The sequence below is a fragment of the Lutra lutra genome, chromosome 6 (genome assembly GCF_902655055.1).
Source record: "Lutra lutra chromosome 6, mLutLut1.2, whole genome shotgun sequence".
NCBI lineage: Eukaryota > Metazoa > Chordata > Mammalia > Carnivora > Mustelidae > Lutra > Lutra lutra.
In genome coordinates this window covers 8993701-9065789 of record NC_062283.1, presented here as the reverse complement: position 1 = coordinate 9065789, position 72089 = coordinate 8993701, and positions in this window count along the sequence as shown.

Below are 72089 nucleotides of genomic sequence, written 5' to 3'. Positions count from 1 at the left end.
TCTTGAGTTGCTAAAAGGATCAAATTGAATAGTGTAGGTAAAGTGACTCTCAAGAGTCCATACCACATAGTAGGCACTCAATAAATCACTGTGAGGGTTTGATATAATTATAGGCCTTTTATTAGAGACAGAAATAGATTTCTAGTAAAATCTAGACAGAAATAGATTTCATAGTAATCCATTGAGAAAAAAAGTGTATTATTAATATATTAGAATTTAAAAGATTATGCTTTCTCAAATAAAAAAAGATTATGCAAAAGATTACTATTGTACTTGTCTTTGTCTGTACTTTTTACTTCTTCTCAACACAAGCCAGCATTCTTAGGTGCTAGAATTCTTCCCTTTAAATAGCACTTATACCTTATACACATAATTCTTACATAAATTTTACTGAGATTCCAGGAATTTTCGTTCCTATGGTATATGTAGGTGCACAGCCATGCACAATTAATCAGAATTCAAAATACAATTGAATCAACTTGCCACCACCATTTCCTCAAAATTACTATTGTCTCTCTTTCTACAACTTGACCGGTCAAGAATCTGGGGTTTCATCTTAAACCCTTTTTAGTTGGGTGCTAATCACTTGTATGTCAGAAAATAAATAATCATTGTTTGCTTTCACCACTGTCCTATTAGCCAACCCAAAAACAGAGTTTGTACTTTTTTTTTTTAATTTAAAAAGTAAAATTCAAGTCAATTAAATTGAATTTGGTATAATCCTAAAGGGAAATGTTATCACTCTGTTCCACTCCCTAACTATTTTCTTTCTGACTTTGAAAGGTACACGTTTGGTTATTATTATTTTGTCAAGTAACAAATAAGATCTCAGTCAGATATCAAAGACGACTCCAGGGTCATGCAGAGCACTCAGGGGAAGGGAGAGTTAGGCGTCTCTAAGGTTATTGTCATGGCTATTAGCTAAGGGCTCCTATTCGACACCATCGAGAGCACCTATGATCACAACCAGAGACCATGGCGACCGCTCAAGAAGTAAATTCTGTAAATTGTGAAAGTCATTTCATATGTATTATAAAATACTTATAGAGGATTTGTTGAAACACTATCGAATATTAATTATTCGGCTAAACACTTTATGCATAGAACCCAAAAGGACTCCGTGAAGTAGCTCCATCTACAGCAGACGAACCTGAGGTCTAGAGAGTTTGAGACCTACAAGCATCATGACTCAAGTCCAAGTATGTCAGACACCAGCAGTGGTGCTCTTATTCACAGGATTGTTAGTCTGCCTTCCGTTTGGCCATTTGCCATTTGGTTCACTACTTCTGCTGACTTTTTTTTTTGTTTTAATATTTTATTTATTTATTTGACAGAGAGAGAGAGGGAACACAAGCAGAAGGAGTGGGAGAGGGAGAAGCAGGCTTCCCGCTGAGCAAGGAGCCCCATGTGGGACTCAATCCCAGGACCCCGGGGTCATGACCTGAGCCGAAGGCAGACACTTAACCGGCTGAGCCACCCAGGTACCCCTCTGCTGACTTTCCTTATCTAGAACTAAGAATCTTGGTAAGTGAGCTACCCTGCAGGGCTTACCCCCAGCAGAAGAGGGCCTGGACAGAAACAAGTTACGGAAATATCAAATTCTCAAGCTTGGGGATTAAAGTCGATGTTTTCTTACCATCCTAATCCCAGAACTGCCCTCAGGAAGCAGGGCACTGCTAAAATTACATGAATACACCACACAGGCATATGCAAGTTCTACCTTCCACGGATGTTTCCTTTAAAACGTGAATGAGCATTCGTTTGGACGATAAATACTTTCAGGACAGAGAAACCACTGAAACATGTAACACAATCGAGCTGTTTGAAGCATAATTCTGGAGTAAAATTCAATAACCATGGTCATGGTCCTCTCTTTTAAAGTCAATCATGTTTTTCATATTCTATAACTCTAAATCAGCCACTTAAAGCACAGGTTTGCCAAACGCTATGATACCCAATCTTACTCTACGCAGTGCCCCCCGTGTGAAGGATACTGGGTTCCTGTGCTGCTGCTGGCCATGTTAGAACCTTCTTTGTTGGGGCGCCTGGGTGGCTCAGCAGGTTAAAGCCTCTGCCTTCGGCTCAGCTCATGATCCCGGGGTCCTGGGATCAAGTCCCGCATCGGGCTCTCTGCTCTGCAGGGAGCCTGCTTCCTCCTCTCTCTCTCTGCCTGCCTCTCTGCCTACTTGTGATCTCTGCCTGTCAAATAAATAAATAAATAAATAAATAATAAAAAAGAACCTTCTTTGCTATCCGAATGACGTGGAAGTGTCAAATCTGCTAACATGGCCTTTGCACTTTGCAGAGGGGAAGACATTTTAATAAACTATATCTGTTAGAGGGAATGCAGTTTGCAGAGATGTTTACTTTTGAACAGTCAGTGAGAAAGCTACAGGAAGGCAGAAAACAAAACTGTGAACTCACTTGGATCGTGCCTTTCTTGCTCATCTCTTGTTTTTCTGTCTTCCACCGCCTCTTTTCTGTAATTTTCTGCTCAGGCTGAAACATGGAAAATTCTTCAGCTTCCGCTTCTTGCTAGCAAGTAAAAAGAGGTCAAGCCAGAAAGGCAGCAGAACACACACTGGTTTGTAGGCCACACACAGCAGAAAGTCTCCAAGAAAATGTTCAGAGCTCTATCCACATTGCCACGAAAGGTGCCACGCCGTGGGAGACCAGGGAGCCATGTCTTATGGTTATTTGAGCTGAGCGTCTCTGAATCCAAATCACTTCCTAGGGGCACCTGTGTGGCTCAGTGAGTTAAAGCTTCTGCCTTCGGCTCAGGTCATGATCCCAGGGTCCTGGGATCGGGCTCCCTGCTCAGTGGGGAGCCTGCTTCCCTTCTCTCTCTGCCTGCCTCTCTGCCTACTTGTGATCTTTGTCAAATAAATAAATAAAATCTTAAAAAAAATCACTTCCTAGCCTTTTCAGTACCTTATTCTCATCCACCCCCCTCTCAAAAATACAGAAAATTGGTTTTCTGGATTCAACATATAGGTCACTTCATTTAAGCCTCTGCTCAAATGTCACCACCTCAGAGTGGCCTTTGCAAAACACACGTCTAAAATGTCACCCCTCACCCTCTACCCCATTTTCTCCTGCTTTACTTTTCTTCATAGCAGTGATGTCTACCTGACATTTTATAATATATTTTCTGGTCATTTATTTGTCGGTTCTTTCTCCTTCCGGAATGGGATTCGATCTGCTTTGCTGACCACTATCCCCCGCAATGCCTAGAATAGTACCCCACACATGACAGGGACTCAATAAATAATTGTTGCATTAATTAAATACCTGTGAAAACAAGCCGGGCCATATGGAGCTGGCAGAAGTATCCTGGCGTGCTATTTTCTGATGTCATTTGTTCTCACATAATTCCACCAGAAAGAAACCTTTCCAGGGAGAGGATCCCCAGTCCAAGTTTCTTCCAGTTCTTTCCTTCTGTTCTCTGTGTAGTCAACCCAAAGGATATTTGAGTTCCATTTGCAGACGGACGCTAGAGATAGACATGATAATGTCCCCCCCAACTTAAAAGGGCTGAGCGTGTTTTGAAAGTGTTTTACGAACTGGAAACCTTTCTATGAGGTATTTCACTGCGGCCCCATAAAACCATACACCCGGCTGGAATCTCATCCTGTGAAATCTGGCAGTGTTTCCTTCCTCAAGTAATGCGTTCAATTCACGTTTTCATTTAAGTTCATACCCAGATACAAATCAGTCTCACCGCCACAGGCAATAATTCGCAGAATTCCCCAGGCCCTTGGGGGGCTGAGGGATGGAGGGGCCTGGAAGATGGAGCACCAGCTTCTTCTGTTCACATGGGGGCTTCATGGCATGGCGCGTCTCACGCCGGCCTGGCTGCCAGGGCCCGCGGAGGCAGTTGGCTGAGGGGGCTTCCGGCTTCCATCCCAATGCAAGCTCCCCTTCTAAAGCCGCTCTGGATTTCCTGTGGTAATCCCTCTTTGTGTCCCTCTGAGAAAGAAACAATAATCGCTTATTTTCTCCCCCTGAGAGGGAAGTTCAAGAGCCCAAGTGGTTTTCGTTAGGGATTCAATAAACACTTTGGCAGGAATGAGAGAAACGTGTGGAAGAGAGTGAGTGGTTCTTCAGTTCTAGCCAAAGGTGGATATTCTCTTGTGAGGAGAATCAGGCAGTCAATCCTGAGAGGAACTACCTCGCTGATACGTCAGGCAACTTAAGTCTACGAGCTCCTCCGTGGTTGGTTTAAAGAGTGCCATTATCAAGAAATGATTGTTACTGCAACAAAGTCGGTAACAATGACAGCCAGAGCACCGGTGTTCTGGGTATTCGGAAGTTCTTTTCTGCCTGTGGGGAATTTGCCCTGATTTGCATTGACTTTCTGACTTCCTGCAGGCAAACACCTGGAGACTCTTTCCTGAAGGAACTGCTGAGCTAGGGACAAAGCCATCATATGACGTCTTCATTAACAGCGAGGCAGTCAGCTCTTCCCATCCCCAAGCCAAGTTCTCAGGCTTCAAAGAGGTCGAAAATAAAAGGGTAGTTAAAGGAAAGCTTTAAAAAAAATACATTTGTCTTCTTCATGGTCAAGAGAGCGAGCTAATTCACACACACACACACACACACATATTCATATTTTACTGGCCTTTTGGCTCCGATGTCAGTTTGTAACCCCAAGCTTCCCTGATCCTAGGGTTGTAGCTAGGGACCCCAAATCATGGTATTGATAGTCCATCCCATCACTTTTCCTGATGCCAGGAGAAGCAGACAACTGAGGACACCCTGAGCTGATGGCTGACGGACTCCTGTGGGAGATCTGGCCACAGATCAGCTGCCATATTTTTTCAGGGAGCAACATTTAGATGTCTGGTGATGAATGACGGGACTTGCTTTATTAAAACAGTCGTTTTTCTAGTTTACAGACTCTAATTTGGACCCCCTCCTTAGTAAAGATATATATGCTATAATTTGGTATAAAACTGAACATTTTCCAAATTGTCCCACAACAGGTTGAAATATATATATGCATATGTTGTTTTAATATGATAGCTTTATACCGGTGTGATTCATTAGGAATCCATTAATGCATTCATTCAACAGTTATTTTATTGAATACTGCAAATTCCAGGCATTGTACTAGAAGTTGGACACTGTGAGAAATCATAAATAATACCAGTTCTTTGGGGGTGTACTAAAAATATGGGGCTAAGATGGGACATAATCAGTTGTTAAAATAAGCTGGACATAATGAAGGAGAGAGTGTATGAAGAAGCTACTTCAGCCCCTAAGGCATTTGGTTTAAGGCAGAGTCTCTATATTATGGCTTCTATTTTGCTTATTCAAAACTTCTTGGAATTTTGAGTGGTTACATTTTATGTTGTCATATTCCAACCCAACACACAGGAAGTGGCCTCATTTTTTAAAAATTGTGTTTTACCAGGGGCTTTGATCTGGTATGACATCAGAGTGCCTGTCACCAGAAACTCTTGCAAGCCCAAGGGAAAAAAAAACAAAAAACAAAAAAAAAACCCCAACTATTGTCTCCATTATCAATGTCTAACCTGAGATGCCTGGGATTTTGCCTGGGGACACTGAAAGGTATAAGTTCACAACACACGGAATGATGGGCTCGGGTCCCTGCAGAAATGGAAAAAATAATCACCCTCTGCAGACCTGCTACAGAAACCCCAGAAATTTCTTCTTCAGCCAAGAGGAAGCAGGGCCTGCCACACTGTTAAGATATGCACTCCGTGACTTCCCGAGAGAAGATGAGAGGCGAGGCTAGGATAGGACTTAGCAGGGGCTGGGGCGGTGGGGAGCGGGGCAGGGGGAATGAACCGAGGAAAAGGGCTGATGCCAAGTTGTCAGTAGAAAGGGAGGGTGACGCTCTTTACAGAGCTAGAAGAGGTCAATAAATCACCACCCTATCTTGCAAACAGAGCCTGTGACTTCAAAATTAGCTCATTTATTCTGCACAATTAAATTTATTGAAGTGTGACAGAAAAGTTTAGCAGGCAGCGAAGCATAAAGCCAGCAACAGCTGAAGCGAACATCTGAGTGAATGACACAATTAGTTGATTTTCATTTTATTTATCAATATAATTATTGAATTGTATTTATCCTTTTTCACAGATTTCTACAATTATTACAGCCTGGGCCTCTGGGGAAAGAATTAGTTCAAATTTTCAGTCTAAGTTAATGTGATTATAGAGCTGCTAATAAAAAGAAAGTTTTTTAAGTGCTACTCAATCTTGTATTCAATGTCACTCCCATCACGCGGCTTAGCAATCCAGTCCCTTTTCAAGTGAATGTGGTCAATTGAATTTAAATTGTGAATGTGACAGATTTCCCTGGGTGGGGACTGAGCGCTTAGGGGCCAGCACCCTCTCTCTCTCCCCTCCCCGTCTCCCTCCCCGTCTCCCTCCCTCTCTCCCTCCCTCTCTCCCTCCCTCTCCTCTGGGATTTTAAAATGGCTCCAGGTGTGTCCAGTATCTTAGGTGGGAGATGAGCACAATTTTGTTTGTTTGCTTTGAAAATGAGGAAAGAGAAACCCTGGAAATATTTTCTGGCCTTAATGAAATTTGGAAAAGGAAGAAGACCAGAGGCGCTAAGAATGCTTGCTTTCTTGCCTTATTTTCACCCTCTACACTACCTGGCATTCAATGGGGGCTTCTGTGAGAGCCTGTCAAAAAGATGGAAAAAAATAAAGGTTGGTAAGACAGTATTCACGTTCCAGAGGGATGGGAAGGTGACCAGTCGCACAGTTTCTGGGAGCCTGGTTTATCCCCATGAAGCAAAAGCATATGAACACACCAGCTGTCTGGGACTGAGCAGTCTTCTCCAAAGACTTCTGGGGGCCCAAGTATACACTTCTCAAGAGGTCTGAAAAGTGACCCATTTCCCACAGGAAACTCAATTTCATTCAGCTCCTACAGACATCTCAGTGAAATGTGTGTTATCTCTGGCATCTGAGAGATGAACAGTTTCTCTGTTGAGGTAGAGTAAAGGTAATTCAAGCTCAACTTTTTTTTTTTTTTTTTTTTTTTGAGAGAGGGAGAGATTGAGAATGTGTGCGCGCACACACACACGTGTGAGCACAGGGGCAGGAAGAGAGAATCTTGAGCAGGCTCCATGCCCAGCGTATAGCCCCCCACACGGAGCTCAATCTCACAACCTGAGATTGTGATCTGAGCCAAAATCAAGAGAATAGATGTTGGGGTGACTGGGTGGCTCAGTGGGTTAAGGCTCTGCTTTTGGCTCAGGTCATGATCTCAGGGTCCTGGGATCAAGCTCCACGTCAGGCTCTCTGCTCAGCAGGGAGTCTGCTTCCCCCTTTTTTTTCCTGCCTGCTGCTCTGCCTACTTGTGATCTCTCTCTCTGTCAAATAAATTTTAAAAAATCTTTAAAAAATTTTTTAAATTAAAAAATTTAATTTAAATTTTAAAAATCTTTAAAAAATGAGTCCAGTATAAAACTAAATCCTGAAGTCATAGGACAAGAATTCAGAAAGATACTCGAGCCCACTGTTAATTACAAATAAACAGATATCCAAAGAGAACAGAAGAGTTCTCTTCTGTTATGGCTCGTTCTTTTATAAATCATAGACTACTGCTGACATGATTCTACTCAATCTTCATGCCACTATAACACAATTTTTAAAAAAGATTTTATTTATTTATTTGAGAGAGAGAAAGCATAAGCAGAGGGCAGAGGGAGAGAGAGAAACAGACTCCCCGCTGAGCAGGAAGCCCAGCCCTGGACTCTGTTCCAGGAGCCTGGGATCATGACATGAGCCAGAGACAGGTGCTTAACTGACTGAGCCACCCAAGCACCCATAATGTCATTTTTCGATACATACTTCGAATCATATTTCTAATGGTCACAAAGAGTTAGCTATCTTTTTTTCCCTCCCTGTATATTTTCAGAGGAGCTAACAATAAGCTGAATTGTCAGATAAGATGGAGAAAATATAATTTGTGGGAAATATTGAGTTACCTCCACAGAGCATATGGTCTATCATACTAACGACAGCCTAGACATCTCATTCATAAAATTCTATCAAATGCAATGCGAAGGTGGAAATTTTTATTGTGTCAGGACACTCACATTTGGAAGCCACCCATATTTTTTTTAAGGAAGGTAGCAGGAAGGGAGAGAAAAGTCTAAGATATTCATGGGTCATTAGAGAAAGGGTTGACTCACCTCTGTGATGGCTGGGCCTTATGTAAGAGCACAGGGGTCAAATTACACACAAGTGAAAATAACGTGCTTACCTTAAAGCAAATAGAGAAGGTCAAATAGTTCACTTTGAATTCAAAGAGCAGGAGACACGCAGTTTACAAGTCCATCTTGTAGTGATTCAGTTGGACCCATGACCCAGGGCTGGACAGTCGATCCTTAACATGGATTTGAACTGTGCGGGTCCATTTATATGTGGATTTTTTTCAAGCAATACGGTACAGTACTGTAAATATATGTCCACTTCTTTATGATTTTCTTAATAACATTTTCTTTTCACTAGCTCACTTATTGCAAGAATACAGTATAAAATATAGAAAATATGTTAGTTGGCTATTTATGTATTAATAAAGTTCTGGTCAACAGTAGACTGTTAGTAGTTACATTTTTGGGGAGTCAGAAATTATATGTGGATTTTTAACCTAATCCTTATATTGTTCAAGGGTCAACTGTCTATCAATTTACACACGTGCATTCCAACATTTATTTCCAACAAAGCTTTCAAGCTATACGGGAATAAGTTAAATGACCCTAATGGCCCTATTTGAATGTAGCACTTCTCTGAATGTTTTGTCCCTGTGTCAGACACCTTAGACCTTGAAATTGTTCTTGGTTAACTTCCAATTCAAAACTCTGTTAATAATACCCAACACCAAATGTATGTGTTGAAATTTCCAAGAAACTGCCATTTTCTTTTGAGTTGGGCTTCCTGGAAATCTGTCATGGACTTTAATGCATGAGCTGTAAATGAACCAGCTTTTGCATTTCCATTAGGACCATTCTTAGGCCAGAGGCTGATACTTTCCCCAAAGGATAGGCTGTGACCATGTACACTGGGACATAAATCTCTTCAGTCATCTTGGATTCCCTCAACTTTCTCTCTCCCTTTCTTTTCCTCATCCAGTTTATAAATGCTTATTCCTCCATTCCAGATCAGCTTTTCAGTACTGGATTTGAATAAAACACCACACTGCGGAGTGCAAGATCATCTTCTAGGAAGTGGTGGAGGGACCCACTGACATAGTCCAGAAGAAACAGAGTTAGCTTCTCGTGGGATGAAACTTGGCCAGCTGGAAATGGGAGAGAGGAGAGAGCAGGAAAAACAAGTTTCCTTATCCTTTTTGTATCCTGTGGGTTACTTTGGGGTGAAGTGTTTATTTGTAAACCTTCTGTAGGATTCCCATGTGTAGAATTAACAATCCTACTAAGTGACCTGCTGTGCTTGTTATAAAGTGGTGATATATGGCGTTCCATCTTACCTTGCTTTCCTGATCTCATCTTCACTGTCCTGGACTTGTACCTCCAAGGAAGTGTTTGCAGCAAATTCTTGTCTCAGGACATGCCTTCTAGAGGACTCAGGCTAAAATACCAAGGTTTCTATATATGTGGAGGAAGGCAGCTCATCCAGCTTCACACAGCCATTAGGATTCTGAGTCCTGGGTGAGCATCAGAATGATTCATGTTTTAATAACACAGTCCCCCTCACCACTCCTCTGCCCAGGCCAACCTAAGACCTACTAAGTATCTAACAATGGAGCACTCACAGATTTAAACATCTCCTCTGAGAATCCTGAGGCAATCCTAGGTTGCCCCCAGTCTAGAGAACCAATACTACTCCCACCTCTGATAAATTAAGAAGAATGGACATGGGGATCTAGGAGATGATTACATTCTTTCCTCACTAGAACCAGTTGTCTAGACAAGCTTTAGAAGTTTAGACTGACATGTAATATACCTAAGAAAACAATGTAAAACCTTAACAGAATAATGTATCACATCATGTCAAAATGCAGGAAAACAACACCAACAAAGATTAATCCAGTTTTTCTTGACTATAGAAACCCAAAGGGGTGCCTGGGTGGCTCAGTGGGTTAAGCCTCTGCCTTCACCTCAGGTCATGATCTTAGGGTCCTGGGATCGAGCCCCACATCAGGCTCTCTGCTCAGCAGGGAACCTGCTTCCTCCTCTCTCTCTCTGTCTGCCTCTTTGCCTACTTGTGATCTCTGTCCATCAAATAGATAAATAAAATCTTAAAAAAAAAAAAAAAAAAAAGAAACCCAAAGAAGGGGCTTGCTTTGTATCACCTGTATGGTTATACACAGGCACAGAACCAGAATCTATCTCACTCTTTCTCCACTTTTCCACTCCACTCCCCACTATGATGACAAGAGTGGATAAGAAATGAGTCACCATAAAGCTTGAGGATAGAAAGAGCATAAGGCCAGAATGGAGAAAACTCGTAGCAAAATGGAGAATGACCCCCTCCAAAGCTACATTTTCCTGACTTTAAGCTTGATCTGAGTTAGCTTGGACTTCCTAGTGAAGCCATTAGGAGACACACTCCTGGGCTTCCTCGGACCTCTGACCCACACATAGAGCTTGGATGGGGAACAAAGCCTGAATAACAGAAAACATTTCAGTTCTATCACAGTGTCTGGAGAACCAACAGAAGAAATCTGGGTAATCTTTATGTGTCTGGATGTGTTTTGTTGTGAGCTGTAGAACAAAAACTAGAACTTGGATATGACAGTCCCCACTAGAACAAAATCTGGCATTACATCGATTCATTCACCCTGGAGATTAAGAAGAAATATTTTCACCGAGTTCCTCCCATCAGCAAGACTACATTAGGATACATAGCTATCTATCAGAAGGTATTAAAAGAAGGCAGCGTTATGAGAATCCAAGAAATAGCTTAAGTATTGGAAAACAAAATGGAATTACTATATGTAATGGGGTTGTATGACTCTTAGGCCATAGGTATCATTCTAATGATGGGCTTTAAATCATTTAATTAAAGACACTATCCTATGAAGAAGGTATTATCATTCTACTTTTACAGATGAAGAAAATAGGTAGTTGAGCAGTTAAGTTAAAGTGTTGGATTTGGAATTCAGCTCCAACCAAAGTGCAACTTCTTCCTCTTACACTGAAAGTATGATGGGGTTATTTTACATATTAGATAAATTTTCAGCTCCGCATCAGATAGTATCATTAAGTCAATTCCTTAATTAAGGATCTGGAAAAAGAGGTTCCCTTTTCTTTGCAGACTATTACATAGACAGTAGGTTTTCTCCTGATGTGAAACAAGTCAAAACAAAGCAAAGTTTAGGGATACATTTGATCTTTCTGAAGCTATTTTCAATCTCTCTTCCCTTCTTTGGCAACTATAATGCCAAACCATACAGGGCTGTCATCCTTGTCCAACTAAAATCAGCTCTATTTTAGTCTGGTCATGAAAAAGCTGTTAGACAGGAGTTAGGCTAGGAAATTAGGAGAGAGATCGCCTACCAATGAAGAAGCATAGACAAGAACTCCACCTCCAAGAAGCTGTGGAACAGATGTCATAAAATCACCAACATCGAAGCACATCAGTCATGGGCAGTCATGGAAGGAGAGCTGGGGAGCAATGTTCCATTATCAGTCAATCCTTTCTGGGGCAGCGGCGTTCTCTGCCCTCATTCACTTCCCACTCTCTTAGAATCAACTGCAATCCATTTCAAGTTTATCTTTGTGTACGGTGTAAGAGAATGGTTCGAGTTTTCATTCTTCTACATATAGCTGTCCAACTTATCAGCACCATTTATTGAAGAGACTGTCTTTTTTCCACAGGATATTTTTTCCTGCTTTGTCGAAGCTTATTTGACCATAGAGTTGAAGGTCCATATCTGGGCTCTCTACTCTGTTCCACTGGTCTATGTGTCTGTTTTTATGCCAGTACCATGCTGTCTTGGTGATCACAGCTTTGTAGTAAAGCTTGAAATCAGGTAACATGATGCCCCCAGTTTGTTTTTCTTTTTCAACATTTCCTTAGCAATTTGGGGTCTCTTCTGATTCCATACAAATTTTAGGATATTTGCTCCAGCTCTTTGAAAATACCAGTGGAATTTTGATCAGATGGCATTAAAAGTATAGATTGCTCTAGGCAGTATAGACATTTTAACAATGTTTATTCTTCTGATCCAAGAGCATGGAATGGTCTTCCATACTTTTTGTGTCTTCTTCAATTTCTTTCATGAGTGTTCTGTAGTTCCTCGAGTACAGATCCTTTACCTATTTGGTTAGGTTTATTCCCAGGTATCTTATTGTTCTTGGTGTTATAGTAAGTGGAATCGATTCTCTAATTTCCCTTTCTGTATTTTCATTGTTAGTGTATAAGAAAGCAACTGATTTCTGTATATTGACTTTGTATCCTGCCACATTACTGAATTTCTCTTACACCGTACACAAAGATAAACTCTAAAAGGATAAAGACCTCACGTGAGACAGGAAACCATTAGAATCCTAGAGGAGAACATAGGCGGTAACCTCTTCGATATCAACCACAGCAACTCTTTCAAGATATGTCTCCAAAGGCAAGGAAACAAAAGCAAAAATGAACTTTGGTACTTCATCAAGATCAAAAGCTTCTGCACAGCAAAGGAAACAATCAACAAAACAAAGAGGCAATCCACGGAATGGGAGAAGATATTTGCAAATGACAGTATAAACTAAAGGTTGATATCCAGGATCTATAAAGAACTTCTCAAACTCAACACACACAAAATAGATAATCATGTCAAAAAATGGCAGAAGACATGAACAGACACTTCTCCAATGAAGACATACAAATGGCTAACAGACACATGAAAAAATGTTCATCATCACTAGCCATCAGGGAGATTCATATCAGAACCACATTGAGATACCACCTTACACCAGTTAGAATGGCCAAATTAGCAAGACAGAAACAATGTGTGTTGGAGAGGATGTGGAGAAAGGGGAACCCTCTTCCACTGTTGGTGGGAATGCAAGTTGGTGCAGCCACTTGGAGAACAGTGTGGAGATTCTCAAGAAATTAAAAATAGAGCTTCCCTATGACCCTGCAATTGCACTACTGGGTATTTACCCCAAAGATACAGATGTAATGAAAAGAAGGGCCATCTGTACCCCAATGTTTATAGCAGCAATGGCCACGGTCACCAAACTGTGGAAAGAACCAAGATGCTCTTCAACGGACAAATGGATAAGGAAGATGTGGGTCCATATACACTATGGAGTATTATGCCTCCATCAGAAAGGATGAATACCCAACTTTTGTAGCAAACATGGACGGGACTGAAGAGATTATGCTGAGTGAAATAAGTCAAGCAGAGAGAGTCAATTATTCATATGGTTTCACTTACTTGTGGAGCATAACAAATAACATGGAGGACATGGGGAGATGGAAAGGAGAAGGAGTTGAGGGAAATTGAAAGGGGAGGTGAACCATGAGAGACTATGGACTCTGGAAAAACAATCTGAGGGTTTTGAAGGGGCGGGGAGTGGGAGATTGAGGGAACCAGGTGGTGGAATTATGGAGGGCACGGATTGCATGGAGCACTGGGTGTGGTGCATAAACAATGAATTCTGTTACGCTGAAAGGAAATTAAAAAAAAAAAAGAATCAACTGCAATGAGCTATGATGTGCTCTGATACTGCAGTGTTCTGGCTTTCTTTTCTTTTTTTTTTTAAGATTTTATTTATTTGTCAGAGAGAGAGGGAGAGAGAGCGAGTGCAGGCAGACAGAATGGCAGGCAGAGGCAGAGGGAGAAGCAGGCTCCCTGCTGAGCAAGGAGCCCGATGCGGGACTCGATCCCAGGACTTGGGATCATGACCTGAGCCGAAGGCAGCTGCTCAACCAACTGAGCCACCCAGGCGTCCCTTGTTCTGGCTTTCTTACCAGTGAACTATCCCCCAATATCTTCTACTTAAACAAAGTATACCAAGAGCTATAAAGGTAAATTGAGTGTTTTATTCAAACTTTACTACGAATAACACAACAGCTAAAACTTCTTGAGTGCTGAGGGGTGAACAGCACCACTGTGTGCATTTCCTTTTTCAGACTGCTTATTAATCTATGCATTCATGTGATTTGTCTTTCTCACTTCCTCCTTCCTTCTTCCCTCTCTTCTTTCCTTTCTCTTAAAAATGTTGAAATCCAGCCCCCCCACGTTAATTTATTTGCATACGAACCATCTTGGAACATCTAAAGGGGGCTGGATGGAATGCTTTACCGACTCTGGTGGTAATTCTGTGGTCTCTGTTCCGGAAACGGCTGATCTCACTTCAGGTTTCTTGAGTATCTGGGTAAGACAGTCAGATTCTATCTTTTTCCACAAAATTAAAAACAGAAGAAAAACAAAACAAAACAGAAAGCAGAAATTTAAAGTATTTTTTTCCCCCTGCAACCAATGCATTAAGTGACTTAAACAGCTTGGCCAGATCTATTTTCTTCAAATCATTTCAGACAGTATTTTCTAAGGCATCTTTTTGAAAAATTTTAATTATTTGTGGATAATGTTAGATTATATTTTGTCTTATCACAGTGAGTCAAGTAGATAGAAATTTCCATGAGCCTGACAATTACATCTGCCTTTATACTCTAGAGACTTTGGTGTATACAATCTCTTATAACATTTTTCAAGCTGCACCCATTAAAGGAAGGTTAAAGGGCTTCAGAATCTTGGAAGCTGGGGGTTATTACTCTCTCTCTGGCAGGTTGGGATGCATACACGTGATGGAAGTCAGTTCTTCACCTTCCCTGTGGATAAGCAGCTCTATTTCTAAAGTATCTGTTGGCAATTAGAACGTGTTCTCCTTACAGACACTTTAGGGACCTTTCAACACTCACCCAGAGGCCTGGGAGGGAGTAAAATTCTCAGAAGAGAGCTGGTGAAGGGTTGAGAATGAGAACTAACAGATACTGGATTACCACTCAGTCCAATTTCAGGCCAGGCAGAAGGGAAAAGATGGAGGAAGGGATGGGGGAGGGAGGGAGGGAAGACAGAGGAAGAAAGGGAGGGAGGGAGGATCAAAAAGAAAAAAACATTTTGTTAGGTTTTCCATAACTGGATCTACACAAAGCAAAATGAAACACTGAAATTAATTAGGCAAGTTAATTAGAAGATAAGACTTGGAAAGAGATCCAGAGAATCTTGTGATATCCACTGAGCATCACACTTGTTCGATTCCGAATATAATGTTTTGGCCTCAAAAGCAGGGGGAGGAGGGGTGGTAGGACTTGGGGGTCCCACTGAGGGGGTGCAAATGATTCCTGGGGAGGGGAGGTGAAGGAGAAGTTATGGAGAAAAGAAGCAGGGGTGAGTCAGGAGGAACTGCAAGGAAAGTAAGGAGTCCTCAAGCTGAGAAAATCATTTCTTATAAGCTCTGCAATATTTTGTATCTTCTAAGTAGCTCTAGTGGTTATTTCTTGATTACTGTTGATAGAAGACTTCCTAGTTCATAAACTCACTAAGACTGTAATCTGGGTCTCAAAAAAATATAACTAGGCTATTTATTTAATGAATATCGTATATTATTATGATCTAAGGATATGACTTGGTATCACAAACTGTTAAACTTAATACAAATTTCTCTGTGGCATTAATAAGGAATATACCTTATCAAGTCTATATATTTCAAAATAATAATTCCAACATTATTTTTATGGGGACTGACACTAGAATTACTTTGCAAGAAAAGAAAAAGACTTTCTGAATTGTGATAATAGTCACAGAAGGGGGACTTACATCCCTGTCATCTTGGTCAGGAATCTCCTTCCGTGACTGTCATCCACCTTATTCCCAACTAACAAAATCGGAGTCTCTAAATAAAATCGCATTAGATATGAACAACAGGAAAGGCCGTATTTTCTCACTTTCACATAAAACTCCAGAGACTGACATGAAGGGTCTTTTGGAAACTCCAGCATCATCACTAGCTCAAAACTTTACACGTTTACGTTTTCTTAGAGAATCTATAATTAACATTGTCAAACACAATATTCCCTTCACTTATTTAGAATCGGGAAGTAAAATTTTGTTGTCCATCATTTCAAAATAACAAATTGATGATTTTTAAGCGTGAAACTCCAAATCATCCAAATGTACATATTTAATTTATTTTTCCTGGAATAATACAAGCTTTGCTCATAAAGAAAGTTCCAGATTAAACTATTTAACAGATTAGTGAAAATCTGGTCGTGCCAACACACTGGTTTTGCATCTTCTGTATACCTATTACAGGAGACAGGGTTTAAAAAAAAAAATAACAAGCACCTAATTAATCTAAAAGACTACTTGATGAAAGGAAAGTAAATTTAGAACTTGACATAGTTTCTGTATTAGCAGTGTATAATACATAATAGAATTAAAATTCTTACCAAGTCCTATTCACTATGAAAATAAGAATTTTTTTTCTTGCAAATTTTTTTTAAAGATTTTATTTATTTATTTGACAGACAGAGATCACAAGTAGATGGAGAGGCAGGTAGAGAGAGAGAGGAGGAAGCAGGCTCCCTGCTGAGCAGAGAGCCCAATGTGGGGCTCGATCCCAGGACCCTAAGATCATGACCTGAGCCGAAGGCAGATGCTTAACCCACTGAGCCACCAAGGCGCCCTCTTGCAATTGTTCAAGCAACTGCTTTTAACCCAAAAGTTCAGGGCCTTAGTTTTGTTTTCATGCTTACTATAAATCCGTCCATCTCTTCGTAACCATCTATAAGTGCTACTGTCCTGAACTGTGTGACAGGTATTTTGGAAATGAAAATGATGTCTAATACTCGTATATACTTTTTACAAAACACTTTCACGTTTTTCTAGCTCTTACATCTGTGAGTTAAATTACTTCAAGTTAAAATGCTTTGTTTACAATACAGATGACACAACCGACGGAGTTACGAAGGGACTTGCTGAAGGTCACGAGGCCAAGAGCTAGCGGGTGACGATTACAACCCTCTCTCCTGAGTCTGAGTCCAAACAGCATCCTTTCCTCAACACCACAGCTTGCCTGGCTCTCTTCGGGCATGGAAAATGTATGTAGGGGCACCCGGGTGGTTCGTTTGGTTAAGCAACTGCCTTCGCCTCAGGTCATGATCCCAAGGTCCTGGGATTGAGTCCCACATTGGGCTCCCCCTCCTCTGCGGGAAGCCTGCTTCTCCCTCTCCCTCTGCCTGACACTCCCCCTGCCTGTGCTCTCTCTCTATCTGCCAAATAAATAAAATCTTTAAAAAAAAGAAAAGAAAAGAAAAGAAAATGTACACAGATAATGATTCTCACCTTCCAGAAGCTTACATCCCAGCAGCGGCACAGAACTATTTAAATGAGGCCAGCTCACCTGTCCCCTTTCTTTTTCAGTTGTCTCTTCTGTCCCTGCTTCCGCTCGAAGGTGAGGAATAATATCCAAACTCGGAAAATGATTCAGAAGCCTTGGAGCAAATTGGCCTGTTAGCAGAGTTGGTTCATATGAACTACTTTAGGAGCACAGAAATTGGATTTATGCCTTATACTTTTTGGCCAACAATGGATTAAAAATGGTTATGCCCTTTCCAAAACTTCCAACCTTAAAACAAAGAGTGTTCTTTTGCTTTAAAGTCATCTTCAGGTGATTTTTTTTTTTTTTCCTAACAGATAAATATAAAGCTGAATTTGAGCTTTGGCTTGATTCTTTGCACTGCGTTTCCCGAAAGGTCATTTTTTCTCTTTTTTTCACATGTAACTTAAACAAATGAAGAAACATATCAAAAAGTTAGCACATGGCTACTGGACTAACAAACATTTTTGCTTAAAATGTACTTAACACATTTCTGAGTTAAAATATTATTTCCTGGAGATGACAAAATGCTTCTTGCCATAGAGAAGCCTAAAAATAAATCTGTACTTTTAACTCTTTCCAACAATGGAAAATCCTAAGAACATTTTAATTCCATTTGCCCCACCTCCTACCTTGTATACTATTGTTCTTATGTACTTTAATTTTATATATTTTTAAATCCTGTAAGACATTATTGGGTCTTACATAGTCAATATCAATTCAGAATTGGTTGCCTATTTACCCTTCCTGTTGCTCTTAACTCCTTCTTACATATTTATTTATACTGAATAGCATGTATTTTATGTTTTTAATTTTTTTTTAAAGATTTTATTTATTTATTTGACAGACAAAGATCACAAGTAGGCAGAGAGGCAGGCAGAGGAAACAGGCTCCCTGCTGAGCAGAGAGCCCAACGCAGGGCTCGAACCCAGGACCCTGAGATCATGACCTGAGCCGAAGGCAGAGGCTCAACTCACTGAGCCACCCAGGTGTCCCCCCCACCCGCCTTTTTTAAAAGATTTTATTTATGTTTTTAATTTTTAAAAAATTTGGTTGTGATAAGACGCTTACCATGAGAACTATCCTCTTAACAAATTTTGAGGATACAATAAATACATTATTGTTCACTACAGCTATAATGTCGTACAGCAGAACTTTAGAACTTATTTATCTTACTTAACTGAAACTTTTTTTAAAAAATTATTTATTTATTTATTTATTTATTTATTTATTTGACAGACAGAAATCACAAATAGGCAGAGAGGCAGGCAGAGAGAGGCGGGGGAGGCAGGCTCCCTGCTGAGCAGAGAGCCTGATGTGGGGCTCGATCCCAGGACCCTGAGATCACGACCCGAGCCGAAGGCAGAGCCTTAACCCACTGAGCCACCCAGGCGCCCCTTAATTGAAACTTTTGTCTATTGATTAATAACTCCCCATTCCCCTCTACCTCCCTGCCTTGGTAACTATTACTCTGGTCTTCAGTTTTATGAATGGACTATTTTAGATTCCTCATATAAGTGGGGTCATGCAGAATTTGTGTGTTTCTGGATTATTCCTCTTAACAAAATAACCTCAAGGTCCATCCATGTTACTGCGTATTGCAAGATTTCCTTCCTTCCCTTCCTTCATTTCTTTTTCTTTCTTTCTTTCTTGGCTGAATAGCATTCCGTTGTATGTCTAAGTCACACTGTCTACATGCATTCATCTGCTAATGGTCACTAGAGTTGTTCCCACATCTTGGTTATTATGAATAATGCTGCAATACACATGGGAGTGTTAATCTATTTCTGAGATCCTAATTTCAATACCCAGATGTGGTATTGCTGGATGATATGGTAGCTCCATTTTTAATTTTTTAAGGAATCTTTACACTGCTTTCCATGGTGGGCCCTACATTCCTTTTCTCAGTCCTGAGTTTTTTCTAGGATCACTTCTTTCTTCCTAAAAAGTGCTCTTTATCATTTCCATCAATTTCCATCTTTGGGTGAAAAATTCTTACACTTTCAAGGACACTCTGCCAGTGTTTTTATAATCACTTTAAGTTTGGAAAGATATTTTCACTGATCATGGAATTTTAGGTTGAAATATGTTTTCCCTCCTTAGTTTGATGCTCTCTTTCCATTGTATTAGCTTCTGTTATTTATAGAGAAGACAGCAGTGAGGATAGTGGCTGTTACAATAAAAATGCATCTTTCTTTTCTGTCTGTCCCTAAAATTTCCCATATAACTTGGTTTCAGTCTTCTTTGTGATGATACCTTAGGTGTGGTTTCCTTTGTATTACTGAAGTTTATACATCTTTCCAAATATTGGGCTTGATGTCTTTTACTGGCTTTGTAAAATTCTCACTCTCTGTCTCTTGTAATATTGAATCTATCACGCCTTCTTCTCCTCTCCTAGTACAGCAGTTCAATGTTTATGAGCTTTTTCACTGGTTCTTCTTTGTCTTAAACTTCAACCGTATTCTCTTCTCACTGCAGTTTGGATATTTTTTGTCATATTCCAGAACACTGTTACTCCCTTCCTTCAATCTAGCTACATTAAATTAAATATCTTCTTGTTTTTGAAGGTCTAGTTTTATCATTCTTTTTTTCAAATATTTTCCAGTGTTCTGCTGAAAGCCTCAGTTGGAACTTAGAACATAGGAACTACAGGTATCTTAAAATCCTGGTCTACAAATGCCATTACCGGATGCCCTCCAGGAATTTTTCTATTTTCTGTTGTTTCTCTTGATATTCAGCCTTCAATCATGTTTTCTGGTGTTCTTTTGTATCCCTGGTCCCTTTAGCGAACTCACAACATTGTGTTTTTTTAAAACACGCAGGTAATTTGTAACGTAGAATTACATCTTCCTTTACAAGGAGTTTATGTTTGCTTTTTTGTCACGCAGTCAGGAATATTTGTTTACAATGTTCTGCTTTCCTGGTGGGCTTGAGGTAGTTAGGGACCATGGGAACTAGCCCTAGTGAAAAAAAAACGTAGAACACCTTGTTAACTGCTTTTCCTACAAAGCAGAACCAGGAGGCAGCCAGGATGGGCCCCGCAAGGAAGCTGGACTTAAACAGAGGGCGGGTTCAAAAAAGCATCAATGGCTTCCGAGTGTGGCCTGTCAATGTCGCTCAATCAGGACGAGGCTCTTTCAACCAATCAGGACACAGCCTTCCAACCAATCGGGTTGCTTGGGGAGGTAACTTAATTCCTTCCTTCCAGATAGTGATATTCCTGGGTTCAACTTAAGCCGTAGATGCAATAAAGCTTTGTCTCTGCTTTTCATTTTGGGGTCCAGCCTTATTTCTTAACAGGCTTGTGACTATTTTTGTTTTTCCAGACTTGTAAATCTGTCAAAATTTAGTTAAGCCTCTTACACTGTCAGCCACTCATTTTGGAATAGGTAGATGACTTTAAGAAAATGGGAACCCTAAAGGCAAGGCTTTCTTCTTTGGCTTTCATTCCTCTCCCTAATTCTGGCTCTGTAATTCCTCACTCTCTGGTTAGCTTTCTAGCGCATCAGTAAGATGGAATTTTTATTTTGCCCAGGTTTTTTATTTGGTCTTAGCAGAAGAGCTGGTTCTAATTTCCTAAACCCAACAATCCTGGAAGAAGAACCTTGCATCACTTTAAGCAGAAAACCAATATGATGATGTGTCTGTGGTACAGGGGGCTTCACATTTGCAGCTAAAAAGGAATTTAGAAACCGTCATTTAATTAACTCTTGCACAGGTGAACAAAATAAGATAGTTGGTTAGTCAGTCCAAGCTAGTTGAAGTATGTGATACTCGGTCTGGTAATTTCCCCCCATTATATGAAAAAAAAAAAAAAAGTTAACTGGAAATAAAAATGATTGGATGCGCTATTCACTCCTTTCCCCAACATCAAGGACATAGTTATAATGTTGTATTACTCTACTTTGTGCAATAAAATAAGATATGAGGGAACAAATAATGATCGAGAAGAAATAAGTTTCCAGCTATTTACTTAAAACAGATCGAGATATATAGCTACCTATATATAAATATAGGTACCTATACCAAATATAGCTACCTATATTTTTCTTAAACATCTTTGGCAAAAGAAAATCACCTAGTATTTGGACTTATTATTTGAGAAGAGTCAGGACATATTGTCTTAAATTCAATATATACTCTATTGCTGTAGCTATTTCTAATTTTTCTACTGTCTTTGGAAAAGATGAAAAATGTGTATGGAGTAATACCTCAAACACACGAAAACTATTTTAGGCCACTTTCTGGCCTTTTCGCCTTAGAACAATTGATTTTAAAGCTTTTAAATAAAAAGGAACGAAGTACTGATATCAGTATTTTATAATACCGTCAGTGTCTATGTTTGCATATAAATGTGCATATCTATATACAGATATGTACAGATATATATCAACATAGAATAATCTCTAAAACATTATGTTAGGTAAAAAAAAAGGGTACAAAAAAGTACATTTATATGGATCTGTTCATGTGGAATTTCTAGTAAAAAAAAAAAATCTAAAGAGACAGCAAATCGCAGATTAGTGGGTTGCCTGGGGCTGAAATGACAGAAGCGATTGATGGCAAACTAATGCAAAAAATCATTTTGGGTAGTGAAATGTTCTAAAACATATTTTGGGAGACACCTGTGTGGCTCAGTCATTTGGGTGTAAGCCTTTGGCTCAGGTTGTGATGCTAAGGTCCTGGGATCAAGCCCCACATGGGGCTCTCTGCTCAGCAGGGAGGCTGCTTCTCCCTCTCCCTCTGCCCCTGCTTCTGTTCTCTCTCTCTCTTTTTTTTCTTTCTCTTGTGTGTGCTCTCTAATAAGTAAATAAAATATTAATAAAATAATAAAATGTATTTTGGTGATAATTGCGTAACTGTCAATGTACTAAAAACCAATGAAATATACCCTTAACATGAATTTTACAGAGTGTATCTGATGCCTCCGTAAAGCTTTTTGTGGCCACTCTGAAGACATAAATGTCCCCAACCCAAAATCTAGATCAGATGTGAAGACAAATGTTGCTGCATATACCAAGTAAGTATGGGAAGTTTTATTATTCATATAACGTGGCTTTCTGGAGATAGTAGGGCGGGCTTCCCAAGTTGGCCTGGAAAGTGCTTAGAGAGTACAGAAAGGAGATTGGAGTTTTTATTGTGGCTAGGTCGGGGGGAGGGGGTGAAGGTGTCCTTTCATGGCCAGGGGTTTGTATGGTTTGAAACTCCCACAGGTACCAAAGAAGGGAGCTTCTGGGATTTCTTATCGGCTTTTCCAGATGTGAGGCAGAAGGGAATGAAAGAGAGGTATGGCTCAAAGGTTGTCAGTAGTCAAACATCAAAAGACATAGAATCAAACTCTTTATTAGGGCTGTTAAAAATTCTTTTCCCCTGGCGGTTCAGACCAGTTCCTCAAGTCAGCTTCCATATCATGGTGAACTCTACCTACAGCACTTGTCAATCCTTATTTTCCATTTATTGCCCCCTCTACTAGATGGTGAGCTGCCTCAGTGACCTTGAAACCCCAAAACTTTCATAATGTTTGGAATATGGTGCACACCATCATTCTGTGTTGAAAATAGGTGACAATGTGAAGTGAACAAAGCAGGGAGGAAAAAGATGAGGTTTGTAAGGAAAACCTTCCCCCTAAAGTCTGTTCTCCTTACTCTTTCCCTCAAGCCCTATATTTTGCTCTGTCTTGGATGGTTCCATTTATTATTGCAAAGAAAATAGAAAAGTAACAGCAGAGTAAAAATGAAGCTCACATTTTCTTTGTTGTCAGAGAGGAAAAAATTCATACTTCATATGAATATTAGTATTTTCATGTTTGGCTAGTATGTAATTTCAATAATGTGTTTTAAAATACTTCATACCCTTTTACTTAAGGCTCTCTCATGCTCAGGGAAAAAATGTATCTGATGACTCCGAGGATACACAGAACCTGTTTCCTCCTATCTCTGACTTCATAATAAATTCCAAGCTCTGCCACACCATCCTCACCCATTACCTGGTTGACTAGAAGTCACTTTTTGCCAAAGAAAGTTCCAGGTCACTCTATTATTCTAAAGAAATTGGGGTTAACTCATTCTTAAAAGTGGTTCGGTTTGGATAACTTAACACAGTTATGATCCACGTTATCAACAGATGGATTTCAGCAACTTTTTAGATAAGAGTACTCTGAGTAGACCCTCTAATTTTAGTCAATCACGTATAACTATACATAGTTATGCAATAACATCGTAAATGTATCTAGCTTTCTTAGGTCTGTATGCATATGTATATACATATGTACCTAAATATATATCATTTGTAACATAGAATTGTTGAGAAAGCACTGGTTTACCAGTCAAAATGTGTAAATTCTGGTACTGGATAAATCATGCCCAACTTGGTAGATTATATAATCCCTTTGAGTCCCAAATTCTCTGTGAAATGGAAGTAAAAACCTGTGCCCTACAGAAAACCAGGTAATAGCTTGTGGCCAGAAGCTCTTGGAAAATTTTGCAATTTTACACACTTTTAAGATATTTTAAAACCTATTGCCAGCTCCTGAAGAGATGACCCAGATATATAATCACAAGAGAACCACGTGCAAATAATGCCAAGAAGCCAAGACCTTATCCATACAGACTGTAAGTGGTATGTGTGTTCGGATTAAGGGCCACATAGTTAAACCAAGTGATCAGAGAAAGTCTTGGAGACGAGTGGCAGACTTGAGTGCTAACACGGACTCAACACCCAGTCCAAATCCATTCTTAAGCTCTCTCTCTTATTGACATTGAAAATTTTAAGTACAAATTCTTCATGCCTCTTTGCCCTAAATATGGCAGGCAATACATTTCTCAGTCAATGAGCTATAAGAGAATGTCCCTGGAGACTTTTGTTGATTTGATAAGAGGACAGATATGACAACAGATAACACTTCTTCCTGGATATGTGGCCATACTGAGAAGATGCCATGAAGATCCAGCACACTCAACACAACGCAGTGGACTGCCTACCTCCAGACCTTTTGCACTGTGTGAAAATTAATGTCTCCATTGAGCCACTCTTTTTTTTTTTTTTTTTTTTTAGATTTTATTTATTTATTTGACAGAGAGAGATCACAAGCAGGCAGAGAGGCAGGCAGAGAGAGAGGAGGAAGCAGGCTTCCTGCTGAGCAGAGAGCCCGATGCGGGGCTCGATCCCAGGACCCTGAGATCATGACCTGAGCCGAAGGCAGAGGCTTAACCCACTGAGCCACCCAGGCGCCCCCCATTGAGCCACTCTTAGTTGGATTTATTTTATTGAAGGCAAAGCACTTTTACAGACACTAGACAAGACATAAGAAGTGGATGATTTCTGCAGTCAAGCACTGGCTCAAAGGAAAACACCCACTGTCCTGACCATACCTAAAACAAAATGGATTTGAAGAGGAGGGGGACAAATGTGATCTAACAAATTTGTGTTTCCCTGGATTTGCTGCCCCTGACCAGGGCTCTAATCCAGGGATGCCAACTCGATTACTCACCTGTGTTTGGCATTTTGTATTGATCTTGGCCTCTGTTGTGGAGCAAGAGTTTCTTCAGAAAGATGGTAAATAGGTGAATAATGATTATATGGAGATAAATATTTTGTTCAACACAGGAAAGTACTTTTTACAAAAAAATTTTTTTTGTTTTGTTCAGTGTTCCAAGATTCATCGTTTATGTACCACACCCAGTGCTCCATGCAATCCATGCCCTCCTTAATACCCACGACCAGGCTCACCCAACCCCCTACCCCCTGCCCTCCAAAACCCTCAGTTTGTTTCTCAGAGTCCACAGTCTCTTTTGTCTCCCCCTCCGATTTCTTCCAACTCACTTTTCCTTTCCTTCTCCTAATGCCCTCCATGTTATTCCTTATGCTCCACAAGTAAGTGAAACCATATGATAATTGACTCTCTCTGCTTGACTTATTTCACTCAGTATCATCTCTTCCGGTCCCATCCATGTTGATACAAAAGTTGGGTATTCATCCTTTCTGATGGAGGCATAATACTCCATAGTGTATATGGACCACATCTTCCTTATCCATTCGTCCATTGAAGGGCATCTTGGTTCTTTCCACGGTTTGGCGATTGTGGCCATTGCTGCTATGAACATTGGGGTACAGATGGCCCTTCTTTTTACTACCTCTGTATCTTTGGGGGTAAATACCTAGCAGTGCAGTTGCAGGGTCATAGGGTAGCTCTATTTTTAATTTCTTAAGGAATTTCCACACTGTTTTCCAAAGTAGCTGCATCAAATTGCATTCCCACCAACAATGTAAGAGTTTTCCCCTTTCTCCACACCGTCTCCAATACTTGTTTCTTGTCTTGTTAATTTTGGCCATTCTAACTGGTATAAGGTAGTATCTCAATGTGGTTTTGATTTGAATTTTCCTGATGGTTAACGATGATGAACATTTTTTCAAGTGTCTGTTAGCCAATTGTATGTCTTCATTGGAGAAGTGTTTGTTCACGTCTTCTACCCATTTTTTGACATGATTACCTGTTTTGGGGGTGTTGAGTTTGAGGAGTTCTTTATAGATGTTGGCTATTATTAGCCCTTCGTTTGTAATGTCATTTGCGAATATCTTCTCCCATTCCGTGGGTTGCCTTCCTCTTTGTTTTGTTGACTGTTTCCTTTGCTGTGCAGAAGCTTTTTATCTTCATGAAGTACCAAAAATTCATTTTCACTTTTGTTTCCTTTGCCTTTGGAAACATGTCTTGAAAGAAGCTGCTGTGGCTGATGTCAAAAAGGTTACTGCCTATGTTCTCCTCTAGGATTTTTATAGATTCCTTCTTCATATTGAGGTCTTTTATCCATTTCGATTTTATCTTTGTGTACAGTGTAAGAAAATGGTCAAGTTTCATTCTTCTATACATAGCTGTCCAATTTTCCCAGCATCATTTATTGAAGAGAGGAAAGTACTTCTTAATAACTAGCACTACTCATCTTGACCCATGTGACATTTTTGTAACAAACCCAGTCCGTCAGAGGAGCCATGGAATGGGCTTTCCATCAATGGACCTAAATGGAAGGCAGGGTGTCTTTACCTCTGATAGTCTAGGAATATCGGATTATAAGCATTTACCTAATCTTATTAGATGCTACCATTTTGCAATAAGCGTAAGATGTGGATTCTTCCCATAGGAATTTTATCACATAAGAAGCAATCTATTGAGGAAGGAAGGACATTAACATGATAGGGAAATTGCCCTCATTATCTTACTCAAAACTCAGTGAAAATTTTAGCTCGTTTTACATGTGCATGGATGAATATTAGAGAATGCAAGTTACTTTCATACAGTTGGCTGGTCTGCTCCTAGGGGACACCAAGTACCCCTTTAGAGCTCTGCCCCAGACCACATGGGCTTATAGGGGTCTCTTGCTATCTGGTTCAGAAAACAAATTATGCAGGACAAAGGTGGTTGAAATAAAGATTATTGCAGGCAAAGTAATTGGTCTTTCTTCTTAAATGTAAAGGAACCAGCAGCACCGGGAGCAATCTTGCCTCCATCCCTTCTCCACGTCTAGCACTCAGACAACTATAGTGATGAGAACTCTTGATTAGTCTCTGACAATTTTCTAGGAGCAACTTTATGTTAGGCACCTTACGTACATTATCCACTGTAAGCCTCACATTTATCATTATCCTCATTTTACAGCTAAAGAAACTGAGGCAGAGGATGACGTGATCTAACCAACTATCAGTAGCTAATAAGGAATAAGATTCAAACCTAGGTTTTTTCCCTGATTCTAAAATTTACACGTTGCTAATCTATATTGTCTTTATTTACTTTATATTTCTTAATGATAAATGGTGATAAATAGTGAATTCTCCTCAGCACTTTCTCTCATTTGCCAGGACTGCAATCACACGACTGCTGGTCCGTAGTGCCTTTAGAATGTCATTATATATGGTTATGATAAAGCACGAGGAAATGGACCAGTGTGGTCAAGTGCCTTGTATGACAACAGGACAGATTAGATATGCAGAGATGGTGTCCAAATTACATACTTTTAAAGTTATACTTTATGTACTCCAGCCCTTTCATTTTACAGAAGAAAAATAGCCAGCTTAATGGACAGAGGATATTTTCTAAGAGCAAAGTCAAGGGAAGAATTCTATTTCTCCTCCTCCAAACCCTTTCTCCATTGCTTCCCCAACTGCTACCCAATCTGTGGCAGTTGTGTGTGAGTTCATTTCAAAAGAAAATGATGCATTCAGGTGCTTTAGGTAATAAAGTTCAGAGTCGACAACCATTCTATAATATGGAGAGAGCTCGGTTTGTTTGAAACTTGTGCCACATCATATATTCTAGAGTATGATGGTTTAAATGTACACGGGAGCATTTCTGAATGTATAAGCATTTGAAATTCAAAGAGATCCCATGGGTTAATCTTTGTCCACAGCTGAAAAGTATGCAGACCAGCACATCAACACAGGCATATATAAGAAGGAGAGCACATGCTTTCCCTTCATAAATCTTTTCCACTTTTTATGACTTTTGATGTGTAAAAATTCCCTCTTAGGACTAACTAAAATGCCTCTTATCAGAATGTACTCCTGTCTTTCTATGCTGTATTCTCTGAAGTCAGACAGCAGGTGGAGATTTTAGAAACAGTGTCTTAGGAGATGAGGGGGAGGGGCTGAGATGTGTGTGTGTGCGCACATGCACACATCTGCTGTAGAGGGAAAGACACTTGACTGAGCTAGTTGCAAGTCAGAAAGGAAAGTTTAAGCCTCTGTGTATACATCTCTCTCTCCTACTTCCTTCCATGAGAACAAGTGTTGGACTTGATCTCCGTTCCTGGCTCCGACATCCTATAATGCTATAAAAAGAAGCACAGTTTGAATTGTGGCTGGTTGTCACTGCCCATTTTACCTCCCTCTCGAGCAGGATTAGAGGACTAGTGTCTTTTAAATTCAATATTTCCATTATAGTATTATTTGTTCCAGTTGAAATAAATCAATAACAGGGTTTATAAAGGCCTAGATGATCATGTAGTTTAATAATGATGAGGTAGAAGAAAGATGGTATAACCTATAGCATTCTTTTTTTTCTTCTTATTTTAAGAGAGTAGAATATATATACCTTTGATCTTCACCAGTAAGAAAGGGACACATCTGAGGGGTGTAGCGAGGGGGCTAAGTGGACCACACAGCAGGTCAAACATGGCGCCATGTTGTAGCATGCACACCAGCAGACATCGTGTCCTCTCCACTAAAACCTCACTGTCCTTCACTGAATGCCCCAAACTCAGCTATTTTACACTCATCTCTCTACAGGTTGGAAACCAAGCAGTCTTTGTATGAATGAACATGTATCTTACACATGTAAATCCACAAAGCAAAGACAGGGTGTGTACTTCTCTACCTCTGTACAAAAGAACACCAGATTTCTGGTTCTAGTCCTATCTACAGCTTGTTTTTCTCTTCTTGGAATTAATAAGCAGCAGGTACAAGTTTTGAAACTAAAGCCGAGGGACTTTTGGAGTATGCTAAGGCTAATAACAAAATAAAATGGAAACTACATTAGCAATTTACATGTATATAATATATATAATATAAATATATACAGTGTATATATACATATATATATATTTCAAGAAAAGGTCTCTTTATTGTTATAATTTCAGGACAGCAGTAAAGACTAGAGAGCTTAGGATTTCAAGCACTTCCCTGCTGGGCTAGTGACTTAATTTATTTCTTTAATTTGTTATAACCTCACAAAAAATGATATTCTTTGGAGACCTCAGTAGCCTGAGTTCTGCATGTATTATTTGCTGTAAAAGATTAATGAGGGTGCAGAGGCAATTTCTAATGGATTCCCTTGGTTTTCATCTCTGCCTTCCCCACCCTCACCTTCAAACTCACTTGCCAATTCAGCATTATGAATCTACTAAGTGTGCTTGGCAGGTTTGATGGGAAGAGGGAGAAAAGGTAAAAACCCTAGGCTAAAAATTAAAAAAAAAAAACAAAACCTTTCTTTCTTACTCTCACTCTGTATGTGTTAGGTGCAATGCAATAATTTACTGTCTCTTCTTCTATAAGATAATGTATGTTTGCAGGTAGCTTGAAATCTTCACTGTTTTGTGACTTGTAATCTGTGGACATTTCCAGTGTCTGGTCCCCAGAATACCTAAACCACCAGATCACGAGAAGAATAAACCTAAACCACCAGATCACCAATTGCCTTTCTCAGTGATGTCGACTTGTGTATATTTTAGCATCATTGGTATTAGGACTACTTTTTAATCATGCTACCAGGAAGAAAAGTAGAAGGTAGTTCAAAGCATGGCCATAAGAGTTGTGTGTTCCGGGTGAGCTTTTGGAGGTGGAACTGAAGATTAGTCCCCTCCTAATAATGAACTACAGTACTCCCTATGTCCTTTCCAGCAGATAAGTGCCGGGGAATGGCATGGATTCCCCACCCACAAATAGCACTGCTAACTCTGTGAAATCAGTGACAGCCAGGTGATAAGAGCCAAGAGAATCTTGACAAAAGTAGTATTTCTCACAACAGCTGTGGAAGGGCTGCTGCAGAAGACAATTTAAGAATTCAAAACTTCCTTTGATCCCCAAATTAAATGGCGACTAGGCCATCACAGTGGAAATGTAAATCAAGCCCACAGAATGAATCGTGGGTGGAAAAATATTTATTACAAGAGATATTCAGCAAGAAAAGAAAACTATAAAACTGAATGGTAGGAACTCAAATTTGGAAAAGGACAGAAACAAAGACACAACAAAAGAACAGTGTGTACATTTGCCCGTGTGAGTGTTTGAAAAGAGAATAGAAGTAATTAGACCAAAAGATTAACGATGAGAGGTAAAATAATCTATGGTTACAGTTTCATAGTGATTTTTCAAAAAAATTCTGTGATTCACTGGGAAATATAGAATACATATTGTAAACATGTTTGAAGGAAAAGAAGCTTTTTTTTTTTTTTAAAGATTTTATTTATTTATTTGACAGAGAGAAATCACAAGTAAGCAGAGAGGCAGGCAGAGAGAGAGGAGGAAGCAGGCTCCCCGCCGAGCAGAAAGCCCGATGCGGGGCTCGAACCCAGGACCTGGGATCATGACCTGAGCCGAAGGCAGCGGCTCAACCCACTGAGCCACCCAGGCGCCCGGAAAAGAAGCTTTTAAGGAATTGAGTTATAGCCTTAGTGGGTTTCACATATAAACTTTGCACCTTCTACATTTGTACCATCTTCCCAAGAATTTGTATCTAGCTACTGGAGGCTGGAAGATGAGGCACTGATAACTCAAACATCCATTGGTTACCACACAGGTGTAGCAGAGTTAAGACTAATGAAACCTTTTGAATGCTTATCAGGGACAAGATCTCAGGGGTAAAAACAAAAGTTCTTGGAATCGTAAAGGACTGGATATGCCATTATGCAAAGCCAGGTTAGGAAGGAGTGTGGGCTGGTAAAAACAAATTTGAAAGAGACCGTAATCCGGGAGAAAGCAAGCAGGACCAGGGAAGTGTCCACATTTCTCATATTTGGGGCAGAGTCTCTGAGGAGCAACTGTCTATTCCTCTTGGAACATAATGCACCATGTATGTTTTTAACCAGGGGTAAGCCCAAAACATGTCCTCTATGAGCAGTAATAATTATTACTAATATTTATTGATTGTACATCCTGTGCCAGATATATTCAGGAAACATGTGATATAATATTGTGTACCTCTTATCATATTTACCTCTCCCCAAATAGCCCACTTTTGTACTAATGAAATTATGGCTTAGACATGAGTCTACTCATCCAATGGCACACAGGTAAATGTGTGTGATCTGCACTTGACCCCAAGTCTGCCACAACTCAAGGCCTGCACTTTTTCCAGCATTCTATATCATCCTACATAGTTGATGGGAATACAACGTATTACTCAAAAAGCTTGTTGGGCAAAGGTAAAGGTAGAATTACTGTTAGGGAGAAAATTTACCTTCAGTTTAGGGGGCCTCTTTAATGGGTACATTTGGTTAGGAAGGTATAAGTAGGAAAGATAAGACAACAGCAATTCAGTGATTTAAGAACTAAGAAATCCATCTCTTGTTTACATGATGATCTGGGGTATATCAGTTCAGAGCATGGCTCTCCTCCACTTAATTATTCATGAACCCAGGCTGAGGCCATGTCCTCATCCTTTCAGTGTCGTTTCTGTGCCTTTCAGTGTCGTTCTTGCTGTGGCCATTCCAGCCCTTGGCAAGGAAGAAAGACAGCAGGAGACACATAGGATGAATGAGCAGCCAGGCCTGGAAAAGGCATCTGTCAATTTTGTTCATGTTCCACTGGGGAGACTCACTGGCCATACCTTCAGAAAGGGGACTTGAGTTGAAGAGACTCAATGCAGAGCAGAGATTCAAAAGGCAATAGAAACAAGAAATCGTAGTGAGGAAAAAAAGATAAAAGGAAGATAAAAAGAAATTGGACCAAAAGCCACAAGGGAAGGTCCTAATTGTATTAAGTCTTGGAGACATTTGGATCTGCTAAAGTGCCCAGAGTATAAGATTTGGGGCATCCAGTCATTTTATTGGAATATTTACTCAGAGTAGTCCCAGAAAGCCTGAGAATTTGAGGATATTCTGGTTACAAGAGACATCACCGTGGTTGCAAAGAAAGATCATTGGATTTAGAATTAGAAATCCAGGATTGTTACCCAGACCTTGCTACTAACCATTTCTTTGATGTAAGACAAATCTCTTCATCAACCCAAGCTCAACCTTCTATGTTACTGAATTGGGAAATAATACTTGCCACACCGGGTGATTGGCCAGTGAAATAAGATAATTTATGTAAAAAGTATTTGTACCTATAAAACGCTATGCAGATGTAACATAAAACCGTGTTATTGACCTAGGAAACGCACAAAGTATGACCACTTCTCACTGTCTGAGATATGTGGTCACTTCAGTCAATGGTAGGATAGGAGAGCATGAACTGAAAAACACCGTGAAGGTTAAAGTAGTGTGACAAGAGAACTATCCAGGGTTAGGAGAAGATGGGGTGTAGAAAGTCAGATCTCAGAATTAGGCATAGGTTTCAAAGGAATTTTGCCAAAAATCATATCTGTCTCTTCAATAATGTTTCACACATTAAGCCAACGAAAATACCAAGATATTTAGAAATGCAATGCACAGGAGAAGTTAGGCGTATTTCAAATTTCGAATCCAGCCAGCTACTCATTTTGCATGTGTGCGTCTGAACCATGCTTATAGCTGTGATTGTTGCTTTTTCTTTAGAGACGGATTTTACTTGCCTTATGTTCTGTGGAGTTAATTAAATACCGCAGAAATATGTTTACTGTTTCAGGTTCCACATACTTGTGAGGATTTTGTCATTGACTTTGGTCCAAACAGGACACCTCTAGAAACATAGCAACACTTAGCAGCTCTTGGGAAAAGCTAATGAGTCATTAACATGTCAATATTGCTATTTCTGCCTTAATATTTCATATCCCTGCCTTACCCAGTCTGATATATTCATATATACATATGTGTGTGTGTGTGTGTTCTCTAGCATGAGGGAATTAATTCCTAGACAATTTTAAAATATATTTCCTTATGAAGGGTGCACTGAACCTCCCTGTACATTTCTTTGCAAATTCCTGTGTATCTGTAATTGCTTCAGAAATAAGTATCTTTCCTTAAATATTTCTAATACATAGACAACTATGAGCAAGTTTGTTTGGAGCATTGGTTAAAGCATTTCTATGGACTATCAAATGGAGTACTAGAAATACTACCCAGTAGATTGGGGGTAAAGAGGACTTTCCACTTAGATACTCTCCAAATTATGATGTAAGAAGGATTTCTTAAAAGTGAGGCTTCTTAGTAGAAGGCATCCTTTGATTCAAAAGAAGCCACATTGGGGAAAACAAAACGCAGACATTAGAGCTGGTTCTTATAATTGACAAAAATCCCTTAAGAGAAAAAGGGACACTCTGTAGGGTCATAAAAGTCTATTGGAAGGGACTTTTCAAAGTATCATGAGCCAGCCAAAGCACTATTTCGTGGCATGTATTATAACACTTCAAAACATATTTACTGAACCTGTGTGTGTGTGTGTGTGTGTGCGCGTGCGCTACTATGGCAGGCTTACAGAGCAAGTCAAAGACGAAGGTATCAGATACACCCAGTCATTGAAGTCACCACTCCAATCCCTTCATTGTTTTCTGTACCTGACCATCGCCCCAGTGTGTTAAGTTCTATGCTTCTCCTCTCTCCTCCCCATTCCCACCACGACTTTTTGAAATCATAGGACCAGCTCTTCCCAGAATTACAATAACTGCTTCAGACTCAATTCTCTCTTCTTTTCTAACTTCATCATTGGGATGATTTTTTTTTTCAACTATACCATCATATTGCTCTTAAATCCTTTATCAGTTCAAAATTACTTATGCTTCAGATTTTCAATTCATATTTTATGCAAGTGGGATACTATTTGGAAACCAAGTAATACCTCCAAGTATTGGGGCACCTGGCTGACTCAGTTGGTAGAGTATACAACTCTTTGATCTCAGGATCCTGAGTTTGAGCCCCATGCTGGGGGTAGAGTTTACTTAAAGAAATAATGATAAATAAATAAAGAAATAAATACCTCAAGTATTAAGTAGTTGGAACTAATGGTATTGTACTATAATCATTTATTTTATGTGTCCCAACCTGTTGATTCTAACAACAGTCAATGAGAACATTAAGATCATGACCAAAATTTGAAACTGGGTTTTTGTATAAAATATCAGTCTTCATCGACCTCCATGTCCATTTTTATTTCTGTGTTTGGTTTAGAAATTTAGAGAAATGTAAAACAAAATAAATCCCAACTAACACCAATAAATACTTGAAATTAGGAACATGCTCTTACCAGCTACTTCTGCAGTCTCAGATCTTTCTGTGGTTACATAAAAATGAGAGGAGAAGATTGATTTTGAAGTCTGTGCAAAAGGATGTGAACTTGACGGTGTCAGTTAATTGTATTGCCATGCCCACCATGTAGTTCCTTACATATTTGGAAGGATTTCCTCCTTTTATTAGTTATTAACATACTTTAAAATCTAACAATATAAAATTCAGGGGTACCTGGGTAGCTTAGTTGGTTAAGTGTCTGCCTTGGGCTCTGGTCATGATCTCTGGGTCCTGGGACTGAGCCCTGTTTTAAGCTCCCTACTCAGCAGGGAGTCTGCTTCTCCCTCTGCCCCTCCCTCTATCCATGTGCACTCTCTCTCAAATAAATAAATAAAATCTTAAAAAAAAATGTAAAATTCAAATCAACCCTATGAAGGAGAATCAAATCCAGATTTCTCATGATAGCCTATGAAGCCCTCCTTGTCCTTTGTTTTTCTTCTAGATTTATATCCACACACCTTCCTCCCCAGACTCGGGCCTGGCCAGCTGTTTCTGAGTCTTTGAAAGGACTCCCATATTAATCAACTCTCTCCCCTAGCAAATTTTATGTTCCAACCCTGTGATCTAGAACCTTCAGAGTTCAGTTCCTCAGTCCTTTCCTAGCTGTTGCCAGTATATGTGGACTAGGTCCTGTGATTCTTTCCAAGTAGGGTTCTTTCCTTCCTTACCAAGCCCTGCACCTTCCAGCATGTTACAGAACCCCTTGGCCATGAAAAGAGAGTGGTCAGGAAAAGAGAGGAGGGGTGGGCGGTAACTGGACCAAACGCTGTCCTGTGAGGCATCCAGAAGCATCCCCATTGTCTTCAGCAAGGAAGGCAGTGTTTGGTCTTTAATAGGGATCAGTGGGCCACTTTTACAGGCCCCAAGATTTCAAAGCATCTGGGATTTTAATATATCTGAGGGGACTGATTTGGATACTTTGGGGTTTATGCTTCCCCAACAAGGGCCCTGACCTTGGGAAAACAGATTTTCCAGAGTTGAGAATTTACCTTTTCTGGAGCTCTGTTATCCTTATAATTAAGTCTTGGGACTGATCTTTGGCCTCTTCTGCCCTCTGGCTACAGGAGATAAGAGTCTTTTTATGTGCTGCTGGAGAGAGATCCTCTGACTTGCACACTTTGCCTTTAATTGGTGATTAATCATTCTCAACCTTTCATTGTCTTTCTCGGGTGCAAAATTGTGTCAGCAAGAGCCTTCTGATTCCTTTGTCTTTGTAATACTGCTGTTGCATCCTCTCAAATGCCTGAAAGAGTGCAGACGCCATTGCCTGTCTTCCATCAATATCCCATCTCCTTTGACCATCAGAGAAGTGTGAACAGTGGTATAGCGGCCCCCTGCCAGGGGCTCTGAGCACTCTCTCTGCCTTAGCAGCGGGGTACTTCATTAGCTGGCCCCCACATAACCCAGCTTCACAATCCCTTTTCAAAATCTACTTCTTCAGGACAGTTCTCCTACCAACTGTTTTATGTCAGATTCCCTGAAAAATGACTATGAGATGGAGATTTTCATTGCAGAAAGATAATCAAGGACATTGGGTGGCCATGGGGATGTGTCGCTCAGATCTACAACAGAACAACCTGCTACAAGGAAAAGATTGACTGAGAGACTCTAGGCGCCATGCCTTGGGTTTCTGGGTTTTCCCCCCAGCATTCACACTGTGCCCATGGTCCCCTTGGGCTTCTCGATGGCAAGAGTCCAAGAGACAGAATGTTTCTGTCTAACTCAGGACTCTTCTGATGGGTAATCACTGTTCTGGGATCCCCTTATCAGCCAGGCTGAGACTTTTTCTATGGCTTTTTTTGAGGAATCCCACCTGCTCTCCTCTCTCCCTTCGTAGGTGTCAGACCCGTGGTATAGTCTGAAAGCTGCCCTGCTTACTGCTGCTTCCTCTACCCTGTCCTCCACGAGCATTTGTATACAAATATTTGTATGTCGAATTCTGGTTTGGTGTCTGCTTCTTGGAGGACCCTACGTGATACTGGAATGTTCTCAGGAACAACTCCTATCAGGGATTCGAGAAAGGATGAAGGCAGGAAGAGAAATTGGACAGGATCATCTGATTTCATGGGGAGTTCAGGACCTAGGATGGCCCTTTTAAGAGCTGTCACTAATTGAGACCATAGGACCAACTATTTGTACCTGCATCCATGAGTCACTGGATGAAGGCTGTCACAAGGAAGGGACACAAACTTGGGTGAGCCAGTGCCCATTGGCTGAGAGAAAGTCCTAGGGAAAGACTCAGCTGTGAGCCATTAACAGCAGACACTCCTGGAAACTGAGGGAATAAATGCCTTGGTTGCCAAGGGGATAATCTGGGTAGCATACAACTTCTACTTCAAAGAGGACACTGAAGACAATTCTTATAGTTGAAGGACAATGGTAATAATGTCTGTGTCTTTATGAAGGGAGGATATCACATTTGTGAAACTCTGTGGGTGAGCAGAGCACCTTTCTGGGACCAGTGCAGGGGGTCAAGGGCACAGAATCTCATTAGCAGACAAAGCAAGAGCTGTATCAGGTGTGGATGGAGTGTATTTTGTATGGGTGAGATTGTTTCCCTGACATTCAGGTCTCCTCCTTTACACCGGGAAGCTATTTCTTCCTCTTCTCCTTAGAAGAGGAACAGGAAAGATATACCAACTATTCTGCCATGCAAAATTCAGCCACAAGGTCGGATCAAAGAGAGGATTCACTCTTTTTTTTTTTCTTTTTTTTTGAGAGGAGGCTTGGGAAGGGGCAAAGGGAGAGGGAGAGAGAGAATCCCAACAGACTCCACGCTCAGTGCAGAGCCTGACATGGGGCTCCAGCTCCAGACCCTGAAATCAGACCTGCACTGAAATCAAGAGTCAGACGCTTAACCAACTGTGCCACCCAGGCACCCCATTCACTCTTTCTAGTTCCTACAAAGTGCTTTTTTCCCACAACAAATAGAAGTAACAGTAACTACAAGTACAACTGTCTACTAAGAAACAGGGATGACCCTCCATGGTGTTTGCCACTTGGTGTCACTTAACCCCCAGAAAAACCTATGAAATAGAGATTATTATCTTCACTTAATAGTCGAGCCAACTGCTGGTTGGAAGGTGGATAGTTTTTCCCAATGTTATGCAGCCAAGAATCAGCAAACCTGGGATTAAACCCAATTCTCCTTGCTCCAAGAGCAATTTTCTTGACACTCTCCTGTATTTTCAAATCCACCTGGAAATGGGTGTTCCGATAGCAAATGATTTATTCTCCATCACACCTTTCATTTTAAAGCAAAGGCCAAAGTCAAAGCCTCAGAGCCCCTAGACTATAGGGATCAATTCCATTGATAACGATGATCAGGAGACAACCACACAAGGGTTTGGGGAAGCAGATTTCCTCTGAAGACTGGGAAGTTGTTCTGTGAAATGTGTGTGCTCTTTGAGAGTGTGCATTCACTCAACTGCTTTTGTCCCATGGCACCTCTATTCTCCCACCTGATTATTTTCCCTCTATTTGTCAGTCCTCAACATAAGGGCTGCTGCGGGCATGTACACACACACACACACACACACACACACACACACACACAGATTCTCCCGCTCTCCAATTACCAGGCTGCAGCAGGCTGCAGGGGTCTTTCATTCTCTCTCCATATTCAGCCTTTTGATGTGTTGCCTGTACCATTCTTTCCCCATGTGCTAACAAGGCTGTCTGTGAGGAAGGTTTCACGGGCAGCCAATTACAGAGAGGATGTGAGGTTGATCAGAGGAGTGCAGCCTGCTGGGGGACTGTCATTTACCGCATGAAAGGCAGCATAATCATCGCTAAAAGGTTTAGTTTGGACAGGAGCTGTAACCTTCCAGCCATACTTCCCGTCATCTGGATTTGATAGGTTGTTTTTGTGTGCTTTAGGTTGTTTAATTTTTGCTGTTTTCTAAGTAGTCGTTGTTCATATTTTTAAAGTTCTAATAGTAATGGCAATCTCTCTGCCGTAAGACAAGAATGAAGATGGCCAGCTCATAAAATGTGACGTGGTGAAAAGAGGCCAATGACCATTTGAATATATATATGTAAATGACTGATGGCTGGGAATAGAAGCTCAACATGCAAATGAAGAAAATGGAAGAAAATTGTGCTTCTCTGGGTGTGTGAAAGCCAGGGTGATGCCGTATTACCATCATAAATGTGGTACTTCAAATCAGAATACATAACATGGAAGTGATGACAACCAGCTATGTCTCCATACTCAAATGTATGCACCCACAGCAGCAGTGGGAGCCTATGGGTTAGTGCAAAGCAGCAGAACAGAGGGGGAAAGGGTCTCTTCATTTGCATGCCTCCCTCTATCCACAATGAGAAATCCATCTTGGTTTTTCTTAATTTACTTGAATCTTGAATGGAAAACAGATCTCATTTTTGTCAAGGAGCTAAAAGGGAGAGAGAGAGAGAAAAAAATGGGGGAAGGGAGCATGAGCAGGCGCATGGGAAAGGCTTTACCCCATCTATCTGCCCCACACAACCCAGCGGATGATGGCCTCCTCCTGACTCTTCCCAATTCACCGCAGCCAGAATCCCCAGATGACCTGACTAACTGAGGCTGTCTTGTGCCTGCAATGACTTCCATCAATTATTAAGGACAGACAGGCTTTGACACATTCAAGTGTGTTTTCTGACCATGTTGAAACACAAACAGAAGAATTGTGTGTTTATAACCAACATAAGCAGATGTCAAGGAGTGCAAAAATATGCCTCTTTTAAAGTCAGCATGTCTGTGTATTTGTGGCAGCATATGCCCAGAACATGTGTATTTTGAGTGCTGAGCATGAGGAGTAATGAGTAAAGGAACAACATTTTTCCTTAAAAAATAATAAATAAAGGTCTGTTGTAATCTCGGTAAGCTTAAGGCATTCGAATAGGATGACATTTGCCATCTATTCGGGAGGGTGGAAGGGGGGCAGGTTGATGTGGGTGCTGGAGGGAGCCATCTGAGAGAGTATGGCAGAGTTGGTGACCTAAACCATGTGGCTTCACTCTTTCACTAGAATCCTGAATGTAATATCAACTCTCTCTAATATAACAATGAGCTGAGCTCAAGAAATGTCCCTCCTGGATAGAACAGAAGTGGGGAAGTAGGTTGAATGCAGAAAGCAATTTTTATTTTTTTGAAAAGATTATTTATTTATTTGAGAGAGAGAGAGAGAGCATAAGCAGATTCCTCAAGCTGAGCAGGGCTCAATCCCAGGACCTTGAGATCATGACCTAAGCCGCAGGCAGGTGCTTAACTGACTGAGCCACCCAGGTGCCCTGAAAGAAAGCACCTTTTAAATAGGAAAAAACAGAATTTAGTTAGGAATCTTGAAGGGAGCTAATGTGAAACCAATAGTTCCAGGTATTACCTTTGGAAGGTGGCTGAAGAAGCTTCCACACAAAGCCTGGAGAATTAGCAATGGACCTGAGGACTAGTTTTTAGGCAGCCCTAGCACGGAGGGTACTGGAAACCAATATTTAAATGGTTGCCATGGTGCCAGGCAACATTTCCAAATGTTTTATTATTTAACTTGTATTGACAGCTTGAGGTAGGGGCCACAGTCCACATTTTATCAATGGAAAATCTATGAGGTCCTCAGTACAAGAGATTAGAAAGCAGATTCTTTTTTTTTTTTTAAAGATTTTATTTATTTATTTGAGAGAGAGAGTGATCACAAGTAGGCAGAGAGACAGGCAGAGAGAGGGAGGGAAGCAGGCTCCCCGCTGAGCAGAGAGCCCAATATGGGGCTCGATCCCAGGACCCTGAGATCATGACCTGAGCTGAAGGCAGAGGCTTAACCCACTGAGCCACCCAGGTGCCCCTAGAAAGCAGATTCTTGAAGGCACTGGGAATTTTCCAGACCTTACAGTAGGGTCGGCCTGAATAGAAGGTGGGCTATCTGTGGAACCTGGACTTTATCAAGGGAAGATTAGATGGGATAGGCCCAGATGACTCTGTTATGTTCTTCCAGAAACATCTACGCCCATGTCTGAGCAGATCAAGAATGTTAGAGTCAGGCTGTTTCTGCCCATGTAGTACTGCCCTAAGAGCCAATTAGTGCCTATAGGCTTCTCGCCAGCTTGGCCGAGATTTTCTTAGAGCTGCATTATAGCCCGTGGCTCTTCCTACTCAATCTTCCCTCGTTCTCTTGCTTTCTCATTCTGCATCCTGGTCTGAGGCTCTTCTTGCCCACCTCTCGTTATGCCGCCATTACACTTCACAGGTGGTCCTCCTAAAAATCCCTTGCATTTTTAATTCAGTCTTGGCAACCTTCCCGGAGGGCCCTAAATGACTTGGTCGGCCCTGGGAGTGGTTCCAGAAAGCCAGTGATAAAATGGGATTAGGGTGTGGATCACTCACTGAATCTAGCTGATAAGAAGGGCCTCATTCCACGTTTTTGATGGAGCATGGATAGTCTCACGAGGCCAAAAAGGTGTCCCAGTTGGTAAAGGCTTACACCCAGGGTCACCTGGGGAGATGACTCAGTCGAGGGACATGCAGTTGCCAGAGGGAAGATTCAGGTACTTGAAAGGCGTGGAAGGAATAGTTCATACAAGGACAGTGGAGCTGGCCGGCCATTACTAAGTTACACTGAATTGCAATGAAGAGATAATGAGATTATGAGGTCCATTAACAACAGTTAAAGATGAATGAAGTATGAGAGCTAGAGGACTGCGTAATGAGCTTTCAGAGAGGTCCTTCTCTTGTACAGTAGGAAAGCAGACACAGCTGAGTTGCAGTTTTTTTTTTAATTTTTTTATTTTTTTCAGCATAACAGTATTCATTATTTTTGTACCACACCCAGTGCTCCATGCAATCCGTGCCCTCTACAATACCCACCACCTGGTGCCCCCAACCTCCCACCCCCCACCCCTTCAAAATTCTCAGATCGTTTTTCAGAGTCCATAGTCTCTCATGGTTCACCTCCCCTTCCAATTTCCCTCAACTCCCTTCTCCTCTCCATCTCCCCTTGTCCTCCATGCTATTTGTTATGCTCCACAAATAAGTGAAACCATATGATAATTGTGAGTTGCAGTTTTTAACAGAGACTTAAGCAAGGCTGCTATGCTAAGGTCAAGGTGTTGGCTGGGATACCAGGGCCCCTGAAACATGCAATGGGGCAAAGTGGATGCCTTAAACATGCTGGCTGTGCAGGCCCATCTGGACTCTGAGTCTGTAAGGTGCCACTCCCTTTTAAGAATTAGCACCTTCCCTGTGGGGAAGACACTGTAAAGATCTCTCTCCTATAAAGCAGCAGGTGTCCACCCAGGACCTGTCACCTCCTTCTGATGAGGGAGCAGGAGGCTGACTGAGGACAAAGCAAAAGCTGGCACTCTGCACCCCCTCTCCATCCACTCCCCCTCGGTCATATGTGTAGCATTCCTCAGGCACCCCTGACTGCCATAAATGATAAACAAATAGTTAACTTGCAGAGATCACAATCCTGCAAGACAGGAGTCTCCCTTGGTTTACAAATCAATAGCCAGAGGCAAATAACTCAGTTCCTCAAGCCCTAATATCTCCCTCCCCACCATAAACAAAACTGAAGGAGGCTGAGGTAGAAGGGAATGTAAATATAGTTAAATCTCTTCTAAACCTAATCTCACTAACAAAGACGATTGATAGCAGGATTGTGACATCCCACCAAGAATCTCCCAACTATCTTGATGTTAATGGCTGACCAAAAGACAACATTGATCAAGCTACAAGGGCAAGGCCTCTGTTAGGCCTCTGGTAGGCCTCTGATATCTTGGCACCCTTTAGCATATGAAAGCTCCGTTCAAACCTCCCTTCCCCTCCCCTTCCCCCAACCGCAAGGTACATAACCTGCCACCTCTCACAACCCGGGGCAGCAGCTCTTTCTGCCCATGGGTCCTGTCCCCAGGCTTTAATAAACCACCATTTTGCACCAAAGATGTCTCAAGAATTCTTTCTTGGTCATCGGCAACGGACCTCAGCCCACCGAACCTCACCAAACCTCACCTAGGTTCTAGAACTTCACTTCTCTGGCTGCCAAACTGATCATGATGGATAAGCCGCAGCATAATCCTGCTGGAGGATGGCTGAAATTTGTTCAGAGAAGAAAGAGATGGCATCTCAAAGAAGCTCAAAGAATTAGTAGGAGTCATGGTTGAATTTTACAGGTACTCGGTCAAAGGAACCAGACTATAAAACTGGAGAAGCAAGAATTTATTGATTCAGAAGCACTTGCTTGAGACACAAGATATAAAACTCTGGCCAGGATCTCAGGGATTTAGGACTCCTCAAAGCCTGGAAAAAGCACCATTGCCCATGTTGAGCGCAGATGAAATGTCTGAGTTGCCAACAGCATACAGCACAGGAAGGAATGAGAAGTCTGAGACTGTGGGCATCTGGAATGGCTGTCATGACCCAACCTCTGAATGAATGTTTCCCAGGAGGATCCAGAGAACACACCGTCCACCAAAGCCATCAGAAGCATGCTGGTGAGGGGCACCAGTGTCACTAAGAAGCTCTGTGGGAACTGTTCCCTGCAGCAGGGTTGAGGGTAGAAGCCATCACAGATCTTAGCCTGTTACCAGCAATGGGAAAGACACAGGCTCATAAAACCAGCGGAGATGCGGCTCAGGAGATGCGTGTGGGTGGACCTGCTCGATGCCCAGATGGGCGCTCCGAGCCCAGGGGGCAGAGCGGGTCCCTTTGCCCTCTGAGACCACGTGATGGGACCGGGGGTGCAGGGTTCCAGTGCTGTACCTTCAGAATCTGCTCCCACCAGGCAGCTGCTAGCCAGTGTCGCCGCATGGTACAATGGGTAGAAGTAGGGAATACCAGAATACCATTCTGTGTCCTTCTGGATGCTTTGCTGAAGGTGGGCAGTCGCCTGGCTGACAGGAATGTGGAGCTGACTGCAGTGGGAGGCTCTTTCTGTGCAATCCGCCTTCCCCCTCCTCTTTTTACAAACACAGCAACTGTATCATGGTTGGAAACCTGTTCCCTCTGCCCTTTCTACATTCCAGTCGTTTTTCTCCAGAAATGTCCTACAGGTATAACCCCATCTCCATTTTTGTTCTTGTTGTTTGTTTGTTTCCCAGAGACTATGGCGTGAGAAAGGGGAGCTTGCAGCCATGGGTGTTTCAGTTCAGACCAAGGACTCATTCACAGTTTTTCTGTTGAGGTTTGAGACCATTGTAAGTGGCTTGGTGCTTGTGGTTTTTTGCTGCCTGATGCTGTTGTATTTACTTACAGTAAAAGTTCTTAAGAATTAAAAGCCGTGACAGTCCCAGTTTCAAAGAGAGGGGGAAGTTAGAAGCCATGTTTGAGTAGTCTGGGCAGGGAAGACTCCAGCAAGGAAAAGATGTACCTGGCAGCCAAAGGGAAGGAGAGGGGAGGAATAAAATACCTATTAAGAACCAGCTGGGGGGTACCTGGGTGGCTCAGTGGGTTAAAGCCTCTGCCTTCGGCTCAGGTCATGATCCCAGGGTCCTGGGATTGAGCCCCACATCAGGCTCTCTGCTCAGTGGGGAGCCTGCTTCCTCCTCTCTCTCTGCCTGCCTCTTTGCCTACTTGTGATCTCTGTCTGTCAAATACATAAATAAAATCTTAAAAAAAAAAAAAAAACCAGCTGGGGCCAGGCCGCACACCTGCACACTGAGTCAGATCGCAAACATTTACGTTTCCCATCCAGTTTTCTCTGTGCAGAGTGATCTCGAATACCAAGGCCCTGGTTTGGCATTTTGAGTTTACGGATACAACCTTTAACTCCTTCGGAAGCACCAGCAGGAGAGACAAAATACTTCCCCCACACTCTTCTGTCTTACACCTGACATGAAGGCAGGATTCTCCGGCCGCATCACTGGTCCATCGCAGTCCAGCTTGCGTGCTCCCATCTGGCCACTGTGTGCTCTGCACACCTTCCAGGTCCTCTGTCGGCTACCATGCTTCCCCAGACCTCTCCCTGAAGAGGAGAAATGCCCTTTCCCTCTACTTCTCTGAGCCTTCTGGTGTTCCCAGTATCTTGGCAGAGACTTGTGGAATTCTGTTTCTTTTTAAATTTTCTCGGTGCTTCTCTACCTAAAAGCTCTGGAACAAATTTGCAGGGGAAAGGGCAGGGTCTGAGAACAATCTGAACACTGTACATGAGCCCTGTGTACTTAAAATGCTCCTTCATTTCTCTTGCTCCACACTGACTGCGTTCTTGGGAAAACTCCTTAGATCACTGTCCTCCTTGGGGCTCCATAGTCTCAGCCTGCCTCTGGACTTTTCAAGATGTTTAAATTTGCAATGTCTACAGTCTGGGATCCCCTTGAGAGCCACAAAAGTCGTTTCTGTATATAAGCACCAAAGAGAAGTGACTTTTCTTCATTATTTGCTCTTCTCTAACAGGAGTTTTCCTGTATTTCCAGGAGTATTGACTCCCTAATGGTCTTCACACCAACATTATTGGATCTCATCCAACAAATTAAATGTGTACATGGTCAGTTGCAAAGAACATAAGAGAAATCTAGAGAAGCCTAAAGAAAAGAAAAGAAAAGAAAAGAAAAGAAAAAAACAAAAAGAAAGAGATAAGCTTGGAATAACTTGAATAGCTTTCGCTTCTTCTTTCAAATATTATTTCTTGTTCTGGTCGATGGGGAGACATGGTGGAAAGAATGAGGAATTTCTGAGCAGTATCTACAGCGACGGAGGAAAACAGGCTGCGGCAACGTTCTCTGGTCTCTGTAACATCGGAAGTGGCAAGAGAAAATGTGTGCAACTAGGGCCAAAAGAAGCCTTCTTCCTTTCAATCTTCTTTGACCCGGAATTATTTATTATTCTCAGAAGAACAATACAGACCGATGTGATTGCCATTATAAGAACCAAAGATTTTACTTTCATAGAAACTTTTCAAAAAGTCGCAGTGGATGGGTGAGCTAATCCAGTTGGACGGTTTTTCTTCTCTATGTAATCTTTTGACAAGGCAGGTCACTGAATGACTCCACAAGTGAGACACCATTTTGTTAAGATATAAGGTGGTGACTTGCCTCACTAGTCAAGATGGAGCTGACACGCTATCACCTTGTAGAAACGCAAGTGCCAGAAACACAGCTGGAATTTTGATGGGTAATAATTATTAAATCTGAATAATTAAGCATATCTATTCTTAGGGATTATTTGACCCAATAATTATTACCCAGAAAAATTAAATGTGTTCGAAATCCACGTTTTATCACCAGTGATGAGCCTGTCAATTCTATTGCATTAGTGAATATTTTTTTTTACACTGTATATAGAACATCTAACAACCTGATTCATTTAACAACAAATACAGTCTGATCAGATTATATTTCACACTTCTCACGTCACTGTGAGAAAGGAAGAAGGGACAAGATCAACATCTGTTTCTTGGCTACATTGAAGATGATGAATGCTTCTCAATCATTGTCCCCCTCAGTGCTCAGACCCACTTTATTTTTAGCCTTGGTTATAAGGAAACTGAAGATTAGAGAAATCAAGTCCGTTGCCCAGTTCAGAGAGCTGGTCAGAAGTGGGATTTGAATCGGGATCCATGTGAGTCAACAGTCCAGGCTCTTCCCTCAGTCCTCGTCACGGGGTGTCTGTTTGACTAGGAAAACTTGCCCAAGTGCCAAGGACAAGGACGCTCACCACATTATAGAAAAGAAAAGAAAAGCAGGCAAAAAGAAAATTAAGCCACATAACGAATAATTACCTTCCAGCTCTCTCTAGAGTAGAATCCAGCAGTCACATGGATTTTTAAAACTAAACTAATGTTGTGGTGATATTTCTTGCTTCTGACAGCTCCTTCACGTTGTGTTTCCCCAATTCCCCAGGGATAAGAATTTTATTATTGCCACGAGGCAACTTTCAGAAGAGAGCTGAGAACGTCACCAAGCTGGGGCAGAGAGAGGTCACTGGGTAGAGCCAACTGGTTCAGAAATTACCAGAAGCTGGCATGATGTTGGCAACGGCTGCAACAGCATTTCTCTTACTCAGTCCATCTTTTTTTTTTTTTTAAGATTTTATTTATTTATTTGACAGACAGAGATCACAAGTAGGCAGAGAGGCAGGCAGAGAGAGGGGAAGCAGGCTCCCTGCCGAGTAGAGAGCCGGATGTGGGGCTTGATCCCAGGGCCCTGAGATCATGACCTGAGCTGAAGGCAGAGGTTTAACCCACTGAACCACCCAGGTGCCCTTACTCAGTCCATCTTATTTCAACTATTAAACCAACGGGTGCAGGGTTTACAGGAACAATGAAAAGCATGAAGTCATTTTTAGGATTTTTGCTGAATGTTCTATCATAATTCAGACAAGTTATTTTAATGCGTTATTCACGGTTTGCCTTGGTGACGTGTCGGAGACTGAGGACTAAGGCAGATGTCCTGGACCGACAGCCTGGGGAACTCTCAAAAAAGCACCTTGTGTGTGTTCTTCTGGGCACTGTGAATTTTGCTAGGGATCAGCCTGTGATCAAGAACGTGTGGATTTAAACTCTGAACCCCTTCAGGGATAATGTTCAGGTGTACCCAGTAAAAATTAGCCATGGGGATGTTATTTAAGATGACCCCTATAGAAAGATGACCACTTACAGGGGAGAAAAAGAAGAGTTCTAGATTTCAATTTCTTTGTCTTCACTCTGGGTCTGTAGGTGTAGATCACGGTTTTCCAAATGGCCATCATGCAGTCCATTTAGTGTCACTGACAAACATTATCTCAAAGTGAAATAGAATGAAAAATACTGGAAGATATCATCCATCGTAAAAGGAAGTGTTGTCGTGGTCAAGTTTCATTTCAGTTATGGACATACATAACTTGTGCACCTAAGTCTGTGAGTACTGGGTCACCCTATTTCTCAGTGTGGGTCACAACAGAGTTTGAAGAAGTCTCTGGTCTGGATGAAAGGGGAGAGATGCTTTCCAGCCTACACTCCCACAATTCCGCTTTTGTCTACACTGGTGATGTCCGATCAGCTTTTTGTAGCCCCTGAGTTTGCTGGAGGTTTTTCAGGGATGGAAATTGCTCAGGGACGGCCTCTGAGGGGCTGATGTGTCAGCGCTGGAAGCCCCCAAGCCCAGGTTCACTTCCTTCTTGGGCATTTCCCACATTGTTAAGCAAGATACGCATTGAAGAACAATACAGCTACCAGAAATAAAAAATAGCTCATGACTTGTCTGGGCATATGCCCAAGAATCTGGAGCCAGTGATCTCCCAGAAGGGATGCTGAAATGTGTTGACCTCCCACTATGGGCCAAATACATTATATATTTTATGCATTACATGTTGTCCATATTAGTTTATTTTGCTTTTACAATCCTCTTCGCTGATGACTATGTGTCTCCCCCGTTCTTTTTCAATTTGAATAAAATAAGCCTTTGAAAAGTAAGTAACTTGCTCAAGGTCACCGATTGGAACAAAGCTGGATGTGAACCGGGTCTGATTTTAAAACATATACACTTTTCACCGCACTGCTGTGTCTCCTCAAACTAACACAGGCCTCTTTCCCCCATCGCTGAGAGAAACAAAGGATGCCGAATGCTTTTCGAAAATGCAATTTTCTCAGGGATTATTACTAAGGGTTTTGGGAAGCTTGCCTGTACCAAATATTACTGTTGTTGGATTTTTTTTTTTTTTTAAACATGAGGAGTGGCAGAAGAAAAGGCAAGAATGTAGAGGGAATGAGAGATAGATAATACCAGATACCAGACACATCCTTTTAGGACTACTCTCTGAAAAACAAAGTAAAAATAAGGTGGGGGGGGAGATGCTGAATTCGGCTTTCACAAAGTAATGAACAGCTGGAGTGTTTCTGCGTGATTTATGCTAATGTAACAAGTATGGAATTTTTCAGTTTTGGGGAGGAGAGATGAAATGAAGTTCATGTTCATTCTTGGTTATTTTAGGAAGAGTTACCCTTTGACACCTGGGAATCTTCAACTTGAAAATCTAGATAATTGAGTCATCCCCAGAGTCTGGAGCACTCAACGTTCCCACCGGAGGCCCTGTTACAGTTGCAGCGGGGCCTCTTTTGTGCAAAGGAGTCGCCACAACTCCCTGTGGCCCAACCGCACTGTGCTGGCATTTCAATGAGGACAAGTTCACGGGAGACCTTCTGCAAACACTGAGTTGCTGGTTCATTCCGATTTCTGTCTGAGCCTCCTGGAAAGCATTGTGGAGACAAGACAGATGTGCCAGGGAGCCTTGAACATCTGGAGAGTTTTGCCAAGTGGGTCGGGATGCGCTCAGAGGTACAATGACCTCTTCTCATCTGCGGTGACAGGAACCTCTATTGAGAGACTGGTACCCACCCCCCCACCTGCCAAGTCACATTTCTAGGCAAAAGATGAATGGCATCGCTACAGCCGTGCCATGTTTTAAAGACCTTGCCTGGACAGTAAATTAGCTTGAACAAAATATGAAGGATCTGGCTCTGATTCTGGTAGCCCAGTGAGGTAGTTTCAGAGCCCATGGGGGAAGGGCAAAGAGGGCACGATTCTCTCCAATCAAGTAACTAAATAGCAGCTGTTCCCATAGGCAAGCTGCACAAATGACTCCACTACCAAGACAGGCTTACAACAAATCCCAACTAATCTTTGTGAAACTGTGCTCTCAATGATTAGTGTCAACAAGCATTTACGAAGACAGTTGCATTATTTTCTCCCCTCGAAACTTCTGAGCCCAGCCTACTCCGACTGCCCTCCTCCTTATTTTGTCATTCCACTGCAGCACCTTTTTTCACTGCAAAGAAAGCAATGCCGAGAATATGCACAAAGGTGGGACTATTCTGGAAAACACACACACACACACACACACACCACCACCAACAACAACTGTTAATTCCCACTCTGGACATGGAGGGTAGACTCTCGTCTATGCAGTACAAATCAGGAAGTGAATCTGGTCCACGGGGTCCTGTAGGAAGTCCGGACCTTCGAACCTATCATCTCTCAGGTCTCAGGAGGTGAGAGAAGGAGCTTCAGAGGTCCAACTCCAGGATTCATTTTGCCTATAAGTATCTCCCTTTTTTCCTGCCAGGGTCCTTTTAATCCCAAGAGTGCCAGCTTCCCTACAGCCTTCCCACTGTCATCCGATTCTGCGTTTGGCATTGTGTGCCCCAGGTTCCAGTGTCACTTTTGTGAGCTGGGAAAGCATTAGATACAGGCTGTGACAAATGACCGATTGAAAAATAGAGGTGCCAGTCCCACACAATATCAGAGAGGTGTTGACGCACTAGGGTGGTTTTCATCTTGCCTCTGGAATGCTGCCATTTTGGGGGGTAGCAACTTGGTAGCTGGGAGAGAGGAAGAGAGAGCAGTTGGAGGAGGTCAAAAGAAGAGAGTGAAGCTGTGGTCACGTAGAGGAGGTAGAACAGGCAGAGCAGAGCCTGGAACCGAAGCCTGGAGAGGCTGGACATGGGGCCGCGTGGGCAAGGACCCTGCTCTCGCTGTCCACTCCACAGACACATGCCAATGCCCCTAACTCTCTGTCTGTTGCTCTTATGTTCTTTCCTCTTCTCCCCATAGCCAGACACACAAATAAAAAAGACAACCAACCCAGTTTCAGGATCCTGATGGAAACTATGGAATACAAGTCAGAAAACACTGTAGTATAAAAAGAGTGGGAGTGTGAGGCGACCACGTGAGCTGGTGTCCAGCTATGCCCTTGTAACCCGGCTGCTAGGAGAGCTCCCAAGTACTGGGAGAACTTTGGTCCACATGCCTTTTCTCCCAGGCAGTTGGGCAGTATACCTGTACATGAGGTTGCTTGCGGCAAGAGATACAGGAACACTAAAATTGTTCACAGGGATCCGACAACAAAAAAAATAAATGTTATGACTTTTATCTCTTAATTTCAGGGTCCACGTAAATAGAATGTAAACCTGGGTGGCTCCGCTCTTTGATTTTTCCTACGGAATGAATCTATTTCATTCATTCCTTGGGGTTTGTTTCATTTCTTTCGAGTTCCCTTTGTGCCCACGCAGCACGTGTCTGCTTTTCACAAATTCTTAGGCTTGTCTGCCTAGCCGAAGTTTTTGATTCTAGAATGACCTGATGGCTCTAGTCACAAATGATATTACTTTTCTGAATTCAAGTATAAGCTTCCATCCCAATCCCTTTTCACTTTGAAATTTCTGCCAAGACGTCACACATCAGATGCAAAGGCTGACGCTAAGAGACAGACACCAGACTATGTGTATAAGTCCTAAAACCCATGGCTGAGGCATCATCCCTTAGGAAAACAAGTATTCTGGTCGGTGAAGACGTCTGTCTGAAAAGTTGCTTCGCAAACGGTATGAGAAGAAAACCACCAAGAATGTGAGTTTTTCATTTCTTATTTGTTGACTTAGTGTAGACACAGAAATATGGAAATTAGAGAGCTGGGGTGGAAATAAGGCATAAAATAAATTCATTGATCATTTCCTGGGATCTGCAACAAAGTGGGTTTTCAGGAGCATCCTGTGGATTTGGGGAGTAGGAAATTATCCATTTTATATATGTATTTGTTCATCAGATTTTGACAAAAAGAACAAAATACATGACATGAAAAACTAAGACCACTTCTTCTTTTAAAGTGACAGTTAGGTTTCCAGGTTCATTTTTGTTCTTTTGCCTGTGATTTCCACTTTGTCCTTCCTTCCTCTTTCCTCAAAAGGGTGAAGTAGCAAAATCCCGGATTCCAGTATACACTTTAGGACCTAGTTGTCACTTAGCCCTGTCTTTCCTGACACGCCCTCCCACTGGAAGGTAAACACCAGCCTTATTTTTGCCAGGTTCTGCCCTTGGTCCAGCCTCATTTAGAGCACGCAGGAACTGATTATCTACCAGATAATGATGTGTGTGCGTGTGTGTGCGTGTGTGTGTGTGTGTGTGTGTGTGTGCTGGGTTTGTCTGCTGTCTCCACTCCCTTGGCTCCTAATTCCTTCTTCCCATTTTCTCCTGTTAGCCCTGCACCCTGACCACAAATGAAGAAAGAGACCATAAAAGCTGTTCAGTATTTTGGTAGAAGGATCAACTGCATTTGAAATCAAAAGGGGGCCCCTGGGTGGCTCAGTGGGTTAAAGCCTCTGCCTTCACCTCAGGTCATGATCTCAGGGTCCTAGGATCGAGCCCTGCATTGGGCTCTCTGCTCAGCAGGGAGCCTGCTTCCTCCTCTCTCTTTCTGCCTGCCTCTCTGCCTACTTGTGATCTCTGTCTGTCAAATAAATAAATAAATAAAATCTTAAAAAAAAAAAAAGAAATCAAAAGGAGTGTCTGAAACGACGTTCAAGATGATCTGTGGCTTTTCCATATTTGTAATTGAGAGTTAAATGTGCGTCCTCTTCACCACTAGCCGAGCAAAGACGTCAGAACTGGCTCTCTGAGCTGCAACATCTAATTTAATTCTGGGCAGACTCCAAAAAAGGTCACTGTGTAAAGAGATAAACCAGGGTCTTCTGTGTTCCCCGTTCTCCCCACCCACCTCTAATGAAGGGTTAGCCGCTCCATATAAATTTTTAAAAGCAAATTTGAATGTTCTGCCTCTACTAATAAGCACCCAGATGATCAAATACAGGCATTACTCACACAATATCAGCACTGGGGAAAGTACAAACACATCATTTTCTATCTCAAGCAGAGCAAGAAACAAGGTCTTTTTGAGGGTCTACAGAGTGATAGGACTGTGTATGAAAGGAGAGTAAAAATCACAGCAGAGTGCGAATCGTATTACACACACAAAGAAGACAACCAAGCAGTCTGTGCACAAGTAATAGACATGGAACGGACTTCATCTGAGCCCTTGACTGCAACTAGGTATTCTAGAACATGGTGCTGGAAATAAATATTTTGTTGCTGAATGTCATGGTGGTGATGTCTGTTTGTTTGTTTTGGTTTTCTGTAGTATCTTAGGGAAATGGTTATTGGGCTTTGTCAAGAAACATATCTGGATGACAAGTAAGGGTAACTGCTTTTCCAGGAGTTAATCAGTCTGTCATAAAAGCAAAAGCAGAATTTTACATACTTCTTTCTTGGTATCGTCCCTGTTCATTATGGTATTTGAAAAAGTCAGAGAACCCCATGAGACTGTAATTAAGATTCCATGAAATACTCAACATCACGGGGCACCTGGGTGGCTCAGTGGGTTAAGCCTCTGCCTTCGGCTCAGGTCATGATCTCAGGGTCCTGGGATCGAGCCCCACATCTGGCTCTCTGCTCAGTGGGGAGTCTTTTGCCCCTTTCTCTCTGCCTGCCTCTCTGCCTACTTGTGAACTCTCTCTCTGTTAAATAAATAAATAAAATCTTAAGAAAAAAAAAAAGAAATACTCAACATCAAAAAATTAGAATAGAGGGGAGTCAAGATGGCGGAGAAGTAGCAGGCTGAGACTACTTTGGGTAGCGGGAGATCAGCTAAATAGCTTATCTAAAGATTGCAAACACCTACAAATCCAACGGGAGATTGAAGAGAAGAAGAACAGCAATTCTAGAAACAGAAAATCAACCACTATCTGAAAGGTAGGACTGGCGGAGAAGTGAATCCAAAGCGACGGGAAGATAGACCACGGGGGGAGGGGCCGGCTCCCGGCTCCCGGCGGAGCGACGGAGCAAAATCAGGACTTTTAAAAGTCTGTTCCGCTGAGGGACATCGCTCCAGAGGCTTAACCGGGGTGAAGCCCAGGCGGGGTCAGCGCGGCCTCAGGTCCCGCAGGGTCGCAGAAGGATCGGGGGTGTCTGAGTGTTGCAGAGCTTACCGGTATTAGAACGGGGAAGCCGGCTGCAGAGACAGAGCCGAGGAGTGACTCTCAGCTCGGGGTTGCCTTGAACCGGTCACAGGCTTGGTCAGCTCGGAGCGCGGCCGGAGGCCAGGGTGACGGGAGTCATTGGGCGCTGTTCTCTGAGGGCGCACTGAGGAGTGGGGCCCCGGGCTCTCGGCTCCTCCGGGCCGGAGACCGGGAGGCCGCCATCTTCATTCCCGTCCTCCGGAACTCTACGGAAAGCGCTCAGGGAACAAAAGCTCCCGAAAGCAAACCCGAGCGGATTACTCGGCTACTCAGCGCAGCCCCGGGTAAGGGCGGTGCAACTCCGCCTGGGGCAAAGACGCTTGAGAATCACTACAACAGGCCCCTCCCCCAGAAGATCAACAGGAAACCCAGCCAGGACCAAGTTCACCTACCGAGGAATGCTGTTTCAATACCAAGGAGAGCAGCAGAATTCCAGAGGAGAAGAAAGCAAAGCACGGAACTCATGGCCTTCTCCCCATGATTTTTTAGCCTTGCAGTTAATTTAATTTTTTTTTCTTTTTCAATTTTTTTTTCTTTTTCTCTTCTTCTGCTAAATTTTTTTTAACTATTACCGTTTTCTTTTTTAACGTTTTTTAAATAGTTTATCTAATATATATATATTTTTTCCTCTTTTTATATTTTTTCTTTATCGGCTTTCTTTTTTTAAATAGTTTCTTTCTTTTTTTTTTCTTTTTGAACCCCTTTTTATCCCCTTTCTCCCCCCTCACGATTTGGGATCTCTTCTGATTTGGCTAAAGCATATTTTCCTGGGGTTGTTGCCACCCTTTTAGTATTTTACTTGCTCCTTCATAAACTCTTATCTGGACAAAATGACAAGGCGGAAAAATTCACAACAAAAAAAAAGAACAAGAGGCAGTACCAAAGGCTAGGGACCTAATCAATACAGACATTGGTAACATGTCTGATATAGAGTTCAGAATGACGATTCTCAAGGTTCTAGCCGGGCTTGAAAAAGGCATGGAAGATATTAAAGCAACCCTCTCGGGAGATATAAAAGCCCTTTCTGGAGAAATAAAAGAACTAAAATCTAACCAAGTTGAAATCAAAAAAGCTATTAATGAGGTGCAATCAAAAATGGAGGCTCTCACTGCTAGGATAAATGAGGCAGAAGAAAGAATTAGCGATATAGAAGACCAAATGACAGAGAATAAAGAAGCTGAGCAAAAGAGGGAAAAACAGCTACTGGACCACGAGGGGAGAATTCGAGAGATAAGTGACACCATAAGACGAAACAATATTAGAATAATTGGGATTCCAGAAGAAGAGGAAACAGAGAAGGGAGCAGAAGGTATATTGGAGAGAATTATTGGAGAGAATTTCCCCAATATGGCAAAGGGAACAAGCATCAAAATTCAAGAGGTTCAGAGAACCCCCCTCAAAATCAATAAGAATAGGTCCACACCCCGTCACCTAATAGTAAAATTTACAAGTCTTAGTGACAAAGAAAAGATCCTGAAAGCAGCCCGGGAAAAGAAGTCTGTAACGTACAATGGTAAAAATATTAGATGGGCAGCAGACTTATCTACAGAGACCTGGCAGGCCAGAAAGAGCTGGCATGATATATTCAGAGTACTAAATGAGAAAAACATGCAGCCAAGAATACTATATCCAGATAGGCTATCATTGAAAATAGAAGGAGAAATTAAAAGCTTCCAGGACAAACAAAAACTGAAAGAATTTGCAAATACCAAACCAGCTCTACAGGAAATATTGAAAGGGGTCCTCTAAGCAAAGAGAGACCCTCAAAGTAGTAGATCAGAAAGAAACAGAGACAATATACAATAACAGTCACCTTACAGGCAATACAATGGCACTAAATTCATATCTCTCAATACTTACCCTGAATGTGAATGGGCTAAATGCCCCAATCAAAAGACACAGGGTATCAGAATGGATAAAAAAACAAAAACCATCTATATGTTGCCTACAAGAAACTCATCTTACACCCGAAGACACCTCCAGGTTTAAAGTGAGGGGGTGGAAAAGAATTTACCATGCTAATGGACATCAGAAGAAAGCAGGAGTGGCAATCCTTATATCAGATCAATTAGATTTTAAGCCAAAGATTATAATAAGAGATGAGGAAGGACACTATATCATACTCAAAGGAACTGTCCAACAAGAAGATCTAACAATTTTAAATATCTATGCCCCTAACGTGGGAACAGCCAACTATATAAACCAATTAATAACAAAATCAAAGAAACACATCGACAAGAATACAATAATAGTAGGGGATTTTAACACTCCCCTCACTGAAATGGACAGATCATCCAAGCAAAAGATCAACAAGGAAATCAAGGCCTTAAATGACACACTGGACCAGATGGACATCACAGATATATTCAGAACATTTCATCCCAGAGCAACAGAATACACATTCTTCTCTAGTGCACATGGAACATTCTCCAGAATAGATCACATTCTTGGTCCTAAATCAAGTCTCAACCGGTATCAAAAGATTGGGATCATTCCCTGCATATTTTCAGACCACAATGCTCTGAAGCTAGAACTCAATCACAAGAGGAAATTTGGAAAGAACCCAAATACATGGAGACTAAACAGCATCCTTCTAAAGAATGAATGGGTCAACCAGGAAATTAAAGAAGAATTGAAAAAATTTATGGAAACAAATGATAATGAAAACACAACGGTTCAGAATCTGTGGGACACAACAAAGGCAGTCCTGAGAGGAAAATATATAGCGGTACAAGCCTTTCTCAAGAAACAAGAAAGGTCTCAGGTACACAACCTAACCCTACACCTAAAGGAGCTGGAGAAAGAACAAGAAAGAAACCCTAAACCCAGCAGGAGAAGAGAAATCATAAAGATCAGAGCAGAAATCAATGAAATAGAAACCAAAAAAACAATAGAACAAATCAACGAAACTAGGAGCTGGTTCTTTGAAAGAATTAATAAGATTGATAAACCCCTGGCCAGACTTATCAAAAAGAAAAGAGAGAGGACCCAAATCAATAAAATCATGAATGAGAGAGGAGAGATCACAACGAACACCAAAGAAATACAGACAATTATAAGAACATACTATGAGCAACTCTACGCCAACAAATTTGACAATCTGGAAGAAATGGATGCATTCCTAGAGACATATAAACTACCACAACTGAACCAGGAAGAAATAGAAAGCCTGAACAGACCCATAAGCAGTAAGGAGACTGAAACAGTCATCAAAAATCTCCAAACAAACAAAAGCCCAGGGCCAGACGGCTTCCCGGGGGAATTCTACCAAACATTTAAAGAAGAACTAATTCCTATTCTCCTGAAACTGTTCCAAAAAATAGCAACAGAAGGAAAACTTCCAAACTCATTTTATGAGGCCAGCATCACCTTGATCCCAAAACCAGACAAGGATCCCAACAAAAAAGAGAACTACAGACCAATATCCTTGATGAACACAGATGCAAAAATTCTCACCAAAATACTAGCGAATAGGATTCAACAGTACGTTAAAAGGATTATTCACCACGACCAAGTGGGATTTATTCCAGGGCTGCAAGGCTGGTTCACACATCCGCAAATCAATCAATGTGATACAACACATTAATAAAAGAAAGAACAAGAACCATATGATACTCTCCATAGATGCTGAAAAAGCATTTGACAAAGTACAGCATCCCTTCCTGATCAAAACTCTTCAAAGTGTAGGGATAGAGGGCACATACCTCAATATTATCAAAGCCATCTATGAAAAACCCACCGCAAATATCATTCTCAATGGAGAAAAACTGAAAGCTTTTCCGCTAAGGTCAGGAACACGGCAGGGATGTCCGTTATCACCACTGCTATTCAACATAGTACTAGAAGTCCTAGCCTCAGCAATCAGACAACAAAAGGAAATTAAAGGCATCCAAATCGGCAAAGAAGAAGTCAAACTATCACTCTTCGCAGATGATATGATACTCTATGTGGAAAACCCAAAAGACTCCACTCCAAAACTGCTAGAACTTGTACAGGAATTCAGTAAAGTGTCAGGATATAAAATCAATGCACAGAAATCCGTTGCATTTCTCTACACCAACAACAAGACAGAAGAAAGAGAAATTAAGGAGTCCATCCCATTTACAATTGCACCCAAAACTATAAGATACCTAGGAATAAACCTAACCAAAGAGACTAAGAATCTATTCTCAGAAAACTATAAAGTACTCACGAAAGAAATTGAGGAAGACACAAAGAAATGGAAAAATGTTCCATGCTCCTGGATTGGAAGAATAAATATTGTGAAAATGTCTATGCTACCTAAAGCAATCTACACATTTAATGCAATTCCTATCAAAGTACCATCCATTTTTTTCAAAGAAATGGAACAAATAATCCTAAAATTTATATGGAACCAGAAAAGACCTCGAATAGCCAAAGGAATATTGAAAAAGAAAGCCAAAGTTGGTGGCATCACAATTCCGGACTTCAAGCTCTATTACAAAGCTGTCATCATCAAGACAGCATGGTACTGGCACAAAAACAGACACATAGATCAATGGAACAGAATAGAGAGCCCAGAAATGGACCCTCAACTCTATGGTCAACTCATCTTCGACAAAGCAGGAAAGAATGTCCAATGGAACAAAGACAGCCTCTTCAATAAATGGTGTTGGGAAAATTGGACAGCCACATGCAGAAAAATGAAATTGGATCATTTCCTTACACCACACACGAAAATAGACTCAAAATGGATGAAGGATCTCAATGTGAGAAAGGAATCCATCAAAATCCTCGAGGAGAACACAGGCAGCAACCTCTTCGACGTCAGCCGCAGCAACATCTTCCTAGGAACATCACCAAAGGCAAGGGAAGCAAGGGCAAAAATGAACTTTTGGGATTTTATCAAGATCAAAAGCTTTTGCACAGCAAAGGAAACAGTGAACAAAACCAAAAGACAACTGACAGAATGGGAGAAGATATTTGCAAATGACATATCAGATAAAGGGCTAGTGTCCAAAATCTATAAAGAACTTAGCAAACTCAACACCCAAAGAACAAATAATCCAATCAAGAAATGGGCAGAGGACATGAACAGACATATCTGCAAAGAAGACATCCAGATGGCCAACAGACACATGAAAAAGTGCTCCATATCACTCGGCATCAGGGAAATACAAATCAAAACCACCATGAGATATCACCTCACACCAGTCAGAATGGCGAAAATTAACAAGTCAGGAAATGACAGATGCTGGCGAGGATGCGGAGAAAGGGGAACCCTCCTACACTGTTGGTGGGAATGCAAGCTGGTGCAACCACTCTGGAAAACAGCATGGAGGTTCCTCAAAATGTTGAAAATAGAACTACCCTATGACCCTGCAATTGCACTGCTGGGTATTTACCCTAAAGATACAAACGTAGTGATCCGAAGGGGCACGTGCACCCGAATGTTTATAGCAGCAATGTCTACAATAGCCAAACTATGGAAAGAACCTAGATGTCCATCTACAGACGAATGGATAAAGAAGATGTGGTATATATACACAATGGAATACTATGCAGCCATCAAAAGAAATGAAATCTTGCCATTTGCGACGACGTGGATGGAACTAGAGGGTATCATGCTTAGCGAAATAAGTCAATCGGAGAAAGACAACTATCATATGATCTCCCTGATATGAGGGAGAGGAGATGCAACATGGGGGGTCGAGGGGGTAGGAGAAGAGTAAATGAAACAAGATGGGATTGGGAGGGAGACAAACCATAAGTGACTCTTAATCTCACAAAACAAACTGAGGGTTGATGGGGGGAGGGTGTTGGGAGAGGGGGTGGGTTTATGGATATCGGGGAGGGTATGTGCTATGGTGAGTGTTGTGAAGTGTGTAAACCTGGCGATTCGCAGACCTGTACCCCTGGGGATAAAAATATATGTTTATAAAGCTGTAAAAAAAAAAAAAAAGAAAGAAAGAAAGAAAGGATGAATCCCCAAGTTTTGTAGCAACATGGACGGGACTGGAAGAGATTATGCTGAGTGAAATAAGTCAAGCAGAGAGAGTCAATTATCATATGGTTTCACTTATTTGTGGAGCATAACAAATAGCATGGAGGACAAGGGGAGATGGAGAGGAGAAGGGAGTTGAGGGAAATTGGAAGGGGAGGTGAACCATGAGAGACTATGGACTCTGAAAAACGATCTGAGAATTTTGAAGGGGTGGGGGGTGGGAGGTTGGGGGCACCAGGTGGTGGGTATTGTAGAGGGCACGGATTGCATGGAGCACTGGGTGTGGTGCAAAAATAATGAATACTGTTATGCTGAAAAAAATAAAAAAATTAAAAAAAAAAAAAACTCTTCAAAGTATAGGGATAGACGGCACATACCTCAATATTATCAAAGCCATCTATGAAAAACCCACCGCAAATATCATTCTCAATGGAGAAAAACTGAAAGCTTTTCCGCTAAGGTCAGGAACACGGCAGGGATGTCCGTTATCACCACTGCTATTCAACATAGTACTAGAAGTCCTAGCCTCAGCAATCAGACAACAAAAGGAAATTAAAGGATCCAAATCGGCAAAGAAGAAGTCAAACTATCACTCTTCGCAGATGATATGATACTCTATGTGGAAAACCCAAAAGACTCCACTCCAAAACTGCTAGAACTTGTACAGGAATTCAGTAAAGTGTCAGGATATAAAATCAATGCACAGAAATCCGTTGCATTTCTCTACACCAACAACATGACAGAAGAAAGAGAAATTAAGGAGTCCCTCCCATTTACAATTGCACCCAAAACTATAAGATACCTAGGAATAAACCTAACCAAAGAGACTAAGAATCTATACTCAGAAAACTATAAAGTACTCACGAAAGAAATTGAGGAAGACACAAAGAAATGGAAAAATGTTCCATGCTCCTGGATTGGAAGAATAAATATTGTGAAAATGTCTATGCTACCTAAAGCAATCTACACATTTAATGCAATTCCTTTCAAAGTACCATCCATTTTTTTCAAAGAAATGGAACAAATAATCCTAAAATTTATATGGAACCAGAAAAGACCTCGAATAGCCAAAGGAATATTGAAAAAGAAAGCCAAAGTTGGTGGCATCACAATTCCGGACTTCAAGCTCTATTACAAAGCTGTCATCATCAAGACAGCATGGTACTGGCACAAAAACAGACACATAGATCAATGGAACAGAATAGAGAGCCCAGAAATGGACCCTCAACTCTATGGTCAACTCATCTTCGACAAAGCAGGAAAGAATGTCCACTGGAAAAAAGACAGCCTCTTCAATAAATGGTGTTGGGAAAATTGGACAGCCACATGCAGAAAAATGAAATTGGATCATTTCCTTACACCACACACGAAAATAGACTCAAAATGGATGAAGGATCTCAATGTGAGAAAGGAATCCATCAAAATCCTCGAGGAGAACACAGGCAGCAACCTCTTCGACGTCAGCCGCAGCAACATCTTCCTAGGAACATCACCAAAGGCAAGGGAAGCAAGGGCAAAAATGAACTTTTGGGATTTTATCAAGATCAAAAGCTTTTGCACAGCAAAGGAAACAGTGAACAAAACCAAAAGACAACTGACAGAATGGGAGAAGATATTTGCAAATGACATATCAGATAAAGGGCTAGTGTCCAAAATCTATAAAGAACTTAGCAAACTCAACACCCAAAGAACAAATAATCCAATCAAGAAATGGGCAGAGGACATGAACAGACATATCTGCAAAGAAGACATCCAGATGGCCAACAGACACATGAAAAAGTGCTCCATATCACTCGGCATCAGGGAAATACAAATCAAAACCACCATGAGATATCACCTCACACCAGTCAGAATGGCGAAAATTAACAAGTCAGGAAATGACAGATGCTGGCGAGGATGCGGAGAAAGGGGAACCCTCCTACACTGTTGGTGGGAATGCAAGCTGGTGCAACCACTCTGGAAAACAGCATGGAGGTTCCTCAAAATGTTGAAAATAGAACTACCCTATGACCCTGCAATTGCACTGCTGGGTATTTACCCTAAAGATACAAACGTAGTGATCCGAAGGGGCACGTGCACCCGAATGTTTATAGCAGCAATGTCTACAATAGCCAAACTATGGAAAGAACCTAGATGTCCATCTACAGACGAATGGATAAAGAAGATGTGGTATATATACACAATGGAATACTATACAGCCATCAAAAGAAATGAAATCTTGCCATTTGCGACGACGTGGATGGAACTAGAGGGTATCATGCTTAGCGAAATAAGTCAATCGGAGAAAGACAACTATCATATGATCTCCCTGATATGAGGGAGAGGAGATGCAACATGGGGGGTCGAGGGGGTAGGAGAAGAGTAAATGAAACAAGATGGGATTGGGAGGGAGACAAACCATAAGTGACTCTTAATCTCACAAAACAAACTGAGGGTTGATGGGGGGAGGGTGTTGGGAGAGGGGGTGGGGTTATGGATATCGGGGAGGGTATGTGCTATGGTGAGTGTTGTGAAGTGTGTAAACCTGGCGATTCGCAGACCTGTACCCCTGGGGATAAAAATATATGTTTATAAAGCTGTAAAAAAAAAAAAAGAAAGAAAGAAAGAAAGAAAGGATGAATCCCCAAGTTTTGTAGCAACATGGACGGGACTGGAAGAGATTATGCTGAGTGAAATAAGTCAAGCAGAGAGAGTCAATTATTATATGGTTTCACTTATTTGTGGAGCATAACAAATAGCATGGAGGACAAGGGGAGTTGGAGAGGAGAAGGGAGTTGAGGGAAATTGGAAGGGGAGGTGAACCATGAGAGACTATGGACTCTGAAAAACGATCTGAGAATTTTGAAGGGGTGGGGGGTGGGAGGTTGGGGGCACCAGGTGGTGGGTATTGTAGAGGGCACGGATTGCATGGAGCACTGGGTGTGGTGCAAAAATAATGAATACTGTTACGCTGAAAAAAAAAAAAAATTAAAAAAAAAAAAAAAAGAAGATGTGGTATATATACACAATGGAATACTATGCAGCCATCGAAAGAAATGAAATCTTGCCATTTGCGACGACGTGGATGGAACTAGAGGGTATCATGCTTAGCGAAATAAGTCAATCGGAGAAAGACAACTATCATATGATCTCCCTGATATGAGGGAGAGGAGATGCAACATGGGGGGTCGAGGGGCTCTTAGAAGAGTAAATGAAACAAGATGGGATTGGGAGGGAGACAAACCATAAGTGACTCTTAATCTCACAAAACAAACTGAGGGTTGATGGGGGGAGGGGGTTGGGAGAGGGGGGTGGGGTTATGGATATTGGGGAGGGTATGTGCTATGGTGAGTGCTGTGAAGTGTGTAAACCTGGCGATTCGCAGACCTGTACCCCTGGGGATAAAAATATATGTTTATAAAGCTGTAAAAAAAAAAAGGAAAAAAAAGAAAGGATGAATACCCAAGTTTTGTAGCAACATGGACGGGACTGGAAGAGATTATGCTGAGTGAAATAAGTCAAGCAGAGAGAGTCAATTGTCATATGGTTTCACTTATTTGTGGAGCATAACAAATAGCATGGAGGGCAAGGGGAGATGGAGAGGAGAAGGGAGTTGAGGGAAATTGGAAGGGGAGGTGAACCATGAGAGACTATGGACTCTGAAAAACGATCTGAGAATTTTGAAGGGGTGGGGGGTGGGAGGTTGGGGGCACCAGGTGGTGGGTATTGTAGAGGGTACGGATTGCATGGAGCACTGGGTGTGGTGCAAAAACAATGAATACTGTTATGCTGAAAAAATAAAAATTAATTAAAGAAAGAAAAAAAATTAAAAAAAAACAAAAAATTAGAATAGAAACATAAATAAATAAGAATTATGATAGGCATATTTTAGATGCTTTATAAACATTAGCTGTAAAGGAGAATGTGTTTCCAAAGCTTGGTGTTTCTTGCTATGGAGAATGTTCTTTCCCCATCGTCCTTCCTTCAGTGAGGTTGGGATGTGCAAGTGGCCCCGCCCCTTTTAATTTCAGTCTCTCTCTCTCTGTTTTGCTCTTTCCCTTTATCTTCCTCTGTATAAAATGCAAAGAGTACAATGGAAAAATTTTACTACTTAGAGAAGAACAATTTAATGAGCACTGGGTATTATATAAGACTGATGAATCACTGACCTCTACCTATAAAAGCAATAATACATTATATGTTAAGTAATTGAATTTAAATAGAAAAATTAAAAAAAATTAAAATACTGAGACTTCCAATCTATATTTCCACATATTTAGGTCCTCTTTAATATTTCTCCTGTAGTTTTTACTATATAAATCTTGCAACTCTTAAACTAAATTTACACTTTCATGTTTTTGATGTTATTGTAAATGACATTGTTTTTCTCATTTCAATTTCCCAATGGTTACTTGATAGTATATAAAAATATGATTGATTTTTGTACATTGATCTGACATCATGGAAGGTTGCTAAATTCACTTATTATTCTAGTGGCTTCATATAGAATCCATTGGGCTTTCTACAGTCATGTCATCTGTGAATAAAGAGTTTCACTTTGCCTTTTCTTTGTATTTATTTTTCTTGCCTAATTGCATTGGCTATACCCTCCAGTACAAGGTTGATTAGAAATAGTAAGCATTCTTGTCTGTTTCTGATCTTAGGGGAGATGCATTCACAGTCTTTCACCATTAAGTATCCTGTTAGTTGTATGTTTTTCTCAGATGCTGTTTCTCAGGTTGAGGGGGTTCCCTTCTATTCCTAGTTGGCTGAGGGTTTATATGCAACATCAATGTTGTATTTTATCCAAAGTTTTTTCTGTGTTTAATGAAATAATCATATGGGTTTATAGTTTGTTTTTATGGCCAAGTACGTTCAGTACATTCAGTAATTGATTTTTAGATGTTAAGGCAACCTTGCGTTCTGGGATAGATGTCACTTGATCGTGGTGTGCTATTATCCTTTTTATATTGTTGTTTATATATATCGTTGCATTTGATTCAGTAAAATTTTTAGAAATTTCACATCTGGGTTTATGGGAAATAATGGTCTGTAGCTTTCTTTTCTTGTAATGCATTTGCCTGGTGTTGGTAGCAAAGTCATTATTTTATATACTTTTTTCTTTTTAGTAATAGACATTTAATGTTAATTTTGCCTTACATGCTATATTAGCTGTATCTCACAGATTCTAATAAGATTTTTTAAATTACTTCTAATAATTGCAATATTTCCTGAGACATGCAGTCTTCATTAAATGATTTTAGTTTTTTGGGTTTTGGTGGTTTTGAATAATTTTCAATGGATTATAGTTTATTTGTTTTTATTTCTTTGTAGAGATTTGTTGGTATCATTTTTTAATTTTTATCAGTCTTCTTTTAAAATCATTTTTAAATTATTCTCCATCTAAATATTAACAGCAAGAATAAAATCTGTAATTTACCACACTGCTTCAAGGAATTTAACACACTTTTAGTTTCTATGCTTCAATTTTATAGTGTTTGGAGTTTTTATTTAATATTTTAAATGTCATTTTTATGTACATCAAATACATAAAAAATTTTTATGTATATGCATATTCTTTCAAAATTATTTTCTGACATTTGGATTTATCATATTTACAAAACATTTACAAAAATTATTTAGACTTACCTTCACCCTTAACTAGCTCAAATAAATTCTTTAACACAGTGATTTTTCTCATTTTATTTTTTCTCTTTTGAATCATTTCTCAGATAACCAGAATAAGCCTTTAAATAATTTATTTCTAAAAACCTCACTGAAGTACACATTTTAAGGTACTATTTCTTTAAAAAAAGAAAAAAAAAGGATCTACATACTCTGTTGCCATTGGAAGAAAAAAAATTGGCTTTTAAATTATTTAACCAAAAATTTTCCCCTCAAAACTGTAGATTGTCTAGATAAATTCTTCATTGTCTTCTTATTACTCTTAAGAGTAAGTATTTTAGAAGAGATCTATGAAGTCAGCCATGTTTAGAATTTATTTTTAGATAACCTATATATCTTTCCATCAGGATTTATGCAAAATTTTTTCTCTTGATTGTTCTTTATTTCAAAAATTTGCTGAGATAAGTTTTAGGTTTTTTTTTTTTTTTTAGATTCTATTTATTTATTTGTCAGAAAGAGAGAGAGAGAGAAAGCACACAAGCAGGCAGAGAGGCAGGCAGAGGCGGAGAGAGAGGCAGGCTCCCTGCTGAGCAAGGAGCCCGATGTGGGACTCGATCCCAGGACCCTGGGATCATGACCTGAGCCGAAGGCAGCGGCTTAACCCACTGAGCCACCCAGGCGTCCCAAGTTTTAGGTTTTTTATTTTTTATTTTATTTTATTTTTTTTTTTGAGAAAGTGTATAAGTGGGGGAGGGGGAGAGGGAGGGAGAATTTTAAGCAGGCTCCACACCCAGTGTGAAGCCCAATGCAGGGCTCCATCTCACAACCCTGAGATCATGTTCTGAGCCAAAATCAAGAGTCAGATGCTTAACCAACTGAGCTATGCAGGTGCCCCTAGTCTGATTCCTTTTTAATTAACTTTGTTTGAAATGTAAGGAGCCATTTTGATTTGAAGACATGGGCCGGTTTTTTTTCCCAAAGTGTCTTCTGCAATCAAATCATTGATTATTATACCTATTCATTTTTTCCTTCCCTTTTTCAGGAATGTCAGTATTCTATAAGTATGATACAGCTCTTATTCCTCAATGCCTAACATCTTATTATCTACATTCATAGAGGGTTTCTCTTGTTTGTCCTCTAGATCAGAAAACCCAATCTTCCCGAGTATTTCTTTGGTTCCTTGCCCTCTTTGACAAAAATTTCGTTTCTTCCATTGTACGCCTTGTGTCCTTGCAACCCATTTCCATCTTACTGAACTCCTTTTCCACCACAGGGCCTACTGTTCCATTCTTTGGCAATCCCCACATCTCTTTCATGTGCTATTGTGCATTCCGCTGAGCTCATCCAGGGGTTATCTGAAACTATGCTGGCTTCTCTAGGAAACTACATAAAATATATGCCATCATTTTAAATCTTTTAATGATATTTCCTTTTTCTTTATTTGCCTTTTTTTGATATCCAACCATTCTGTAATGAAGATATTTCTAGTCAGAAATATTTTCAATAGAAATGGTTTGCAAGTTTTTCTTGTCTTCTCTTGGGATTGGTAGAATCTTTTTTGTTATTTTGAACCTGGAAAACACATTTTTGGTAACTCCTCCTCATAAAAAGTTCCAGAACCTAGTAAGAATTAAACACATGTTATTCTGCTAAATTGTTTGGAGTTAAATCAATCTCTATCATTTCTTTCACATTCTGAACCTACTGAATACATTGCAAAAAACAAACAAACAAAAAACCCAAATGTGCCAAATTTTCAGCTCTCACTGTGCTTCTTGTCTCTACCTTAAATAACTATGGGTCTACTTCTTCGAATTATACTTCTCAGGACATGATAGATCACAGCTAATCTTATTTCCCATCCCCCAGTTGCTACTCCTTTTGATTTGATCTCTGGGAGTTTCATCTCAAAGTAGATATATAAAAGGAGGGGCCAGTGGGGTGAGGGAACAAGTATGAGTACTCAGATTGGCTCAAGAGCAGTGCCCTCAGAGCAAGCACCTTGATTTCAGTTGGTACACAATAAAAGGCTCTGAATCAGTAGCCTCCCTTTTTTAGGCCAGCGGTTTTTCTTGGTTTCTGGAAAAAGAGGAGTTTACTGCTTTCTTTGTGAAGCTCTGTAGTTATTTTAGTAGTGGGATCTACTCTTGAATTTGGCAAAAGTGGACTGATAGGTTCTGGTATTTACTTTCTTGTTTTCATTTCCCCCCCCCGATATCTTTATGGGGATTTTAGGGAAAAATCAAAGATGCTATATTAGGGACAATTTGTCAGGCAACACTTTAAACTTGAAAGCCACTGGAGTCCTTCTCTTTGCCATTTAAAGCCCTCATTCATTCATTTCAAATTAATCTGCCAGTAACCATCGACATAAAATTTGACTTTGTGACCCTGCCTTACTCATCTCTTCAGTATTAAGTATAATTAATCACTGAGACAGCCTCTGATCCTTTATGATCCAGCTCAGCACTGCAGAAGTTATAGAGAAAATAGTTCCTTTAGGGGTGCCTGGTTGGCTCAGTTGGTTAAGGGTCATGCTCTTGATTTCAGCTAAGGTTATGATCTCAGGGTTGAGGGATCGAGTCCCACGTCATTAGGCTCCATGCTCAGTGTGGGGTCTGCTTGAGATTCTCTCTCTCCCTTTCCTTTTGCCCCTCCCCCCTCCCCCACATTCTCTCTCTCCCTCTAAAATAAATAAAATCTAAAAACAAAGAATTACTTCCTTTAAAACCATCTCATTAAAGTCAGAGGAAGAGTGAAGACTTGTTTTGCAGCATTCGAGTAGGGTAAAACAGTATACTTTCTCTATTTCCTTCTCATTGTTTTTATGGACATGAAAAATATTTCAATGTTACCAGTATAGACCATTGCCATTATGATGAATCATAGGAGGAACTAGCATGGGGGACTCAACAGGACATTGAATTAGGATTCTCAAAGATTTTAGGTTTTAATACTGATTCTGTTTCTAACGAGTTTGGTTAACTTGATCAAGTCTCTTTACCTCACTGGATCTCAGTTTCTCCATCTGTAAAATCAATATCCCTTTCAACAATGAAAGGAAAGTATCATTTGAATTCAGAGACTCAACATTGAGTTAACCTAATTTCATTTGTTCCCTAAAATGTGATTCTGGCTACAAAATTCTTTTCTTGGCCATTTGGACCAATCAATGCCTTGATTCATTTTTTTCTGTTTCTATATCTAGAGTCAGCTTAATGGACATTCAACTAGTGTGTCCAACAGGTGCTTTAATTCTCTGTTGTGAGAGTCTTGAAATTCTTAACAGTTTTAGCTTTGAGCTTCTATTTTGTATATGAAGTCCCTTGGGACAATGGAATATGTGTATGAACATAGGCTTTGTGCATGTCTACCATTCCTTGCCTCTCTATTCACATAGAGCATCGATCATGCCCCACCAGGCTCAGAATTCTGGTGGAACCACGATGCATGAAAGCTCAGAAAGATCCAGAGTAAGTACAAAGTAAACATACTGTATCTACAACTGAGTAATTTGGAGGTGGAAAAATAATAATTTGGTGTTTAATTTGGTGCTGCACAAACAGCACCAAGAAACAATGCTTTTTCTCCAAACCAGAATTTGCTTCCAACACAGAAAAAAAGGCCATGGCATTCTAAGAAACACAAACACTCTATTGTGTCCTTTCCTACTTGTGTTAGTTGCTTGCATTTGTCACTCACTTATGCTAAAAAAAATAATGACATAGAGGAAAGGGGGAAGTCAGGGCAGCCCATAATTTAGTCTTGTCTTGTCTTTTTTCTTTTCTTTTCCTTTCTTCTCTTCCCTTTCCTTCCCTTCCTTTTCTTTTCCTTTCCTTTCCTATCCCTTCCTTCCTTTTCTGTTTTTTTCTCAGTCATTCCTTACTCACCAGTAAATGAAAGGTAGAAAGTTTTGATAGAATATGTGCATATCAAGAAGTCAAAAATAGTTGCATTGTTTTTGTGCAGTGTTTCTACTGTTCAGGTGAGAACAAAATACATATGTATGTATGCACTATGAAATGTGTCATTTTGGCCATTCTGCATAGAATTAAGTGTTCTCATATTTGCATTTTAAATGGACATGGTGTAATTTTTAGATGGCAAAATTCATACTAATAATTTAAAATTTTTCTTTTTCTTCACTTAGAATTATATTAAATAAACACTATAAGTTGAGAAAGATCACTGAAGAAAGGAAAAAGCTTTGTATTATAGTACATCAATGGTACCTATTTCCTGCTTATTGAAAAAGGGGCTCTGCATTTTCATTTTTCACCAGGCTTATAGATTATGAAGCCTGTACTGCCCATCTCTCTATGGTCTCCGCCACCTTTTATCCTCTTTGATCTAGGAGGAGCCCTGTTTTGACCTTACAAACCTCCAAAGGAGCCAGAACCACACGTCCTGGTCGTCAACTCCTCCCGTCTGCTGGGTGATGTCCTCAACCACCTGGTCCTTTGCTCTCTCGGACCATTCCAACATGCTCCCCACCTTCCCAGTCATCCCATTTTAGCTTCCAGGATTGCCAGGTATCCTGTCCCACTACACATAGGTATGCTTCATTGCCAGCTCCTGGTCTATGTCACGGTCAGCCCTCAGTTACTCAGATACTCAAATATCTATGTGGTCAGGGACACACAGTAGAAAAGCCTCATTCATTGTTTGGAGCTGGTTTTACTTATTTTATACGGTATGAAAGACAAAGTAACCAAAAGCAAATTCAGATGTTATTGGTTTCAGGTACAACCCCAGAAATTCCAACTTTTCTATACATAGCTCATAACATGTCATCAAGTTAGTGACTGAGACAACTGTCAAACACATAACATGCAATCCCCTGGGGTATGGAGGACACACTGATACCTAGAGAGAATTCAGAAGCAGCTTGTTATCACACAACTAGTTAGTAACAGAACTGGAATGAGGATCAGAATTTTCTGACTCATAATATTTTATCCAATACAGGTGAGGTTACTGATTGGGACTATAAAAAAATAAAAAATAATAAAAAGGTTCAATCCCAGGTCTCCAGAGGAGATTGAAAAGAAAGATTTCCTTGTCATCTTAGAGCCCTAGAATATGAGACAACCACAACCACCTCTACCAGATCTGGTCATGTGTTACTCCTTCTGCTGTCCCTTCAACCCGCACCATCATCCAAATAATAGTCCAGGACTGACAGCACCAGCATTGCCAGGAGCCAGTGAGACGTGAGAATCCTCAGGTCCTACCTCCAGCCTGCAGAGTCAGAATCTGCCTTTCAGTGGGACCCCAAGGTGGTTTAAATGTGCTTTAAAGTTCCAGAAGCATCAACCTCAATTTAAAATGCTTTTTAAATTAAGAGAGAGAGAGAAAATGAAAGAGAAAGAAAGGAAGGAAGGAAGGAAGGAAGAAAAGAAAAGAGAAAAAAAGAAAAGAAAGAAAAAAGAGAGAAAAAAAAAGGGAAAGAAGGGGACAAAAGTGCCACTAAAAATCTCTCATTCTATCCCTATTTAATATGAGAGGCCGGGGACTTAGCTTCATTGTTTCCTTTATTCATTTTTCTTCTTTTTCTTCTTCTTTTTTTTTTTTTTTTCCCAAGGCTTTTTGTTGCTGTTACACCGAGGAGCTGCATGAGACAGAAAGCTTGGCAGCCTTCCCACAATCCTCAGCATGTGGGAATAGCAAGGAACAAAGTGTTAGCCCTGCCAACTGGTGGTTCCGTGTAAACGTCTCTGTTAACAGCCAACACTGCTGCTAGCAGCCATCCGAGCAAAGCGGCAAATCTGTTCCTCTCTCCGGTGTGGAAACACCACCGAAAAAGTCACCTAATTACTTGATTAAGATGTATCAATCTCAGAAATTGTTGATCTAGAACACGGTGTCTCTGACATTTGATTCATTCTTGATGAAACAGAAAAGTTTCAACTGGACTCTTATGTGTTGTTTCCAAGTATTGTGTGCCTTGCAGGGAACGATAACAGGGGAAGTTTTGGGGTGGAGGGGAGTGACGTGGAGAAGAAAAAAACCGTGAGGGGCCAGATCCTTTTTGTCTGTCTCAAAACAGTCCTTCAGTAGGTCTCTGTGACAATAATCAGAAGAGATGGAAGACCCTGGAAAGATCATGATTCCATACATCCCTGATAACAATTGGGAAAAATTCACAATTTTTGTAAGCAAAAATTGTGAATTTTTTTGAAAATTCTGTTTTGAAAAACAGAGAATATTCTCCCATATTTAAGATACAAAGACCCCACCACACCTCTGCCTTGTTTAAATGTGTTGTTGAAGAAGATTTCTACCTGTACAATCTCACATCAAATTCCTTTTAATTTTTCCCTCCCCTTCAAATACAGTGTATCTGGCTCGGTCATTACCCACCTGGGGCGGGGATAGGGGGTTGGGGTCAGGGATGTAATTTAGTGACAAGCTGCTTCTTGTGCTCATGATGTCCCACCATCACTTTAAGAGCAGCAGGTGGCCCGCCTTCCAGGATCACCAGCACCAAAGAGTGGATCAATAACAATAAAGTTCTTCTAGAAGATTCAGGGTTTTCTTTGAAAGCTAGACTGAGGAGAAAGAATAGGATATCATCCTCCTCCAGAAACCATATCATGGCTAGTTATTTCAAAGATGCACTTTCTATTTTTAATTAAAATAAATCAGCCCACTTTCCTCCCAGAAATGCCTTCCTTGATTTAAAAGGAACAGAAATTTGCTTTTATTATTGATTTCCTGTTGACATTCAAATAGGGTCCTTTACCATAATTCCATGTGTGTTCTTCATATTACCACTTGGTCACTGTCACAATGACAGAAACACAGGGACGAGTGTGTAGACTAGCCCCAGCCTTCTGTCTAGTTCCCAAGCATGATGAAATGTCCTAGGTAGCAAGACAGTATCATCTGTGGCTTTGTGTACCTTCCAGAAAGTAACCCGGCTGGGTCCAAGGATAAAGCAATGCATCCAAACCATTCACATCACCTCAGGACTTAAAGATAACGGGGTTGGTCTGTTGGTGCGGTCGCTGTCTGAGAATCGGAATCCAGGAGTGCCAAAGAGGCGTCGGTGGCTCACTTTTAGCACCGTAAGTATCCAAACTTGTTTCGGCTGGCTGGCACAAAGATGGCTTTGCAAGCTGGAATGATTCTCACTTTGCCAAAACAACAGGTAGAATTTCCAGCATCAGGCTCCCTCGTCTCACTGGGAAGTGACATTACAGAAAGAGTTACTAGACCTCGACCAGTGCTCAGCCAAAATCTTCTAAGACAGTCTCAGTTTTAAATATTACATCCTATTATCCCCGTCTATGCTCTTCACTGTTGCAATATCACATCCCTGTCTCTAGAAACAGTGAAAAGGTCCTATGTATCTAAGGTACAATTCCCAGTGTTCCTTTTGCAATGAGAAACGATCCTATGTCCTCTTCAAACCACGTTCTTATTTTGCCTTCAGAAAAGTCAGGGGCGCCTGGGTGGCTCAGTGGGTTAAGCCGCTGCCTTCGGCTCAGGTCATGATCTCGGAGTCCTGGGATCGAGCCCCGCATCGGGCTCTCTGCTCAGCAGGGAGCCTGCTTCCTCCTCTCT